At 35.8% G+C, this 72089-nt stretch overlaps 2 protein-coding genes across 9 annotated transcripts in view; one reads left to right on the forward strand and one right to left on the reverse strand.

Annotated features, from left to right (window-relative positions):
- The first annotated feature begins 18231 nt into the window (after positions 1-18231).
- Positions 18232-46445, forward strand: LOC134279455 (uncharacterized). The gene is made up of 17 exons (XM_062761865.1): positions 18232-18349; positions 19196-19374; positions 19890-19968; positions 33741-34015; positions 35085-35321; positions 36444-36608; positions 36732-36847; positions 37229-37361; positions 37734-37852; positions 38974-39124; positions 39335-39510; positions 39599-39710; positions 39829-40030; positions 40163-40226; positions 45332-45555; positions 45800-45944; positions 46180-46445. The coding sequence occupies exons 2-17, from the start codon at positions 19227-19229 to the stop codon at positions 46429-46431; spliced, it is 2598 nt and encodes an 865-aa protein (XP_062617849.1). The 5' UTR covers positions 18232-18349; positions 19196-19226; the 3' UTR covers positions 46432-46445.
- A 5287-nt stretch (positions 46446-51732) lies between these two features.
- Positions 51733-72089, reverse strand: part of LOC134279494 (fibrous sheath CABYR-binding protein-like) — a 65096-nt gene continuing 44739 nt past the window's right edge. For 2 of the 8 annotated variants that reach the window (XM_062761921.1, XM_062761905.1), the window contains 8 exons: positions 66875-66972; positions 60342-60572; positions 58357-59580; positions 57136-57330; positions 55035-55226; positions 54526-54629; positions 54255-54351; positions 51733-53613 (listed from right to left, as the gene is read on the reverse strand). In XM_062761921.1, coding sequence (XP_062617905.1) covers positions 53557-53613; positions 54255-54351; positions 54526-54629; positions 55035-55226; positions 57136-57330; positions 58357-59580; positions 60342-60545 — 2073 coding nt within the window. In that variant the 5' untranslated portion in view covers positions 60546-60572; positions 66875-66972 and the 3' untranslated portion in view covers positions 51733-53556. Of the gene's footprint in view, positions 53614-54254; positions 54352-54525; positions 54630-55034; positions 55227-57135; positions 57331-58356; positions 59581-60341; positions 60573-60851; positions 60981-66874; positions 66973-69874; positions 70008-72089 lie in introns of those variants that run through there. The other 6 variants (XM_062761911.1, XM_062761915.1, XM_062761926.1 and 3 more) reach the window with 5 other exon arrangements.

Raw genomic sequence — 72089 nt, forward strand, 5'->3', positions numbered from 1 at the left:
GACTTCTGGTTATGGTATGAAAAACGTTCAACCGTTAAATTACCGATATTACCAAATTGAAGATAATTATCTATGATTTTAAGATACAAAATTCTTTACTTTACATAATTATTTCCCCCTAAAGTAGGATGTTGCGTTCCTGTATATTATTTTTCACTTCTGATGTCAACTTCCTTTTTATCTGTGCATCCGCCCGTAACAGAAGTTGTGTATATTAGTATTATAGTGTATATTCACAGAAGAGAGTGTATTACTAGTGAGAATTGGCTCACAGACTTCTTGATATTCGTGCACAAATAATTCTTTATAATACATGTAGGCCTATAAATAAGTACTTTGAAAAAATGGTGTTCGTATGAAAATAAATAAATGTATTTCAACAAACAAGAACATAACAGTAATATCCGCTGTATTGAAATACAACATAATATCAGATAATGTTGTAAACAGTCAGAACCTGTCAAACTCTAATTACTAGCTATATAGTTATACTCCTTATTCTTTTGGCATATTGTAGCAGACACTCAAACCTGCAAACTTTCGGAACCTCTGTAAAACTTATCATGTAAAAAGTTATGATATTGATAAAGATTGGGTAATTTCAGAAAGCATTCATATTATACCTACAATGGCTTAGGTGCCTTGCTTGAAACCATATGATTGAAGTTTCATTCACTTGTGTAGAACCCATATTAACTAACTCGTCAGCCTTTGCAGCATATTTTTGGAAAAGTTTCTCCAGAGCTGAGCGCAATGGCATATCGGATAGGGGCTTTCCGAAAGGTAGATTCTTTGATCTGTAGCCATCATTTTCACTCTTACACCATGGACCACATGATACATGTTCACCTAATTTATTTACTAATTATTATATCATGTAATCATGAAAATGAAGTTAAAACTATTAGGGTATCATTTCAGAATTTTATGCTTTTTTTCATTGTTCTTACCATATAAGTAAGGAACAATTTTTTGTTAATCATCTAAAAGCTTATCAGCACATCCTTCGGCTTGTTTTACAAAGTATGTGAAACATCTTTCTATAATTATGTGATCTGATTTCAGGTTCTTAAGAACTTTGTGTGAAGCACTCAGATTGACAAGACTGCTGGCGAAGCCCTTTTTGGTATGGTTACTGTCCGACTTTTTCGAAATATCAGAGTCTACAGTAGCTGGCACTCTAGCTATGGTCGTAGAGTCGTTGGCAATAACTAATGTCTTTACCTAAAATGAACAATAGTAAAAATGATTGGTAATTTTTCAATAAACAAGCATCTATAACTAGCATTTTTTGTAAGGATTTCACTTCCTCCAAACAGTTCCATAAGGTACTTAACCCTGTTACTTAGATTTTAATTCATATATTAGGGGACGACCATTTGATTCTGAGGGGGGGCCTGACAAATTTTTTTGAGACGGATTATTTATTTTCATGCCTGTCAAGGACAGATTATTTATTTTCAAGATTATCAAGGACAGATTATTTATTTTCTTCTTTGTCTTACGGTACCTTGATCGATTGATTCTAACAGACTAATCATTTATATAACATAGGCGGATTCAGGATGGAGGGCGTGTATAACTTCGTTCAGGCAAGAGGTCTGGGCCGCCTTAAGGCCCCCAGTGGGTCCTGGGCGAAGCACTGGTGGAGGCCAAGGGAGGGAAATTCCCCAGAAGCTCTTGGGTTTTCGGGTATTTTAAGAGTAAAACCAGGACAATTATAGTGGTAATTGGTTATTATGTAGCAAAGTATGTCATTATTAATATTGGTCATATCATACTTTGAACGAAGGGGGTCCAGGGGGCGAAGCCCCCTGAAGCTCGTGGGTTTTTGTGTAAATTAAGAGTAAAACCAGGCACAATTATCTAGGAATTGGTTAGTTATGTTCCAAAGTATGACATAATTAATACTAGTCATATCATACTTTGGATGAAGGGGGCCCAGGGGGCGAAGCCCCCTGAAGCTCTTGGGTTTTTGTGTATTTTAAGAGTAAAACTAGGCACAAAAATATTGGTATTGTACTTAACTATGGCAATATTAATATAATTCATATCATACTTTGAAATTTTAGGGGAGGGGTCATACACATGTATGCCTTCCTTAAATCCGCCACTGTATACTTTGTAATTAATTTATCGGAAAGTATAATTCTTTGACAAGAAAATTTATCTTTTGTGGTGTTTAAGAATTTGCTTGTATTTAAAGTGATTCATCACATCTACTGAGTGCACATTGTCATGTTGATCAACTGACTACAAGTATCCAGTCTGGTAATCTGATTTTAAATATTATTTGGTCCTAAAATGGCGAGCGAAGCGAGCCAAAAAAAATGCTGAATTGAAGATTCTGAGGTTAAATTACACAGAAATAAAAAGGTATTTTCACAATATTTAAATATCATAAGTCAAGGTCAGATTATTTATTTTCTTTGCAGAGGAGGACGGATTATTTATTTTCAACATTTTCAGGGACAGATTATTTATTTCCAAAATCTGCCAGGCCCCCCCTCAGAATCAAATGGTCGTCCCCTTAGTGGAAAAAATGTGTGTGACTGTTGCACAAGGTTATCTGGATATGATGAAAAATTAGAATAAAACAATCATTCAACTCTTTTTAGTCATTATCAATGTAATAAACATACCCTTTCACCTTGGTCTATGTTTTGCAGCATTTCACACGCCATAGCCGGCTCCATTGCCATAGCTGGCTCTTTCCAATTCATTTTACCTGCATGTTTTCTAGGTAAACAATGTGTGTTAGGGGCCTGAATTGGAAATTCGGAATTTTTAACTTTTCACCGAGTATGCAATGGAATTTTTGTCCTTTCACCGATTAAGGATGCATGTCCTAAAAGATAAGATTCACCAATTTGCTCAAAATTGCAAACTTCAGTTAGAATATAGACCAGTCCTTCAGATGAAACTATATAAACTGAGGTTCCGTGTTCGCGGTAAAGTTTCCCCACTGCTCAATGACCGTTAGTGCTGAGTGTAGATATTGTTACTAAACGGTCCCTTCCATTCCGCGTTTTAGGAACACCCAGCGTAACGGACGGATGGACATCCCCATCTTCACTAGCCAAGGGTTTCTGATACGCTACTCTCCTCATTAACCCTTGTCATACTTAAGGAATAACTGTCAGATTTTTCGATTTCATGATGTGATCAATCGATTGGCTTACGTGATAATTTGCATTTGACGTTTATGCATAAAATCATCACGCAAACCAACTGCAATCGATTGATCATCGTCATGAAATCAAAAAATCTGACAGTTATTCCTTATATTTACATGCTTTTAATTCCGCAAATCCACGTGCTACAAGCCCTGCTTCTTGTCTCTATTTGTCCCTTCCTGCACGTGATTTTGTCGCTATCCATTGTCGTCCGTCGTGCGTTAACATTTGAACATTTTCAGCTTCTTCTCTGAAACCGCTGAACCAATTTCAGCCAATTTTGGCATATCTATGCATGGGTAAAGGGGAATAAAAATTATTAATTTCATGGTCCCTGCCCCCCTGGGGGCGGGACCAAAAACTACTAAAATTAATGAAATCTTTGAAAATATTCTTTACTCCTGGACATCAAGCAGTCAATTTCTTCTCTAACGAGCATTGAGTCCTCTACCAAAATTGTGAAATTCATGGCCCCAGGGTCAGGGGTTCTAGTGCTAGGACGGGGCTATATAGATTATATAGTGAAAATGTATTATGTCTTTGAAATTCTTCTTTTCTGCTCCTATAATAATAATAACAAGGGCACCGCTTAGCGGAGCATCCCCTCGCGACAGGACCTTCACTGGAAATGGCAATATCTCATGAGAGATAAATTCTCTCGAGGGACGTTAAACATGTTAAAGATTGATAGTACAATGTATTTTGTTTAATGTCCCTCTCAGGAATTTTTTGCTCATATGAAAACTTGCCGGTGGAGAGCTGCACATTCTTTCCTATAATAGGAACTGGTCATGACGACTATTGAGCAGTGAGGGATCTTTTTTTGCCATTATCTATTGGGACATGGACTCGTGGTTCAAACGGTCTCATTCGAAGGACCAGTCTCCACGTCCCACAAAGGGATTCAAACCCGCAACATTTGGATCAACTCCCTTTTGACAAAATTATTGTGTTGTTGATCCTTTTTTTTTTACAAAGTGCATAGCGTCTTGGTTGGGGGGGGGGGGGGGGGGGGGCATAACAGGGATACATTATTTGGGGTAGTAAAGTTTAATACAAGATATTAAATTTTTTTTAGCACTATTTTTTAAACAAAACTATCGGGGTGGAGGATGTCTTTTTTCAACAAAAATCAAACTGCATAGCATTTCATTGGGGAGGGGGGCATATTATGCATACGTAATTGGACAGTTTCCCTTATACCTAGCAGAAACATATCACGTATGCTACATGTATATGTATATCTAACAGTTCTAGGCAATATGCATTTTTTTCGTAATGAAAAATAACAATGTACATATGTACATCGAGAGGTTAATTAAACTTGTAGATTGTATTTACAGCTTTCAAGAATAGCGTGCACCCCAAATTCCTAGACACCTGTTGGAATTTGGTAATGAATGGCAAACCGCGACGTTCATCAATTTTTTTTAATCTGGTTCCTGCAGACTCGACATACCTTTTAATAGCCATTCTCTGTAACCACTTAAACTTCGTTGCCACGCATGGTCACCGATTTTGATGAAACTTCACCCATGCTTAGTACTTCACACCAGAAACAAATATCAAACAAAATTTCGTTGCTATGTGTCTCGGTTGCTACGGCAACAGCCGGAAAAGTTTGAAAAATCGAGATTTTAAATCTTGACTGTGGCTTAATAAAAACTAGAAAAAGCAAACAAACCATTCTCACAAAAACATGACACCTTGATGTCACTTATACTGTAAAGAAACTGTTTAGAATATATCTCTAAGTAAGTGGTAACCAAGGGTACATTTGGAATACATTTAAAATGCTGAAATATGCTGAAAAACACTCCGTATTCACTGATGGTAGGTGTTACATGCTCAAACTCAATCAACAACTTAAGAAAAACAATGAAAATGTTTGACCTTAAGTATATAAGTATAAGCAATATTATTCTATGAATAACTTTGATGGTTGCCATGGTAACACATTGTAACCATGCAAAACCAGTAACTGAGATTGGTCAATGCTACTGTCTTGATGAAAAACATGAAAATTCAAGACAGGCAAATATGCATCCTTAGGACCTTGCAACACCAAAACCATGAGAAAGATTGGGTATAATTGGTACTTTGCAGTGTTACCATGGAAACAAAGTACCAGTGCTTGAAAGTGAATTATTTTTCGCTGCATTAAGAATTAAATTGCCATTTAATCAAGAAACAAATTAAAGGACTCAGCTTGGAACTGAAGTTGAAATTTATATACTGATAAAATTTGATGAAGAAAACAACACTGTTGCTATGGTTACCAAGAAGGGAAAATGTTCGATTTTTTAAAAATTTATATCAATATTAAGCCCTGTGTGCCAACTTCTTGCATCCACTTAGAGATTGGATGATAGTCAAAGTTAAAAGTAAGGTTAGCTGTTAATAAATATCAATCATAAAAGTTTTGGGAATCTACATTTAAGGGTACGTATCCAAGGAAAGAAAATATTTTTCAGGTTTTTAAGCATATATTTTCTGCTTATTTCCATAGCAACGCTCTATTCAAAGAATCTAATCTATATTTTTTCAAATGGGAAAACTAGGAGCACATCAACGTCTTTAAAAATTGATCATTAGTTATGAGGAAATGTGATTTTTTTAAAGATAGGATCAGATTTAAACATACAGAGTGTTAATTTGAAGTCTCTCTGTGGTATAAAAACCTTGGCAACCATTGCCAACCAAAATGAAATATCATGTTGTTCTTGGTATATGTTTCAAGGCTCTTTTTTTCTATTATTTGGTCACATTTCAACCTATAATTGCTTTTTATTTTTACGTGTATGACTTTATAAAATTAATGAATATTGTTTTTACTTTTGAATACTTTGTTACCATAGTAACATATGTAATAGTTGATTAACCAAACATGTTTATCATGCATTTGAGACATCTGACCTTCAACTTTTGGAAACAGTCATTGCCAATTGTTTGCTTTGCCACAAATGTTAACTGTGGGGTTCCCTAGCGGAAATGATTATTGTCAACTCGTACATAAAATGTCAGGGTTTCGAGACAGTGAAAACGCGATATCTGAAGAAATATTTCAACGATGAACTTGAAAATGAATAGGCTTTATCTTTTTATACTGTCACACAAATATGTAAACGCTGAAAGTGGTTAATGCAAAGGTTCTCTGTCAATCTTGTCCACAAATGATTATTGTCAACTCGTACATAAAATGTCAGGGTTCGAGGCAGTAAAAATGCGATATCCGAAGAAATATTTCATCATTGAACTTGAAAATGAATAGGCTTCGTCCTTTCATACTGCCACACAAGCATATAAACGCTGAGAATGGTTAATGCAAAGGTTTTCTCATCTTGCCCACAAGGTGTAACGAACACGCTAACACACACACACACACATATACGCACATTCGCGATGTTATATCCCCTCCGCAACTAGTTGCGGGAGGGGATAATAATGATATCCTTTATTTATGCAGGATGGCACAATTAGTTTACAACTAGTTAATATTGTGATCCTGAAAACATTTATACAGACATAAGATTATGTACAGAAACATATAAATATAAAGCGAGTACCGGTATACTATAAAATTAATATTTAGGGGACGACCATTTGATTCTGAGGGGTAGGGGGGGGGGGCTGGCAGATTTTGGAAATAATCTGTCCCTGAAAATGTTGAAAATAAATAATCTGTCCTCCTCTGCAAAGAAAATAAATAATCTGACCTTGACTTATGATATTTAAATATTGTGAAAATACCTTTTTATTTACGTTCAATTTAACCTCAGAATCTTCAATTCAGCATTTTTTTGGCTCGCTTCGCTCGCCATTTTAGAACCAAATAGTATTTAAAATCAGATTACCAGACTGGATACTTGTAGTCAGTTGATCAGCATGGCAATGTGCACTCAGTAGATGTGATGAATCACTTTAAATACAAGCCATTTCTTAAACACCACAAAAGATAAATTTTCTTGTCAAAGAAGTATACTTCCCAATAAATTAATACAAAGTATACAGTGGCGGATTTAAGGAAGGCGTACATGTGTATGATCCCTCCCCTAAAATTTCAAAGTACGATATGAATAATATTAATATTGCCATTTTAGTACAATACCAATATTTTTGTGCCTAGTTTTACTCTTAAAATACACAAAAACCCAAGAGCTTCATGGGGCTTCGCCGCCTAGGCCCCCTTCATTCAAAGTATGATATGACTAGTATTAATTATGTCATACTTTGGAACATAACTAACAAATTCCTACATAATTGTGCCTGATTTTACCTCTGGGTATTAAGTAGAGTAACAAAGAAAAATCATTTCCATTTTGTTACCAGTTGTGCACCCCATCCCTATGCATTTCCATTTTACCAGTTGTGCACCCCATCCTACAGGAAGGGGTGCACAACTGGTAACAAAATGGAAATGCATTTTTCTTTGTTACTCTACTTAATACCCAGAGGTAGATCAGAGTAACAAAGAAAAATGCATTTCCATTTTGTTACCAGTTGTGCACCCCATCTGGTAACAAAATGGAAATGCATTTTTCTTTGTTACTCTGATCTACCTCTGGGTATTAAGTAACCAAAGTAAGCATTCTAAGTGTATAATTATGATAAGCAATGCTACGCGTATACAAAGATTCTGCCCAGCCGAGCGTGAAGCCGCATACAGATGCGATTTTAGAAACCGGCGCAGAAAGTTTGGCGAATTGGTAGCGGATTATGGCTACACCCTAAAACGAATAGGTAGCTGTGCTTTTTTCGATTTTTCCTCTAGACATGCTCGAAAGCTTAACAGAACAAATTGTTTCTGGGCCCGGATTACAGGAATTGAAGAAATACGTGCAATTTTCGCACCCGAAATCATAAGATCGCGCAATTTCTTTAGCCCTAGAATTTGAATCCTTTGAAGGATCTCAAGATACATTAAGAAACCGAGAGACACTGAAAACTGCCACAGGGGCCTGTAACATACTGTATTTTATTTTACGTAATTACTATATGTATACAAAAAGAGAAAGGGAAACAACGTCAGCTCGAATTTACACATGGTCGATCTCGGAAATGGCTCATGTTTTCAATATAATACCTTGCAGTTAGTGAAATAACGTCTGAGATCATTCAGTAATAATCACTCTTTAATAAAAATACCATTGCGGTCGTTTAAGAATCGTGCAAGTCGTGTTTTGCAGATCCGATATCCTGTCATGCAAGTGATGTAGTTTAAGTCGTCCACTAAATTCGCTAAACATTGCATCCAATATTTAACGCGAGATGTGATTGGTCAATGGTGCTTTTCTAGAACAGATCTGACCAATCACCCTTCGCCTTTTACCAATCATGGGTTTTTCCAAAATGTCGTCTGTTCTGGGCTCGAGCCTCTCTGTGAAGGAAAAAAGCTACCGTATTTATTCAAATCGGAGATGTACCTTCTAATTGCAATTAACAAAAGAAAAAGATGATTTTCGTGAACGCTGGATCTTTACTTTGTGTTTTCCATCTCCGGAAAGACTACAAAACTGGAGAAAATGTGCGAATTTTGCCTCCTTTTAGTGGACGACTTAAAGTACATCGACTCGCACAACGGGATATCGAGTTAGTATTACCCAACTTACACGCTATAAAAAGTAACGAGGTTTCTGTTTATTAAAGAATATTTATTGTAGTATGATTTCTAGATATAATTTAACTGGCTACATTCTTTTCTCTATGAAATACGAAATATTTCCGAGATCGACCCTGTGTGAATTCGGGCTGACGTTGTTTCCCTTTCCTTTTTTGTATATATAAAGTGATAACGTAAAATCAAAAACAGTATGTTACCGGCCCCTGTGACAGCGGCAGTGCAACGCATTGCTTTCTCCGGAGAGAAATGATTCTTGTAATCATGCAAACAATGAAGGTATGGAAAACAAAATTGAATGAATAGTTCAAAAGATACTCTCTAGTATGAATCTAGATCAGAAACCAGACAATTAGCCCAAGCGATACATGGGATCAAGGAATGTAAAATATTTTACATGTAAACAGAGTGGTCATATTGGCAGGAATTGTCCACACACTCAAAATCATGAAACTCCAGGTAAATCTGGAAACGGAGGTAGAAATGAAGTTAGTTATGTAAACGAGAACGGACTGTGCTCACGGACACAAGCCCAATGGCATGCAGCCCCACAAGAGTCAATAAATGAAGCAGGAAATAGGCCAACTAAAAATGTTCCAGTTCGATTGAGCTCTAAAGCAAAGAGTTGTTGGTTTGTAGAAGTTGAACTTTATTCGAAAAAGTTTTGTTTCTTGGTTAACACTGGTTCATCTAAGTTTAGTATCGGAGAACGTACTGTAAATGTATTATATTTGGCGTGTACGATATTTGGTGGAAATTGATTTTTGAACGAGTTGGCGTAGATCTGACTTAGCGCATTTCTCAATGTTCTTATTTATGTATATATGTGCAAGACATTAGCGTTGTACTTGAATTAGCGGAAGTCCCTTTCCACCAAAAGCGCTAAAAAGAATACAAAGCCAAATTTAATATATTTACAGTATTTGAGTCACTTCCGGCACATCTAATTTTATAGGAGTTAGATTTAACGACCGCGGACGGAGACTTGCTTTCAGTAGACTTGCTTTCAGTGCAAGGGAAAACGAATGTCACATATCATTTAGAGGTTGCGAAATTAATACCTCTGTTGTTGTAACAAAACTCGGAGGCTTAATTATCAATCATAGGACTAGACTTCTTGGTGAAGTACCATGTTTTGATAGATACGAGAAATGGGATCTTATATTCACCTCACTTTGGTGAAGTTCCCTTACTTAGAGAAGCCCGTCTGCACAGCAGGTGCGTGCCTATTTATATGGCAGAAACTGTCAGTGTACCCGGAAGCAGTGAAATGTTCGTTCTGGGGAAGATAACTGACGAATTTCCATCTGATACTGAAGCTTTTATTGAACCAGAACTTGATGATAAAATACGGAATTGAATATTGATGGCAAAATCAATCGTAAAAACAAATGGATCGAACGTAATATTTTCAGTGTTTAACCCTACAAAGGAAACGATCATTCTTAAAAAGAACGCAAGGGTGGCCTCACTACAGACCATCGACTCTGTATTGGATTGTAAACCCAATCAAAACGAAGAATCCGACTTTAAGTCTAGAGATGCTCTAGCATCACCAGAACACTTAAGACCATTACTTGACCAAGTTTCATCGAATTTGACTGAACATCAATCGCAGATGTTAAAAAGCGTATTGATTCGTTATTTAGATGTTTTTATTGAACCTAGAGGTTCTCTAGGACGCACCGACTTGGTAAAACACACCATCAATACAGGTTATGCTCGACTAATTAAGTTGCCTCCCAGACGCCTTCCTATGCACCGGAAAAAGGAAGCAGAACAGGAGATTGACAAAATGCTGGAGGAGGATGTTATTGGACCTAGTAATTCCCCTTGGGCAGCACCGATAGTATTCGTTAACAAGAGGCCCACGGGCCTTATAGGTCACCTGAGCATCATGCAACAACTTTCAAATGACTGAATTTGGTTTATGTTTTAAGCTAGATGCTATGGCATTCACAATTTTGAAAGAGGCACCATTGCTAATCATAACTTTACACTTACCAATTGTTTTATAGTTTGTTTACTTAATACCCATAAGCAGGGTAGGGGAACAAAAATGTATGTCAACTAATCAGTAATATTCAGCAATAATCAGGAGTGCTCCTACCACACATGAACTCCTGACCCTAGGTCTACACATTGCACAATTTTTGAAAAGGCACACTTGCTTATCAAAATTACTTGATTAATACCAAGGAGCAGATTTCAAACAATTCGTTTTCAGTATATAAGTAGAGCCCCCCCCCCCCCTCCCATTTTGGTATCCCTGACCCAGGGGCCTTGAAATTTACAATTCTGGAAGAGGAGCCCATCATAACTATATAAATAGTTCATCTGCTTATTACCCAGAATTAGAGAACAAGATTTTAATAGATGTAATGTATTTTCACTATATAATCATTATAAAGCCACACCCTAACACCAGAACCCCTGACCATGGGGACATAAAATTCACAATTTTGGTAGAAACATTCTTGCTCATCATAACTATGTCCTTAATTAGTTTATTTAATACTCAGAAGCAGAGAAGAAGATTTTCAAAAAATTAATGCATTTTCACCATATAATCAATAGAGCCACGCCCTAACACCAGAACCCCTGACCCTGGGGCCATAAATTTCACAATTTATGTAGAGACACTCTTGCTCATCATAACTATGTACTTAGTTAGTTTATTTAATACTCAGGAACAGAGAAGAAGATTTTAAAAGAAATAATGCATTTTCACTATATAATCAATAGAGCCCCGCCCTAACACCATAACCCCTGACCCTGGGGCCATAAAATTCACAATTTTGGTAGAGGCACTCTTGCTCATTATAACTATGAACTTAATAAGTTTATTTAATACCCAGGAGCAGAGAAGAAGATTTTCAAAGAATTAATGCATTTTCACTATATAATCAATAGAGCCCCGCCCCTAACACCAGAACCCCTGACCCTGGGGCCATGAATTTCACAATTTTGGTAGAGGACTTAATGCTGATTACAATCATACCAACAGTTTGACTGCTTGATGTCCAGGAGTAAAGAAGAAGATTTTTAAAGATTGCACTAATTTTAGTGGTTTTTGCCCCACCCCCGAGGTCCCAGGGGGGCAGGGACCACGAAATTCACAATTTTTGTTCCCCTTCACCCATAGATGCTATATGCCAAAATTGGTTGAAATTGGTTCAGCGGTTTCAGAGAAGAAGCTGAAAATGTTTAAATGTTAACGCACGACGGACGACAGACGACGGACGACGACGGACAAAAACAGATAGCAATAGGTCACCTGAGTTTACTCAGGTGACCTAAAAAGGGAGACGGGACAAGATTCTGTGTCGAATAACGCAAGTTAAACTCAGTAACTCAGAAGGACGCATATCCGATACCTAGAATCGACGAGTCCCTGGACACACTATCAGGAGCAAAGTACTTTGTACTTTCGGCTATTGGCAGGTTGTCATGGAAGAGTCCAACATGCAAAAGACGGCATCTGCAACCCACAGAGGGCTATATCATTTTAAAGTCTTACCATTTGGCCTTTCTAATAGCCCAGCTACCTTTGAACGTCTTATGGAAGCCATACTTTCTGGACTGCAGTGGGAGCGATGTCTAGTATACCTGGACGATATCATTACTTTTGGTTCAACATTTGAAGACACCTTGGAAAATCTAACTTCAATTTTTGACAGATTAAAATCCGCAAATTTAAAACTTAAGCCAAAGAAATGTGCTTTATTCCAGGAGCAAGTGTCCTTCCTCGGACACATTGTATCTCACGATGGCATCCAATGTATTACTGCGAAAATCACCGCTGTTCGGGACTGGCCAACACCAACGTCGGTAACAGAAATAAGGAGTTTTATAGGAATAGCTTCCTATTACAAACGTTTCATAGAAAACTTTTCAAATGTAGCCTATCCATAGACGAGATTAGCCCCCAAATACAGGAAATTTGAATGGTCTGAGGATTGCGGAAAAGCTTTTGATAGTTTAAAAAACACTTGCTGATAACCGTGCCAATACTGTCTTACCCATCGATAGATGATATGTTTATATTAAATACAGACGCTAGCGCATACGGAGTTGGTGCTGTTTCATCACAACTGCAAGATGGAAAAGAGGTTGTGATTGCCTATGGCAGTAAAACCTTATCGAGATCCCAAATGGGATATTGTACAACCTATAGAGAATTGTTGGAGGTTGTTACATTTATGAAGCAGTTTAGGCACTATTTTATATGGTCGACCATTTCTATTAAGAACAGACCGTGCGTCCCTGATTTGGCTGAAGAACGTCAAAGCCTGAAGGTTTAATGGCGCTCTTGATCTCGCTACTAGAAACGTATAACTTTACTACTGAACACCATAAGGGCCATCTCCATGGAAATGCAGACGGGTTATCCAGAAAGCCGAGAAAATGCTGTAAGACAGATATGCCGCCAATGTTCTACTGGAACGGAATGTTCATTCAATGTTGTGACAAGTGTACATCCTAAAGGTGATTCTAATACGCGACCAGTATCAAACTGCCTGCAACAATGGAGTTTAGAATCTCTTCGAAACCAACAGGATGATGACCCACCTATTAGCCAAGTAAAGCATTTTATACTGAAGTGTACAGAACGTCCCAAGGTTAATAATCCTTATTCAACAGTAAACTGTTTACTTCAACAGTGGGATAGCCTAAGTGTTGTTGACAACATACTGTACCGGTAGTGGGAAAATAATAACAAAGAAGCTATACTCCAAATGGTTGCACTTAAGTCTTTGACAAGGGAGATAATGTACCAGCTGCACAACAATCCTACCTCGGGTCACCTAAGACGAGAGAAAACATGCAGTCTATTAAAAGTAGATTATATTGGCCAGGTATGTCAGATGACATAGGTCGTTGGTGTCAATCTTGCCAACCATATGCTAGAAAGAAACCAGAACCTGGGATAGGAAAATCTACTATGCAGCACGTAACAGTAAATGGGCCACTTGAGTGCATTGCAATAGTCGGTCCTTTACCAATGACAAATAAAGACAATTAGTATATAATGGGAATTAGAGATTACTTCTCCAAATGTAAGGAGGCTTTTGCTTTGCCTGATCATATGGCTCAGACCGTGGCAGACAAATTGGTAACAGAGTTTATATTCAGATTTGGAGCACCATACTGCATTCACAAAAAAGGGAGTTCGAGTCAGAATTATTTTCTGAGATTTGCTCTCTCCTAGGTATAGCCAAATCCCGTACTACGCCATACCATCTCCAATCAGACGGGATGATTGAAAGGTTCAATTGCACTTTACAACAGATGTTGGCCTTTTTTGTAGATGAAAATAAAACAAACTGGGATGATCACTTCCCTATCTGATTATGGCGTACCGTGCGACCGTCCATGACAGCACCAAATGTAGAAGAAAATTATTTACGGAAATATTATCCTTAGGTATCAAACTTGAGAAGTTTACGCCAAAATTTTCATTTGATGACGTCATATTTGTGCAGTAAACGTCTAAACACGTGATCTTTGCCACTTTTTATCAAAATTTAGCATTTTTTCGTCTTTGATTCAAATTTTTGCTGTGGCCACACCCTTTGAACAAAATAAAATTCACACCATTAAAAAGAAAATTTAAAAAAAATGAACAAATAGAGCGTTATTTTATTTTGTTCGAGGGGTGTGACCACATCGAAATATTTAATTTTTTCGATTCAGATCTCTTCGCACCGACCACCAAAGTGGAAATAATGGGGGTTTATCCATATTAATTAAAAAGAAACAAGATTCTATATTGCTTTTGTAAATTTTAATTAAATTTTAAATGCAAATGTACCATTTATCATAAGTTATTTTGTGTTGTGGTGCAAAACTTCTCGGGTCATTCCCTCAGAGGTCGGAAAAACAACCACGTTTAAAGTCGTCATTTCGTAAGTTCTATGGTCGATACAATGACCTTGTCAGCAAATACAATTTATGATTGAGTCGAATGCTGACTGACGTTTTTCATACTATTTGTTAGTCCATTATTTATACACTGAATTTACGACGGATTTTTCCGTTATTTCCCGATCATGACAAGGAGCACACGGCGGATATGACCGGTCAGCAGGGGATGCTCACTCCTCCATGGCACCTGATCCCACCTCTGGTGTTCCGGAGGTCTGCGTTTGCTTTGCTCCTATTTTGTATTGTTTTGTGGACATTGAGATTAAATACTGTTCGTTATCTCCATACTTTTCTTCATGGAAGAAGATTTCCGTGACTTGTTTGCAGACCTAGACGAGATAAACGAAGTACTACGACAATACGATACGAAGTTTATTGAAGTAAAGTTTAACCCTAGAAATATGGCTTGTCCGGTGATGGGATAAAGTTCCCACCAAGACAAAATTTACTAGACACTGGGAGGAGAGGCACAGAATACAGTCCAGGAAGTTTTTATGCCCAGTGGATGCTTGTTTGGTCGAGTGCCGTCGTAAGTCGGACATGAGGGCCCACTTGAGGACCAAGCATGAGAGGGATCCCCAACGCGTGTAGACTGTTCTACTGAAATGTGAATCAATGGTCCGGGAGAATAAGGGTTACATTGACCCAGGACTTTTTGCTTTCAAGGATGCATCCGTCACAAGCCAATAAGACTGTCCTCCCGAGAGTGCATGAGGTTGCGGAGACGTGTCCTCCTGAGAGGATCAGGGAAGGAGTGTCGGGGATCAGCCACCGTGTGAAAGGGACCAAGAACCACTGAAGCGGAAGAGGATTTCCCTCGAGTACAATCATGCCATGCAGGAAGGAAACTCAAGAACCGCTGTGTCCACTCAGACCTCTTGGAGGGGCTATCCTAGTCTTTAACGCCAGACAGCAATTAAAGAAGAGCTGCTGAAATGGATGTGTAACCTAAATCTCGTTTAGTACGGATAGCATTAGCACAGATATTGCGAATTCACGGATGTAACGAAGTCATTTTGGATCTTCAATATATAAATTTAATGAATTTCTTACACAGTTATAACGAATTACGGATATAGCGAAGTAATTTCAAAGGTCCCGGCGACTTTGTTATAACCGGGTTTTGCTGTAACAGTATAGATCAGCTGGGACTTGCCAGAGAAATCGCCGAGAGGAGACTCGCGGAACTCGAAGGTGGGGAACGGCAGAGAGAAAGAGAAGCGAGACGAGCGTTAGAGCAAAGGAATAGAGAGCTAGAAAAGGAAACACAGCGACTTAAGGAAAGAGACACCCTTTTCTTGGAGGAGTAATTGTAAAACCGTATTATAGAGACAAAGACAGTGAATGATCGATACATATCGTGATACATACCATGACTTTGAGTGAAGTGAACACTTAATAAATACATAGTTATAACTATTTCTTTTATTGCTCATGCATATTTGCATTTTAAAATATCAAATGAAAAATCAATACCTCGTTAATTATTCTAACTTCTATTCTTCTAAAACTTTCATGGTTAAGATATGTTATTTATTTCTATTGATTTATTTGTTTTTGTTAATGTCGCAATCTGTGCGTACCTGTTCAAATTCGAGATCACGTGACGAAAACAATTCCCTCTTTTCACATCACCGTATGCGAATGGTTTATGAGGAGAGTAGCGTATCAGAAACCCTTGGCTCACGAAGATGGGACACCCCATCACTGTACATGTACATCACCTGGTTTTCCAGAAGGGAGGGGGGGATATAATGAATAAAATTGATTGACCTATCAGCTCTTTTAATTATCCACAAGAATAAATACATTACTCACAGTCTGGTACATCTGTTTCATATTTGGATATTTTACTTGAAAAAAAAAACGTTAATGGTAAATACCAACCAAGCGCTATGATAACCGTAATGACGTTGCCTATTCTATCGTCAACTTCCCTTACTTATGCAGCAGTATACCTCCATCAACTGCAAACGGAGTTTATATATTGTAAACAGGGTCATTTTCGCCCGGTGTTATTTTTGCACTTGCAAACAATTTGACCCCTTTCAAATTGTTCTGTGGAAGAGATCATACTGTTTTCGTTGAATTCGCCCAACTGTTATTAGGGCGGAAAAAAACGGGGGCGTATTTCCTCTTCGTACAGTATCTAAGTTGATTCGATATGCAAGAGCATGTTCTACGTATGAACAATATCTAAAACGAGGTAAATTATTGACAAATAAGGTGATGAAACAAGAAAATTAGCAATTATAGTTTAAAGTCATCATTTCGTATGTTCTATGGTCGATACAATGACCTTGTCAGCAAATACAATTTATCACCGAGTCAAATGCTAGCTGACTAATTGTTAGTCCATTATTTACACACTGAATTTACGACAGATTTTTCCGATACTTCCCGATCTTGACAAGCCTTGAAGGAGCACACGGCGGGTGTGACTGGTCTGCATGGGGTGCTCACTCCTCCATGGCACCTGATCACACCTCCAATGTTTTCGAGGTCCGTGTTTGCTCTGGTTCTTTTTTGTGTTGTTTGATGGAATTTTGAACTCGAAGACTGTTCGTTATCTCCACATGTTTCATTGTTTTAACTGGGAATGCCCCTTTTAACTTTGGTTGGTTCTATTTCTGGTGCAATACATGTACAAAGCTTTAGTTGAGTTTAACAGATAGTTACATTAACGCCGTGACGAATCATGATTATCTTCCTGAATGTTATTTTATGCGTCTGTTACCACGTGTCGAACATTGTGCACGGTTTCCCTCTGAACCCAGTTCAAGGAGAATCTGGAACAAGATCTCATCATGTATTAAATATATATGGAGTTTATATCTCTACATACAAAATTTTACTTAATCATAGTCTTGCCATTGGAACTGGACTTTCACCATCCGCAACTGTAACTGAATATTTTGGTAACGGTAAGACAATTTGCCCATAGACTTTTCACAATAAAAGGACCATTTAATGTCAGTTTTTTTTTTAAACCTCCGCAATATAAATTGGAAACATTTTATTTCTTTCATTTTGATACGATGCGTTATTCGTTCATGTTAGTTATTACATAATATTATGATATCGTATCGCAACTGTTGGAAACAGTTAGCTTTACTGGTCAAAAAGAAGCAGAAAAAGCGTTCGCATAGCTAAGCGTTCGTCGTCCCTCAGAAACTTCTGGTTGCTTTCACTTTGGGAAGAAATATTTTTTTGAAATTGTTTAATTTTTATCGAAGCACTTGTACCACAGTTTTCAGAAATTTATGACATCAAACAGTTTTTGCACTAAAACATTAAACATGAGAGAGTTTTGCTTGCAGAGAAAAATACATGCAGAATATTTTGCCGTTTCACAAGAATTATATAAGAATTTATACTTAACGTGTCAATTTTTACCATTTATTTCACATATACCCTAAGGGAAACAAAGAGCATGTATGCTTTCAAGTTGCGGTTAAAAAGAGTGGAAGATGTATGTTATGTTTTAATGATTTTATATGTTTAGATGCTGATTCTCAAACACACTTTTTGAAAAATATTTACGAAATAACGAATCATCAAAGCGAGATTCAACGACATTTTTCTAGTATGGCTCACTTCCACGTCAACGGGGAGCAAATCATTATGGGTCAGTATTCAGAAAAGAATTTAAAGAATTTTATGTTTTAGTTGTTGAAAAAAAGGCTTAAAAAATAAACAAAAATCATTTAATAAAAATTATTAAAATTTTCTTTCCAGTTCTTTATATTTTTTCTGTTGAGAATCTGAATATTACACAAGACCTCTTCATTTAAATCAACATAAATTGGGAAACCGAACGATTATAATTAACTTGTCTCAAATACATGAGTTGTGTTTTTAAATTGTCATTTAAAATTGATTGCCAAACAAGGAAGTATCTACATGTATCTATTGTAAAGGCGTTATTAGTTACATTTGTATATGAAACAAAATTAAACCACTGATTTTTGCTAGAGGTCCATTTAAAGATTGTACCTTACAGCCTTCAATTTGATATTTTAAAAGAAATCATTGTCTTGTTTTGTTGAACTTGTTCCAATAACATTGATAATTCTATGTATTTCAAATTTATCAGTGTGTAAGATGTTAATTTATAGTCTTGATTCTCAAATGCTTACATAATTTGTTGTAAATAATAGATGTCGTCTTCAAAAAGAAAATTTATCTTTATTGAGAATGTCATGAACCTTAAGACCATCTTTGGTGTACATAAGTGAAGCTAATTCAATTTTTTAAATTAATTCGTTTGAACGTTTGTTTAACGTAAAAATGATTTTGAGACAACTTGGAACAATTTCATTATTTGATTACAACAACTATTACAACTACCACTCAGCTTGTGTTTAATTGCTTAATTTAAAAAAAAAACATAGCACAGTAAAATGAGAAGAAAATATACTTTGTGCCTTCTTAAATGAATACTTAATCTAACCTTATCCTTGTAATTTTGCAGCTCACAACTATGTACATCTCTTCGGAAAACTATGCAAAATCTTGCTAAAAACCTGCTTCCCGAGTCTACTGTAGGTCTTATAAGGGAGAAAATGGCGCAGTGTTTGTACACAATTCAGCAGTTTTACAGTAATACAAACTGGGTAGAAATCCACGGAGAAACCATTTTTAAAGAGTTTGGTAAGTCAATACTGTTAAGTCATTACACAGGTAGAGAAAACAGACTATGTTCTTTTAATTTTGATGGAATTTGTTGATATGTACATATTTTAATAAGTATTTATTAAGTAATAACGCATAAACGGTCGTCCCTCCGAGGCCCAAACTGCGACCCGGGGCCTCAATTGACAGGTCTCATCTAAAGGACCAGGGGGGATCGAACCTGCGATATAGCACCTATTCCACACGAGTCCTCAGTTTATAACATGGTATGTCTCATCTAAAGGACTATAGGGATAAAATCTGCGACGTAAGGATAAACCCCTCTCTCCGCGACTGTAGAGTACACTATGTGATTGCATGAACTTTCATTGATGGGTTTTAACTTCTTACTCTTACTTGCATTACCTTGATAAAGGAATATTTGTTTATCCAATCTGAGTGGTAAAGGGCGATTTTTATTTGACTGTTTAAACAGTTTTTCTGTCCTTTTTGCTCATGAATATAAAAGAAAAAAATCCTCCCTCTTCTACTAGGTATTGCAGAATCACTTCAGATAAACATCAACGACCTGTCGGAATGCACTTGTGCAGATTGTCCTACGGATACAAACAGGTATTTCTTTTGTCATCCCCGCTCTCAAGGAGAGGGGGTATACTGCTTTACCCTTGTGTGTCTGTCCGTAACAAATTTTTTGGTAGCAGTTTTCTCAGCAACCACTCATTGCCGTCTAGTGGGATTCATTTTTGTTCATATCCAATTGTCAACTGCCTGTTTTTTGTCTGTCAGTATTATACATAAAACAAAATCGTCTAAATTTTCTCAGCAAGTAATCGCAGATGCTTGAAAATTTAGTACATACTTTGCTGAGGCATGCCACATGGTGGGATCTATTTCTGTTTAAATCTCATATCTACTTCCTGTTTATCTGTGCGTCTGTCCGTACCATACATAACAAATTTTCATCGAAGTTTCTCAGCAACTACCCTTGCAGTAGTTACTAAAAATTTAACACATACTTTATTAAGGCATGCAATCTACATTGTCGTGGGATTTATTTTTGTATGAATCTGATATCAGTTTGCTGTTAATCTGTGCATCTGACCGTACCATACTTAACAAATTTTATCTCAGTTTCAGCTATACTGGTCAAAGACCAGAAGATCTTATGCGATAGTAAGGTGTCCTTCGTCCGTCCGGCTGGCTGTCAACAATTTTTAAAAATACTACCCCTCTTCCAGTTTTGGTCTGATTTCAATATAACTTGGCACATAAGTAGTGTAATATTATGGACCTAGTACTCGACTGTGTTATGTATGGGGGTGGATTTCAGCTTAGTGTTGTTATATTATAGTGGTTAGTCACCATATAATATGTGGGGGTGGACTTTAGAATATATTGCATAATTAATACTCACAGGCTTGTGTAGTATATTGTCTTAGTGATGTAAAGTAGCATCCAGTTGTAAATTATTAGAAATGTTTTATTGTTCATGTTATTTTGTCATTTTATCGTTTACTTGGATTATTGATGCAATACACATTGCACTTTGACGTTGTTATGTAAACAAATGCTGTTTTTGTGTTACTAGACGATCTAGTGAGATATTGTTGAACAGACAGTAAGGGACAGTGATATTAAGATCTTATATGTCAGTTTTTCATCATTATGTACCATATTACGACTGTAATTTACTTACTTTTTCCAGTATTATCACGTGCATTGTATATTGAGCGCCTGCCATCTTTCTTACGAAGGAAATAGTCGTGTGACATAAGCATTGTTGTTTTACAATTGATACGATTAAAATAACACTGTCCGTGTTCTCAAATATTTATAATTGATAGTTTAATGTTATTTTATTGCAGTATTGTCATTTAATTATGTTTTATTTGACGAAATGTTTTGGAACTTGAATGTGTAGCGCAGTACTTATGTATTTACATTATTGTCCGGTATTACTACGCCGTGGATTGTGCGTGTCAGTTTTATTACAGATTGTTTGTTGAACTTATTTTATTATGTATATCAAATAGAATTGATAGCTCCTACCTTACATGTAGAACGGATATTTTCAGCGACATTATTATACCCCCGCTCCGAAGGAGAGGGGGGTATACTGTTTTAGGCTTGTGTGTCTGTCCGTCCGTCTGTGTGTCCGTGTGTCCGTGGAGCTGTGTGTCCGTCCGTAACAAATTTTCGTCGCAGTTTTCTCAGCAACTACTTATCGTAGATGCTTGAAATTTTAACACAATCTTCTCTGAGGCATATATTAATTAAAATCCAATGTATCCGTTTCATACATAACAAATTTTCGTCGCAGTATTCTCAGCAACTACTCATCGTAGATGCTTGAAATTTTAACACAGTCTTCTCTGAGGCATGCCATATGGTGGGATACATTTTCACTTAAAGCCGATGTCAACTTCCTGTTTGTCTGTGTGTCTGTCCGTTTCATACATAACAAATTTTCGTCGCAGTTTTCTCTGCAACTACTCATTGTAGATGCTTGAAATTTAAACACAATCTTCTTTAAGGTATGCCATATGTTGGGATACATTTTTGTTAAAATCGGATATCAACTTCCTGTTTGTCTGTGCGTCTGTCCGTTTCATACATAACAAATTTTTATCGCAGTTTTCTCATTAGCTATTCATAGCGGATGGTTGAAATTTTATTACGCTCTTTGTTGAGGCATGCCATATGGTGGGATTAATTTTTATGTCAACTTCATATTTTTCTGTGCATTTCCCAGTAATTGAACTTGTGTATATTTGCTTATTTACATCAGAGCGGGGGTATTACTAGTGAGCATTGGCTCACAGATTTCTTGTTTTCTTTGTTTTATACATTATGCAATGTAAAGTAGTTCCGTGAGGCTCCAAAAAGGACAATTATTCATTGGTTTGTTGTGATCACGTGACCATTATAGAAGGTTATTTTTATGAGCGCCGAGCGTCAGTTTCATCATCACAATACGTCATCAACATCACTGACTGTTTAGCTGTAAATATCACTAGCGACTTAGGTATGATAAAATAATGTAAATTCTAATACAAATTAAGTAGCCTATTATTTCTCCACCGCACGGACACCGCAATCCACTGTACTCTATTAGTACAAAGATGTTTAATTTATGTTAACTTATTATACCTACGAATGGGCGTTGTCTACACTACGGTTAGGACTTATACTCATAGATGTACCGACTGTTTTTGTTATGTTTCATTGAGATCTTCAATAAATGAAATACTTGAATCGAGAAATGGAACTTGGTTATATTTACAAGGATGAAAGTAAATTATCAAGGGTGTTTAAATACATGCGATGGGCTGAGGATGCCCCCCCTTTATATATGGACGGATGTCATGAGTAGTCCTGATAAAAATATAATTAACTTAATTTACACGGGATGGAAACACTGTAAGCTGATTGGCATTTGACAGGGTGCTGAGGAAGGTTACAATTTTTGGTGTCAGAAGTGGGATGTCCTGCTATCTATGAGGACATCTAGGATACGAACCCGAACTTAAATACCTGTCTAGTAGAGTGGATTGCGGACTGCCGTGTCGTGGAGAATAAAGAATTTATTTGTAAATAGCAATGTAAATATGTTCTTGTTATCATTTTCATAGTCAAAAATGGCTGATGCTACTTCGCCTGACCCTGAAGTATTCATAAATGATCATAGGGAAAATATTCAGTTAGGCCAAGGGGATGAAATAGATGTCCATGGGAGGGACAATGATGACGAATATTTAATGGCAAATGAAAATCCTTTGGGAAGACATGACAATGACGATGACGACGAAATAAGACGTAATTTCCGTCGGCGATCTGATTATCAGTTAGCTGACAACCCACGTAGAAATCGCACTCGCGTTTCCACACTTATGATCAAACCCGAACCCTACAATGGAAAAGAAAGTTGGGAGGAATATTTCTCTCACTTTCAAGACTGCGCTGAACTAAGCCACTGGGACGACAGGACAAGACTTCTTTTCTTGGCCGCTAGTTTACGCGGACAAGCCAGGACTTTTTACATGAGCCTAACACTTGAGGAAAGACGCACGTTTAAAACTTGTTCAGCGTATGGACCAGAGATTTGGTAGCTCAAAACTCAAAAATAGGTGGCTATCAAAACTGGAAATGCGTAAGCGTATGCCTGGAGAAAGTATTGCCGAGGTTGGAGATGATATACGACAATTATCACAAAAAGCTTACAGTAATTTGGGTATTGCCGCTCAGGAATCGCTAGCCCTGAACCACCTGTTCAAAATTATTCCTGTTGAAATGAAATGCCGTTGTACTGACAAGGAGTGTAGCACTGTGGCAGAAGCGGTAGACGTCATTGAGAGATAAGTCAATAATGGGGGATGGGGATAAAAAAAAGAACAAATGTTGGGTATGTGGATCAAGAAAGAGAAGTCAAACTGCCAACTGTAGAGCAAAAATCGGACAACCTAGAACATACGATCGGGTCACTAATCAATAGAGTAGAAAAACTGGAAGGTGCACAGAGAATGGAACCCCGGAAGGGCAATAACTATCGGCATTGCTTCATCTGCAATTTACCAGATCATCTCAGGAAGGACTGCCCCGACCGACGGACAAGAGGACAACAAATGACCATGACCTCTAACCCGAATAAAAGACATGGGGATGGAAATATTAGAGATAACAACAGAAATCAGGGACAGTGTCCCCAGGGAAACGGGAGAGTGCCGTCTCAGTAGGCCAGGAGTCGGCACAAGCAGCCTGTTGGAATCGAACATACTAGGACTGGCCACACAGGGGAAATAACTCTCCCTTGGGACAATGGATTTTATACAAAAGGAAACATATTTAACACAACTATAGATTTTCTAGTAGATAGTGGATCTACTGCATCTATTATTTCATGCGAAATTTTTACTAAGCTCTCAGAGGAAACCAAGTCTCACATATAGCCTGCAACCTCTGACATTCGAGATGTAAATGGAAATTTAATAGAGAACATCGGGGCCATTGTACTGGATGTATCTTTTGGGGAAGAAGTTTTGCCACACAAATTTGTAATTTGCAAAATCTCACAAGATGGGATCCTTGGACAAGACTTTCTTTTAAGTTACATCACAAAGATAAATTACCAAAGGATGGTGCTCCATACATGTCATGGTCCTGAGATCCAATGCCGCATCAAGGGCAATGCCAACGTTCTAACAAAATCCTCTGTCACATTACCACCCTGTTCAGGAGTTTTAGTTCCAGTAGAAATACCATCAGCTGAATTACTTACAAGAATTGGATATGTAGAAGGCAAACCATATTTCTCTGCCTGCGTCCAGACTGTTCCCGGAGTAGTTGACACTCAGACTGATGACCTGTTTGTAAACATAATAAATTACAGCGAGGATGAGGTAACCATACAAAAGAACCAGGTGGTGGCAGCATGCGAAGCTTTTGTACAAACAAGTGAGACTGTGGAGTGCACAAGATCTGCGACATGTACAAAAAATGAGAGAAATGATACTAGCTTCACTTCTGACAAGGTATGAAGATGTATTTTCAAGCACACCAGAGGACATAGGCAGAACTGACATAGTAACACACCGAATTAACACAGGAAGCGCAGTACCAATACGGCAACCTGCAAGACGTATACCACTGGGGGGGCAATAGAAAAGCGTAGAGATGAAGATAGAAAAGCAACATATTTTGTTACCAAAAAGGATTAGATTATCGCCAGTTAAACGATTTAACTGTCAAAGACGCGTACCTCCTCCCCAGAGTAGACACTTGCCTTGATGCACTTGCAGGTGCAAAGTGGTTTAGCTCAATGGACTTAAACTCGGGATTTTGGCAGATAGGCATGTCACAAGAAGACAAGGAAAAGACGGCATTTCTTACAAGTCTTGGTCTATTTCAGTTTACAGTAATGCCTTTTGGCTTGGCAAATTCTCCTTCAACTTTCGAGAGACTGATTGAGAATATATTTAGGGGTTTACAGTGGGAGGAACTACTTGTTTATATGGATGATATTATTTCACCTTGTTCATCGATTGAGCAGGGAATCACGAAGCTAGAGAAAATTTTCATGCGACTGCGGGAGGCAAATTTAAAACTCAAGCCCTCAAAATGCAGTTTTTTTCAGAAAGAAGTTAGATTTCTAGGGCACATTGTTTCAGAGAATGGCATTGCAACCGAACCTGAGAAAACAAATGCGGTACAGGAATGGCCATTCCAAGAACTCCTAAGCAAGTGCGCAGTTTTCTAGGCCTCCGTTCATACTATCGAAGATTTGTTAAGGGATTTTCAGAAATAGCAAGACCCCTACATAAACTGTGCGAGAAGAACAAAAAATTTACTTGGACTGAGGAAGCAAATGAGTCATTCCAAAATTTAAAATCAGCTCTGACCACGACTCCCTTGATTGCATATCCTTTACCAAATATTCCATTCATACTAGACACTGATGCAAGTCACAAATCAGTGGGTGCTGTCCTCTCACAAGTCCAAGATGAAAAAGAGAGAGTTATCGCTTACATGAGCAAGTCAATGAATCAACATGAACAATCATATTGTGTCACATACGAGGAAAGAGCTACTCGCAGTGGTCAGAGCATTACAAACCTTTCATCCATACCTTTATGGACAGGAAGTGCTACTCAGGACAGATAATGCAGCAGTATCATGGATAAGGAACCTCAAGAAACCAACCGGACAAACTGCAAGGTGGCTGGAAGAGATAGGAACAAATGATCTAACCATAATTCACAGACCTGGAAAGAAACATGGTAATGCAGACGCCCTCTCAAGGCGACCTTGTAAATCTTGCTCAAAACAGGAGAATGGAAATCATTTGAGTGATGACGAAGAATTTAAAATGAAAACTTTAGCCAATCTCAAGATAATGAGGTTACCCGTGTGTGTACAAGGGGAAATGGACATAAATACCAGGGCACACCCAGTGGCTATATTCTCAGTGGTTGGCTGCCAGAAAAAATCAGACAGGCTCAGCTGGATGATCCAGACATATCTTTACTTCTAGCCACACTTGATAATGGGGAATCTAGGCCAACTTGGGATACAGTTTCCTCTGGAAGCTCAAGCCTAAAAACATTATGGAGACAGTGGGACAGATTGCAAATCAATAACGGGATCCTTTACAGAAAATATTATGAGGAAAATAATGGAAAGCATCGTCTCCAATTGATTGTTCCAAAGAAACTCAAACCAACAGTTCTTAAATACTACCATGACATTCCCTTTGCGGGTCACCTTGGTTCAGACAAAATGATTGAAAGGATACAGCAGTTCTTTTACTGGCCTGCCATGAAAGCCTCCACCAATGAGTACTGTATATGCTGTGATAGATGTGCTGCTAGGAAACCTCAAAAGCAAACAAATAGAGCCCCCTTAGGAAAATTCCAAGTTAGAGGTCCCATGGAGCGGGTTGCAGTAGATATCCTTGGACCCTTACCTGTAACAGAAAAAGGCAACAAATATATTTTGGTTCTGTGTGACTGTTTTACCAAATGGACTGAAGCATACGCCATTCCAGATCAAGAGTCCCTAACAATTGCAAAAACTATTGTTAATGAATTTATATGTCGCTTCGGTACACCACTCCAAATACATTCTCACCAAGGACGGTCATTTGAAGCTAAGCTCTTTCAAGATCTCTGTTACCTTTTAAGGATAGACAAACCAGAACTACCAGTCAACATTCCCAGGCTAACGGGAATGTCGAACGATTCAATAGGACTCTAACTTGTATTCTCACAGCCTATTGTGAGAAGAATCAAAGGAAGTGGGACACATGTATCTACCACAGGTTCTCATGGCATATAGGTCATCTGTTCATGCCAGTATTGGACAAACTCCAAACCAAATGATGCTTGGTAGGAACATTGTGTTGCCAATGGAGGTATTTTTACCCTTACCCAGAGGAATTGACGATGATGATGTGCATGAAACACAAAAATATGTGAATTACAAGCAGATATGATCAAAGTACATGAGACTGCAAGAAAACATCTAAAGCAAAGTTCTGAGTATCAGAAAAGATACTATGATTTAAAGGCAAAGAAGCATAGGACAACCTGTGTGGTTGTTTGATGGGTCCAGAAAAATAGGTTTTGCCACACGTTAACATCAAAGTGGAAAGTGCCTAACCTCGTAACAAGACAACTAAATGACTTGACTTATCTAGTAAAGAGATCTTTGAAACAACCTGCTAAGGCTTATCATTTTGATAGATTGATGCCATATCGAGGCATCAACTTACCACCCTGGTTCAGGAAGTTCACACCACAAAACTGAATGATGTCTGACAGTAGTATGATGATACCAGATTTTTTAGCTCTACTGGTCAGAGACCAGAAGAGCTTATGCGATAGTGATGCGTCCGGCGTCCGTCCGTCTGTCTGTCCGTCTGTCTGTAAACAATTTTTCAAAATGCTACTTTACAGTTTTGGTCTAATTTCAATATAACTTTGGCACACAAGTAGACTACACAAGATACATAATTATGTGTATCGGTTTTTGATTTCTATGAACGGTGTTGCCGTGGTTACTAAAAATAGAAATTTCTGTGAAATTCTTTTAAAATGCTACTTCTCCTACAGTTTTGGTCTGATTTCAGTATAACTTGGCACACAAGTAGACTACACTAAGATACATAATTCTGTGTATCGGTTTTTGATTTCGATGAACGGTGTTGCCGTGGTTACTAAAAATAGAAATTTCTGTGAAATTCTTTCAAAATGCTACTCCTCCTATAGTTTTGGTCTGATTTCAGTATAAGTTGGCAAACAAGTAGAATACACTAAGATACATAATTCTGTGTATCGGTTTTTGATTTTGATGAACGGTGTTGCCGTGGTTACTAAAAATAGAAATTTCTGTGAAATTCTTTCAAAATGCTACTCCTCCTATAGTTTTGATCTGATTTCAGTATAAGTTGGCAAACAAGTAGAATACACTAAGATACATAATTCTGTGTATCGGTTTTTGATTTTGATGAACGGTGTTGCCGTGGTTACTAAAAATAGAAATTTTTGTGAAATTCTTTCAAAATGCTACTCCTCCTACAGTTTTGGTCTGATTTCAGTATTACTTGGCACACAAGTAGAACACACTAAGTTACATCATTCTGTGCATCGGTTTTTGATTTCGATGAAGGGTGTTGCCGTGGTTACTAAAAATAGAAATTTCTATGAAATTCTTTCAAAATGCTACTCCTCCTACAGTTTTGGTCTGATTTCAGTATAACTTGGCAAACAACTAGAATACACTAAGATACATAATTCTGTGTATCGGTTTTTGATTTCGATGAAGGGTGTTGTCGTGTTACTAAAAACAGAAATATCTGTTAAATTGTTTCAAAATGCTACACCTCCTACAGTTTTTGTCTGATTTCAATATAACTTGGCACACAAGTAGAATACTCTAAGATACATAATTCTGTTTATTGAATTTTAATTTTGATGAACGGTGTTGCCGTGGTTACTAAAAATAGAAATGTCTGTAAAATTGTTTCAAAATGCTACTCCTCCTACAGTTTTGGTCTGATTTTAGTATTACTTGGCACACAAGTAGACTACACTAAGAACATAAAGAGACTTTATCAACGATCATTATTCTATTTAATGCTGTTTATAAAGTTTCAAATCCCAGCTACTGAAGAACTTTCTCTGCCTTTGCTATAAGTTCAAACCAGTAGAGCTTCAGTCTCGACAGAGACTTCTGGTTTTGTTTTATTATATTGATACATGTCTAAGGTGGATGTTGTCCTAGGTGGTGCACCACACTAGGTGAATGTGTAGATAGTAACTGATCATTACTATTATTGCACATTAGTACCTCAGTTGTCTAGGGCTGGGCCGGACTGTAGCTGGACCTCAGTTGTCTAGGGCTGGGCCGGACTGTAGGTGGACATCAGTTGTCTAGGATTAGACGGGACTGATGGGGAAACAGTTGTCTAGGGCTGGGCCGGACTGATACTTTTGTTGATTTCAATCAACTACTGGAATAAAATCATAGATGGATAATTGATGTGACTTCCTGATCCTAGAAGGAATCTACTAATACAATGAAAAATTAGACCTGACTGATTGACTGACTGATTCCTTAGGAACCCCTTTTTATCAACTATATACATTAAATTCTAAGTTAACAAGAATTTCCAATCTTGTACTAGTTTATGCATAGGGAGGTTGTATACCATATATCTAGAATGAACGGTTGACTTTGTTTTATAGCAAAATAAAATCAATCCTAGATAAGGCCATTTTTGGCATGTTCATCTATACAAATACTGTACAAGCACTAGTTAAGGAAATAATCTCTTCTATAGGCAACATGAGACCATCAGAGCGTGAGATATGTTGTAGCCTGTGCCACAAGATTTTCAAGAGCAGGAGAGCCCTGAAAAATCACCTAGCTGCGGCTCCACATAGGAAGTTATCAGTAGTATGTGTGTGGTGCCCAGCCGAGAAGCCATTTCGACGTATGGTAGATTGAAAAGAACACATCCTGTTTGACCACCGATCCAGACTAGAACTCATGCCAAGAAACTTTTTAAGCGAAAATAATGGGTATTGGCTGGCCTACCATCCGGAAATCTATTCTGAGGTCATAGTCCCAACTCCAGAAGACTCCATAGAAGCAATCAAAGCTAGAATGGAGGTGCTGGCCGCCGTCCAGTCCTGGAGAAGACCTTCCAAGTCAGCTAGAGAATGGGAGGAAGGATGGAAGAGGCCTACCAGTACCAGAGTTCAGCCACATGGTAAGAGGGAATACAGCCCCAGCCGCCCAGGTGTGTTAGAAGATCTAGATCTGGCAGGGATAAATCTTGGCACGGGATCAAATACTGCATACTTAAAGCTAGAAATGGGTGACATAACTGTATGGTATAAGCTGAGCTGTTGGATGAAGTCTTGCGCGACAAGCGTTCGATGGATAACCTCCTCAGACACATGGCACTGATACCAAGTACAACCCAGTGCAGGCCAGACGACATATCATATAAAAAAGTTGACCTTGATTCGGAAATATCAACAATCGCAACAAAGTTAGGGTTGGAAGGGAGATTTCTTAAGGTAATATGGAAAGCAGAGTCAGATTTTTGGAAGAGGAAAGACCTACACTGGCCGATACTCCAGAGAGGACCCCATTAACACCGCTGAGAAGCCCATCAACATCGGGGATAATATTAGCTGAGGAGAGGGAGACAGAAGTAGTAAGGGCACGAGAGGAGATAGAGAGAGAAGCAATCAAGAGACGAGAGGAGATAGAGAGAGAAACAGTGCAGAGGCAAGCAGAGGAGATAGAGAGGGAAGCAGCAAAGAGACGAGAGGAGATAGAGAGAGAAACAGTGCAGAGACGAGCGGAAGAGATAGAGAGAGAAGCAGTGAGGAGACGCAAGGAGGAGATAGAGAAGGAAGCAAAAAGGCTAGCGAAGGAGATGGTGAGAGAAGCAGTGAAGAGGCGAGCAGAGGAAACAGAGAGAGAAGCAGTGAAGAGGCGAGCAGAGGAAACAGAGAGAGAGGCAGTAAATAGACGCAAGGAAGAGATGGAGAGAGAAGCAGCTAAAAAAAACATCGGATGAGCTGGCAGATGTGCGAGAATTACCTAAGGGAGATCAGCAAGAATCATCTAAAGAAGTAGAGTGTAAAAAGGATAAGAAAGCAGAACCAAGGACGGAAGAAACAGATATTAGCATACAAAGAGCTAGGGAATTGTTGAAAAAAGGGTGTCTCCCCCTATTCCCAGCAGCGCCAAGAGAGTGGGAGGATGAGGAAGTAGTCCAAGATTTACGGAGCCCATCTGAGATCAAGTGGCCTCCTAGAGGGTGGAGACATATGACGCCGGAGATCAGGACATGACATTGGGAATTTTTGGCCGTAGCGAAGGAACTCTCCCTAGCAAATTCGACGCCCACAAGCAAGGAAGATTTACTGCACAAATACAATTTCCTGGCCCTCCCTGGCTCCAGTCCACCAACAATTAGTAACATCAGGTTAAAGTCCAAATTCTACCTATTTGCCACAGTAAGAGAGGTTTCGAAAGGTAAAGTACATCACGACACCAAACTCTTACTACACATGCTCAGCAGATAGAAAAACGACGAGATGACTCCCTCGACAGCCTAATTGATGAGATCGATAGAGCAGGAATCCAACTTAGACTAGGTGAAGAAGATTGAATATTAATTAAGACTAAATTCAGGAGAATTTGACTTTTAAGTGGGGGGAAGTGTAATATTATGGACCTAGTACTCGACTGTGTTATGTATGGGGGTGGATTTCAGCTTAGTGTTATTGTTATATTATAGTGGTTAGTCACCATATAATATGTATGGGGGTGGACTTTAGAATATATTGCATAATTAATACTTACAGGCTTGTGTAGTATATTGTCTTAGTGATGTAAAGTAGCATCCAGTTGTAAATTATTAGAAATGTTTTATTGTTCATGTTATTTTGTCATTTTATCGTTTACTTGGATTATTGATGCAATACACGTTGCACTTTGACATTGTTATGTAAACAAATGCTGTTTTTGTGTTACTAGACGATCTGGTGAGATATTGTTGAACAGACAGTAAGGGACAGTGATATTAAGATCTTATATGTCAGTTTTTCATCATTTTGTACCATATTACGACTGTAATTTACTTACTTTTTCCAGTATTATCACGTGCATTGTATATTGAGCGCCTGCCATCTTTCTTACGAAAGAAATAGTCATGTGACATAAGCATTGTTGTTTTACAATTGATACGATCAAAATAACACTGTCCGTGTTCTCAAATATTTATAATTGATAGTTTAATGTTGTTTTATTGCAGTATTGTCATTTAGTTATGTTTTATTTGACGAAATGTTTTGGAACTTGAATGTGTAGCGCAGTACTTATGTGTTTACATTATTGTCCGGTATTACTACGCCGTGGATTGTGCGTGTCCGTTTTATTACAGATTGTTTGTTGAACTTATTTTATTATGTATATCAAATAGAATTTATAGCTCCTACCTTACATGTAGAACGGACATTTTCAGCGACATTATTTTCTTTGTTTTATACATTATGCATGTAAAAAGTAGCTCCGTGAGGCTCCAAAAAGGACAATTATTCACTGGTTTGTTGTGATCACGTGACCATTATAGAAGGTTATATATATGAGCGCCGAGCGTCAGTTTCATCATCACAATACGTCATCAACATCACTGACTGTTTAGCTGTAAATATCACTAGCGACTTAGGTATGATAAAATAATGTAAATTCTAATACAACTTAAGTAGCCCATAATTTCTCCACCGCACGGACACCGCAATCCACTGTATTCTATTAGTACAAAGATGTTTAATTTATTTTAACTTATCATACCTACGAATGGGCGTTGTCTACACTACGGTTAGGACTTACACTCATAGATGTACCGACTGTTTTTGTTATGTTTCATTGAGATCTTCAATAAATGAAATACTTGAAACGAGAAATGGAACTTGGTTATATTTACAAGGATGAAAGTAAATTATCAAGGGTGTTTAAATACATGCGACGGGCTGAGGATGCCCCCCCCCTTTTTTTCTATATATGGACGGATGTCATGAGTAGTCCTGATAAAAATATAATTAACTTAATTTACACGGGATGGAAACACTGTAAGCTGATTGGCATTTGACAGGGTGCTGAGGAAGCTTACAGTAGACTGAATGGAAAGCCTGGACTGTCTTATCGTAGCAAAGTTAAATTCATGATGTGCATTTATCTTTTTGTGATGTATTTTTGTCATTAAATGATGTGCTTTTATCTTTATATGATGTGCTTTTGTCATTATGTGGTGTATATAGGTCATTACGCAGGCTGCTTTTATCTTTACGTGATGTGCTTTTGCCATTAAGTGACGTGCTTTTATCGTTGAGTGAAGTGCTTTTATCATTATGCAATGTGCATATATCATTATGTGATGTTCTTTTGTCATTATTAGGGCTACGACGATAAATCGATTCTGTGTAAGATCGATATGAAGAAATATCAAAATATTGCAAAAAATTATTGAACATATAAAATAAAGAAACCTGTATATAAATATAGATCATATGAAATAAAAATAATTAAAACCACTTAAGTAAAATGTTGTTTCAAAACATATAAACAATTATTTTGAATAAATTATTCTTATTTGGAGAGAAATATTTTGTTATTTCAATGCAAAAAAAAATTTAATAACCAATTAAACATATCGTGATACATATGGTATCGTGGCTCAAATATCGTGAAACGTATCGATATAGAAAAAAGATGTATCGTCCCAGCCCTACCAATTTCTGATGTTTATGTATTTTTAAAAAAAAATTTAATAAATTATGCTAGAGATATACATTTCTTTCATTAAGCATATCTAGCGGTATGTGCAAGAACAATATTCTTTCAACCACAAAGCTGACAAGTGGATACAAATCGGGTCAAGATGTTTCCAAGCCACTTATTAGTACGTCACGCAAAGGGAAATGTAGCCATGGTTCCAGCGATGATGATTCCCGACACAGTACAGCGACTGGTGGAATCTACAAAGGAAGGTCGACTTCTGCGCATGCTCCTCACTATCACTTGCATTTTCAAGCATTTGAAGCTGCAAAGCAAGCATCCGTTTATTTTTTGTCCGATGAAGGTTTGTTTTGTTTGTTTGTATGTTATTAACGTCTCTCTCGTTAATTTTTCACTCATATGCAGATGCCACCATTTGCGGTGAAGAGCTTCTAATTTTTTCTTGTACTCGGCATTCAGGGCCATTTAGAAGTGAGGGGTCTTTTTCATGCCAGCACCAACTGCGACACGGGACCTTCTCGTCTGAAGGACCGGTCTCCACGTCCCATAGTGGGATTCGAACCCGTGACGTACGGATCAACCCCTTACTCTGCGAATTTAGAGCAAACGCTCGTACAACTGCGCCACGTGGGCGACCACCGAGGTAAGTAAGTTTCAAATGACTAAAAATGGACTTTATCATGTAGCGCATTGATTTTTTATAGTGTCTTCTCAAAAACACAAAGTATACAATTCTGTCAATTTGTTACAATCCTGGGAAAAGAGGTCAACAAAATTAATTGCATTTTATAAGTGCAAATACCGATGTAGATTCCCTGTCTACTAAAGTGTTTACCGAGTACTACATAAACTGAAGAATCGGTAATAAAACGGCATACAATAGTCAAGTATACGACGAAGCCGTATGTTGTATTTAAGTCGACCCTGGTTCCTTGCTATAAACTGTTTACTGTGTGAATAGAGAAAGAACATCATCCCGTAGTTAGAACCGGGGTCTGCTCTAGAGTTGCTAGTAAGGAGTTTATCCTTGCGTCGCAGGTTCGAATTCCTTTGTTGGACGTGGAGACCATTCGGATGAGACCGTATAAACCGAGGTCCCGTGTCGCAGTAGGTGTTGGCACGAAAAAGATCCCTCCCTGCTCAATGGCACTCGGTGCCGAGTATAGGACAAAATTTGCAGCTCTCCACCCGCAAGTGATAGCGTCTCCATATGAGTGAAATAATCTCGAGAGGGACGTTAAACAATCAATCAATCACTTACGAACTTCATAATAATATTTTTTCTTTTTTTTTTATCTTTTCCACTGCATTTTTAAAAAAAATTTAATTTGCTAATTACAGAATAAAAGCTTCATTGCTGCGTTGTTTTTTTTGTTTTTTGTTTTTTTTTTAATTTTGGTTCATATTTTCAGACAACGGACTAATGAACATTCTTGGGTTTACTCTCTTCAAAGAAGTACTTAGTATTAAAACTAAACAGGAGAATTCCGCTATCAAATCTCTCTCTATCACTTTCGTTATTGACGTTACTGGTTCCATGCGTGACAATATTGAGAGCGTGAGAGAAGCAACGACAAGATATGTGGAGCTTCTACGAATATCAGAAAACGTACCCGAAAAATACATCCTTGTGACCTTCAGTGACCCAGGTATTTTATCATTAAATTTATTCATTTTTTAGTGAATAAGTATTAACATAAATGTACAAACGGTTGCTGTGGCCTTCCAACTCGGCATTTTATATCGACGTATTGTCATATTTCAATTCTTATGTCGACACGATATAGTATACTGGTGAGCTTGAAGTAAAATATTCCACGGTGTCTGAAACATATATTTCATATTTAAATATTAGTAATTTACTAGATGTGAATGCGTTTAATTCATTAAGACGTTAATGGTTGCTTTATGAAAAACATGATGACTGTAACTTTTCAATCGTCAACTTCCCTTACTTGTGCAGCAATCCTTGTCATCTGCATTTGGAGTTTATATCTCTCAGTAGATTCGATACGGCAGAGCATGTTCTACGTATGAACAGAATCTAAAACAAGGTATATATTATTGACTAACAAGTTGATGAGGCAAGAATATCAGCAGTCTCGTTTAAACTCATCAATTCGTATGTTCTATGATTAATATGATGGCTTTGTTAGCAAATACAATCATTAAGTCAAATGCTGAATGACATTTTTTTCATACTGGTTGTTCCATCATTATTACACTCTAAATTGTCGACGTATTTTTCTATTGTTTCCTGAACATAATGGAGCACTCGGCGAGTGTGACTGGTCGGCAGGGGATATTCACTCCTATTTTGTTATGCTAAATAAACTGAGCTCGAATACTGTTCCGTTATCCCCACATGTTTCATACAAATTAATGATGATATTTCACAGTTAGTTTAGAAACTGCAGGAGACCACAAACCCTGATGAGATGGTAAATTGGTTGTCGAGCCTTTCAGTGGATGGGGGTGGAGACTGTCCTGAATATTCTTTATCTGGTTTAATAACGGGTAATTAAAAGCCAGGAAATTGCTAAAAACCTTCAAATTTGTTCAATTGTTTGTAAGTCGTAAAAATAAATGCGAAATTTAAATTATCAAAGTATTATGAGGCTGAATGCATCTTTTTATAATCCTTAATACCGGGATATATTTCGTTATAATAACGATTTGTTTAAAAGTTAAGATTGATTCCTTATGTAAAGAAAAGTCTTGATTGATTAAAAACGTTCTTGGTTTGTTCAATCACCGTTATTGTGTTTAAGGGGCGACAATGTCGAATAATAAATCAACCGTATACATTATAACTGATGCACCTGCAAAAGACGAAAGCAGAGAGGCAGAAGTGATATCAGTTTTACAGAGGAAAAACTTAACTCCGAAATTTCTCATAACACCTGAATGTTCAGTTAGGAAAAAGCGTAAAGCAGGTTTGTTTCTGTCAATGTCCTAAGAATGCTTGCACATTTCTTTTCTGTAAAAAGACTCAGAAATTGTTTTATCATATATAAAGGTAAAAGATTATTATAAAATTTTAAATTCAATTTTTTCAGCAGGACGACACAAGCGCTCTTCTTCCGTATACGATCGGATAGCTCAGGCCACAGGTGGGAGTGTTAACAGAGTCCAAACCTCGGAATTACAAGCTATTGTGGAAGCAGATTTAACGGTACAAACTTTAGAAAAACAAATGCATCTTGTAACGATATTCCGAGTTGAAAATCCCCAGAAGCTAAATATAGGTTACAAATTCGAAAAGATTAAGATATTTGAGTGATATATCTAACTAGATGAATTTTTTTGGACACATGTACCATCTAATACTGTATGTATAATGATACTCAGTATTTTGTATAGGAAATTTTGAAAATTACTGTTCTTTTCTAGATTTTCATGTTTTAAGGATGTCGATCATTTTCTCCATGCATATCACGTAAAATTGAAATAACTGGTCACTCATAGGTATTTGGGATTAAAGAGGGCATTCTTCTATATAAAATTTTGTGGCGAATTTTGAAATTACTGACCACTCCTTGATAATTTTCTTTAGGGAGATATCCCCTCCTCTGTTGCTGTGATCAGATGGATAACTATGCAAGCCAGTGACCCAAGTGTTTTTAACATTGAAGTTGATAGATCCGTTTTATATTTGAGTATTTTTATTTCTGGTTTGAGGAACACAAGCCATCATGAAATTAAGCAGTAGTTAATTAACAAAGAGGTTAAAAAACCCAATATCTGTACATTTGCGTGAACGATTTGTTTTGGGGAAGTAACATTTTTTTAAAATAAAAATTCAAATAATTTAAATATCAATAAATGTGTAACATTGGAAAGAAAGAGAGAGAAATAGAATGACAATTGAAAACAATTTTTTTACCGGCTAAATTTTTTTAATTTTTTTTTTTTATGCGAAAAAAGGGGAGATAACTCTTAGCAAAATTCAAGGTAAGTATATATTTGGAACAAAATTATACATACTTATAGTAATAAATGTGAAGTACTTTTAGCTCTCCCTTGAAACCTAAATTGTGAAGTATAATGTTTTTAACAAGATGGGCTAAATAATTTGTTTAATTTTAACGATTTTTTGTTAGATACTTCTGTCAATTTTAATTCTTCTGAAGAACTTATCCTAAACCACGTTGGGAGCACGGGTACAATTTCAATAAAGGTATTTGTGTTTCAAAATATAAACAGTAAACAAAATTGAAGACTCGTTGCGAGCAAAGAGGGCATCCCTCAGAAAAAAAAAATGTAAAATTTGAAAAGTAGCAAAATTTTGAAATAAATTACTGACCACTTCGTGATATTTTCCATTAACGCGCATACCATTATGCTATAATTTCCCTCTAAATATACTTTTGTATACTTTTGCAGTGATCAGAATTATGGACTATTCATAATTTGCAAGCAAGTAAATATTCGCGCCTTTTCAACATTAAATAGTGTGATAGCTTCAATGAAATTAAATAAATAAAATTTGATGGCCTTTTTTTATTTCTGGTTTGAGTATACACACATTGTACACATTAATCTGAAATACCCTAATGGTGAGTGTTAAAATGTGTCGAGTAACATTTTAGTATACTAGTATAGGTTAAAAAACCCAATATCTGTAGATTTGTGTGAACGATAATTTGTTTTGTGGGTCACTAGTAACATTAGAATTAACATTTTATTTAACAGGACATACTAACCAATACTAAAACAACTTATATGTGTAATGATACTATTAATATTCCAAAAATAAATGAAAAATATTGAAACAAAAATTGTGACTTTTTTAATGTTTTTAACAAGAAAGGTCGCGTCCTGGATAGTGAATATTTGTAATTGAAAGTTTCATGTTGATATTTTTTGTTGAGATTAACCGTAGACAAAATGTCATTTTAATTCAGAAAATGTCCCGTAACTTGGCACCAGAAGAAATCCAAAAAATCTCTCGGAAAAAATAACTTAGATAACAACACATAATTTCTGTAAATTTCATGAAAATACAATTTCGAGAAATGCACAAAAAGGTACGGAAAAATAATAATAATAATGTGTAATAAAAATATAAACAGTAAACAAAATTTAAAAAAAATCAACTGAACAATAACAAAGTTGTCTGTGATACTATGTACTTGTATTATATCAAAAATATTCCACAAACTTTAATACAATATATATTATTATGTTTATTGATTTTATTTTTAACATTTCTGTTCAAAAATGACTTTACCTTTTATATATAATCGCATTTCCATGTTCCTAAATTAAATCTACATCATAGCCTTTAATTTTTCCTAGTCACCCGAAAAAGGACAATGGTCATTGGAAAGATTATCTAGCGATCTCTGGATTGTGAATGTAACCTCAAATAGCAAATTCGATTTTACGCTCACTTTAAACGAGCGCCTAAATGGAATCCCTTTTCCTGTGAAAGGGAACCCGATATCAGGTAACTCTCTCTCTCTCTCTCTCTCTCTCTCTCTCTGAATGAAGAGTAAAAGAACGATTTTTTTAAAATAATTCAGTTCTCTTTATATTACGAAAACGCAATTTCAACAGAAGTTATCTGCAAGAGGCTTGGTAAAATGTAGGCATTGTACGTTTGAATAGTGAATTTGATAGATAATCTTATATGGCAGCTGTGACTTTTTTGTCGTAGATGAGAATTACACCTTGATAGCAGATTTGGAGAACTTTCCAGCGAACTACTCCGTGTCTTCCTTACTGTTCGTTGACGAGGAAGGTAAATCCATCCTTGAATTGATACCCAGCCTTCTCAGTATAACGCCAAGACTCCAGTATCTTGTTGACTTCAACCTTAACTTCTCAAACAAGGTAATATCAGGCCACCGATTAATCAATAGTCTGCTTCCTAAATAAATATATTTATAAAATAAATGTTTAATACCTGATTTTCTTAAAGGCATCTGGAGTACAACTTCACGGGAAAGACTCTGAGGGTGATCTGTATGTACGATCCTCGCCATTTGAGATAAACCCAGTGGACATAAGTTTGTCCGTGGTACCATACACAGGTTGTTGGAAAATACCTTGTCAAATAATACTAGTAGTCTGTTTTCAAATTAAACAAATACATGTAGTATCAGAAATTTGAGTCGAGTCAAATGAATGTTAAATTTAAAATCTCTGCAGGTGAGCTACCGCTCTTCAAAAACGAGAAACTGTTTTACACAACCACAAACCATGGGAGTATCGACAAAACTGTTTCCGTTACCGTCACTGATGACAGAGGTTACATTGTTGGTGGTGGTAGTTCTGTTGCTTATCTGATACCTGCCGGAGAATCTGTGACTAGAAGCTTTGAGATCCGCGGAACCGAGGCTCTTTCAATCGTGTGAGTTTTAGAATTGACTTTTGTAACTGTGAGTTTATACGTGTACAGTTGTATATATATTCTCAAAATAGCGCACAAATTTTTAAGATTTTTGTCACCTTCTTTGATTTCAATATACATGTAATTTTGCAGGACTGTAAATATCACTATCAGCGAATCTTCCGAAAGTCTCCAGAGTCTTAGACAGAGTTTTGTGGTTAGTTTTGATATCTTCAAATATTTATGGGTTCTTTTTTTTAAAAATCTTAATGTTTTTAATCCTAATAGTTGCTTTTATCATGTATTTCCTAACATAATGTCACTTAATAGGTCAAGTCACTGTTTTCGTTTGTTGTCGTACATTGTATATTTTCCGACATCAATCGTTTGTTAACATTCCAATATGTCCTTCTGTTAGTCAATCGCTTGGATGTAGTCATCCATCCCTCATCTGCCACTCTTTTTACACCATTGAATGCACTATAATTTATAAGCACTGAATATCAATGTAGAGTGACATTGTTCATCACCTATTCTGTTTTGATTGGACACATTTGGGGTTTCCAATCGGAAATCATGGACATTGCCTGTAAAAGAATGACTTCACTTAAGTACGTCATTTGGAACCTTTTCGGCTACCCATTTTAAGCTTAACATTACAATATATCGCTAAATTAATATATGATTTATGTGCAAGCATATGGTTTTGATATTTATCTCTACAAATTTTTGTCATACGTATTTCTATAATTACAGAAAATGTAATTGAAAAGAACATGTAAAAGCCTTAAATTCCGGAAATTTGAACGGGACCACTTTCGAATCTAAGGTATCCGCAAATAGGCGGAGACATTTAAACCGCGTGGTTGTGGAATGTAAACATTAGCACATATGATTTTTTCAAAATATGAATTGAAATGGAGAAGAGAGAGAGAGAGAGAGATCGTGTTGATTTTATGGTGCACAATTATTAAATGATTCTAATGTTAAGGGATGGGGTAGATGTATCGCTCTGCTGACCATAATACAGAGGCGACATAAGCCTATACAGGTACTTACTAATGACACTGTCAACACCAGAATTCTTTCAAAACACCCCTAATGAAAAGCATTAAGTTAAATAAAAGACATATTATCTTCAAACCCTATTAAAATTTGCGCAAAAATCTTCCATAGTTTGAAGTTGGAAGTACGATAGATAATGTCACAACAGAGACTAAAACACAATGAAATTTTCAATGAAAGCGTTAGCGTATCGAACAGCAGAAGGTCATGTGAGAAAGGTGATTATAATATCAATCGCTGATGCTCGGTGACCGGTTAATTTAGTAGCTATCTCGACCCTAGTTTGGGGACATTTTTTTTAAAAATTAGATATGAGCCGCAACTTGGCCAACATTGTCCTTTGAATATGTTTTAGTTTAAGTTAAAATACACATTCTGTGCAAATAAAAAAAATGGCCAAGTTGCGGCTCGATGTAAACAAAGTCGTTGAAAACTGGTATGCATATGAATAACAATAGAAATGGGACAGAACTGTTAGACCCCCGTCTCAAAAGCTTGTGTCGCTCGGCATTATTTAATACTTTCATGTAATAAAATATACCAAAACCTGCTATTGAGACATTGTTTAATACCTATAAAACATAAATTTAATGAATTTTGGAATTTTATTTTGCGCAAAACATCGGGATCCAACTGTCATAGCTTAAGTGCAGTCATTCTTTGGGTTACCCTGGCATATCCCTTATTCATTCTTACACCTTTAAAATTTTTAATGAGATCTCTATAACATAAAGCCATTATGTACTTTCTATTTTGTTTTGAAAGGACATATTTGGGATTTCCAATAGCAAAACATGGACTTTGCAATTCTTGGTACTCTTAATTACGTATGTGTGTATGTCTCCAATTGATTCGGTATGCAACTGACAATCCATTGGCGTCGGGAGCAAATTGAAAGGGGGGGTCTAAGTGCAAAAAATTGTTTAAACAAAAAAAAAAAGATAAAAAAAAGAATATGTCCATTTCCCAAACACGAAAATCCTATTTTGTGGAGTTGGGGGGAATAGGTTCGAACTTCTTTCAGTACCAAGTCTTTGGAAAGCGGGGAGCTAAACCTACGCAGCAATGTTCAAAGCCTATATACTAAGTCTATCTTTGGGGAAAAAGGGGGAGGGGGCCAAGCCTCCGACGCCTAGATGCAATCAGGATTGGGTTCTGTTACTTTCAAATATCAAGTGCATTGATACTTTTTTCAATTACTTGTAATTGAAATCGCATTGATGTATACAAATGAAGATTTTTCCAGTCACACTGAAAGACCTTTTAGCTGATGTTGAGGTCGCTGGTACTAAGACTTTCAGACGTCTTTCCGTAGGTTTATTAAAGGTTCTATCTCAGTGGCAAGTCCGGATACATTCCTTTTCAATGGTGTTGAGGTGTGGGGGGGGGGGGGTAACAAAAACCAAGGGGAAAATTAGTTTTGCTTATCTTTGAAGGAGGCATGTCTTATTATTTGTTTTCTCCTTTCTCAACAAAGTCTTCTACCTTCCCTGATGTCTCATTTTAAATCTGTGATCTAATACAGCGGCAAAAATGAATGTCTCATTGTCTTCAAATGAAGAAAGTCTTGATTTCAAAGAGTTTGAGTGGATCATTTCATTTTGTTGCTATATATGGTGAAAATCTTGCGCCCCTATTGCTTTATGCTAAGTGATACAGAGATGGCCAAGCCTCACTTACATTTACCCTCTGTTCTAGAAGCAAAGTGACATGCTTAAACAGGTCAAGAATGGCAATTCTCCAAAAAATTTTCCTCTCAAGAACTAAAAGTTTATACCTTGTGTCAAAGCTGGTTTTTTACTCTCTGGTGCTTTTAATATGGACTTAAACATGTGAAGCTGGCAGTTCCAACTGGATATATTTGCAGTCTTATAGCTCTTCGAGCTAAACGCTAAACGAAGTTTCGGGGGTATATAGTTTTTGTCGTGTCTGTCTAGCTGTCTGTCTCTCTGTTTGTCTGTCCGCAAAAACTTTAACCTTATCCATAACTTTTGATTTAGTGGAGCTGTGACTTTCATATTTCACATGTGTATTCCTTGTGACAAGACCTTTCTTTAGGTACCACCAAATTTGACCTTCTGACCTTGACCTTGGAATTTGGCCCACTTTTATACAAAAAATTCAAATTTTTACTTTGGCCATAAATTTTAAACAGTGGATACCAGGACATTTATACTTCACACATATATTGTTTGTGACAAGACCTTTTACTGGATACCACCAACCTTGACCTTTTGACCTTGGAGATATAAGTACTAATAAAAAACTTTAACCTTGGCAATGATTTTTGAACGATAAGGACTATAGAGCTTTCATACTTCACATATGTAATCCTTGTAAGAAGACGCCAAGAGCTTTGACCCCTTGACCTTGGAGTTTGACCTACTTCAGAAAAATAAACCTTTACCATACCTTTTTAAAGGTAAGAGCTAGTGCTTTCATAATTTACATATTTATACCCCCGCTCCGAAGGAGAGGGGGTATACTGTTTTACCCTTTTGTATCTGTCTGTGTGTCCGTCCATAACAAATTTTCGTCGCAGTTTTCTCAGCAACTACTCATTGTAGATGCTTGAAATTTTAACACAGTCTTCTCTGCAGCATGCCATATGGTGGGATACATTTTTGCTCAAATCCGATGTCAACTTCCTGTTTGTCTGTGCGTCTATCCATTTCATACATAACAAATTTTCGTCCCATTTTTCTCAACAACTACTGATCGTATATGCTTGAAATGTTAACACAAATCTTCTCTGAGGCATACCATATGGTGGGATACATTTTTGTTCAAATCTGATATCAACTTCCTGTTTTTCTGTGCGTCTGTCCGTTTCATACCTAAATTTTCGTCGCAGTTTTCTCAGCAACTACTCATCGCAGATGCTTGAAATTTTTACACAATCTTCTCTGAGGCATTCCATACATTGGGATACATATTTGTTCAAATCCGATGTCAACTTCCTTTCTTTTGTGCGTCTGTCCGTTTCATACATAAAAAATTTCGTCGCAACTACTCATCACAGATGCTTAAAATTTTTGAAATTTTAACACAATCTTCTAGGAGGCATGCCATATAGTGGGATACATTTTTGTTCCAATCCGATGTCAACTTCTTGTTTGTCTGTGCGTCTGTCCGTTTCGTACATAACAAATTTTCGTCACAGTTTTCTCAGCAACTACTGATCGTAGATGCTTGAAATTTGAACACCATACATTTTTGTTAAAATCTTTCCAACTTTCTGTTTGTCTGTGTGTTTGTCCGTTTTATATATAACAAATTTTCGTTGCAGTTTTCTCATTAGCTATTCATAGCAGATGCTTGAAATTTTATTACACTCTTTGTTGAGGCATGCCATATGGTGGGATTAATTTTGATATGAATCTGATGTCAACTTCATATTTTTCTGAGTATAATTTAACTTGTGTATATTAACATAATAGTGCTTATTTACATCAGAGCGGGGGTATTACTAGTGAGCATTGGCTCACAGATTTCTTGTTTATCCTTGTGACAATACCTTTCATTTGATATAAAGACCTTTGACCTTGACCTTAGAGTTTGACCTACTTTTTAAAAATCTTAACCTTGGCAATAACTTTTGAACGGTTTGGGCTAGAGCTTCCATACTTCACATATGTATTTTTTGTAGCAAGAGCATTTATTGGATACCAATAACCTTGACCTTTTGTCCTTGACCTTGGAGATTTTCTGACTTATGAAAAAACATTAATCTTGGCAATAACTTTTGAAGAGTAAGGGCAAGGGCTTTCATACTTCACACATGTAATTCTTGTGATGAGACCTTTCATTCAATACCAATAACCTTGAACTTCTGACCTTGATCTTGAAGTTTAATATACTAATAAAATCTTTTTAACCTTGGCCATAACTTTTAGATGGTTAGGGCTAGGGCTTCCATACTTCAAACGTGATCTTTGTGGAAAGACCTTTCATTGGATGCCAATAAACATGACCTTCTGACTTTGATCTTGAAGATTTATGTACTTATGAAAAAAAACTTTAGCTTGGCCATAACTTGGGAACAGATGGTGATAGGGCTTTCATGTTTTACAGTTGTATTTCCAGATAGGATACCCTACTTTGGGTACCAATATATTAAACTTGCATCTAAGAAAAGTTTAATCTTCACTATGTTGCCATACGGGGGCATCAGTGTTTCACAAACACATTTTGTTTTTTATATTTTAATAATGTGGAAAGTTCTGTCTTGAAAATATTTGTTGTTTTGTATCACAGGTTTCCTCGGCAGTCCAACCTTCGTGCAGCATAACAACAGTAGATAATAACTGTAGTAACATGACATTAACTGCAAGAAACTGCAGTGACTTCCAGTGGCGAGGAAATGCTGTCGTTGAATACTCCGGAACAAATTTGTCGTCATTACATGTGTCCAGTTCAAGCGTCAGTGTGACACATAGTGGTTTGTCGGCCTTGTCAGGTCCTGTTGATGCAGAACTTGTGTATATACAAAGTATTACATGTGACCCCATGATGGTTATAATTCTCTTCATTAAAGTTCCTAAAATCTTGTGATGTATGTATATACAACGTATCACGAGGTGTATAATGATTTAAAACTCTATTCTTTGAAATTTATAGATGAATTTCGCCTAGATCTAACTGGCACATATATTTTATATTCATATTTTCGTATTGAAAATGCTTCCTATTTTTATGATGATAACTTTTTTGACAATTTTGCAGAGGTGACTGCTGTACTTCGTCCGTTGTTCTCAGTGCTGTTGATGTTGATGGTTACTTTTCTCAGTGTAGATTTCTCCTATATCCCGAAAATTGGGTTGCAAGTGCTTTCGTAACAGACACGTCTGAGCCGTTGAAATCAGTGGAGGTAAGTTTAAACTTGCTGTTAATTGAATGGAAATGAATGTTACTTAATTGTGAGAGCATTTTGCTGAAAAGAAATATTAATGCATTACTTTAAAATTCAGTCGATTTTGCAGCAATTTCAAGATCATCGTAACTACTAGTATATACATTTCTAAGATTTCAACTTGCTTTTCACAAGAAAAAATGTTTTAGGGGCAAGTAATACTTGCAATTTAAATTCAATTTTTCTTTTGCAGACAAGTATCAATATAGCTGTCGCGGGAGGAATAGTGGCTGCCCTAGTCGTAATATTTATTGTTTTATTAGTTGTAAGGAAAAACTGTTGCTCCTCTTGTAGGAAGACTACTCCTACGAATGATAAACCCAAACCTATCGTAGAATTGTTCTCAGAAAAACAGAACGATCATTTTCATTGCACTCCACCGGCGGATTCACGATACCCCACAAGTGCAAGAGCTGACTGGACATTTGAATATTCCAAACCATAACTCAAATAAATTGTAAAAAGATTAAAATCACATTCCAAATTAGTTTGAAGAATACTTCCGCTGCGTTATAGTATGTAATTTACTTTATTGGTGAACCCAGTAAAAATATTCATAATTAACCTTCTTCTGTGTTAGAAAACTGTTTTCTCTTGTGTTTTATCCACTGTGAAAAATGAGTACATCAAAAGGTCTCAGTGATATTGGCAATTCAACTTTTTCCATTGAAATCATATAGAAAACACCATCCTCTGATATTTTGCATGTAAGAGTATCTGGTAATGTACCCCAAGAAAAACTGTTAAGGTAGGAATAATCCAATGATAATTTCTTGGGGGGAAATATGAACAATTGAGAACTGTTCTGTACGTCTGAACTTGACTGACTTACGTCCAGCTTTGTGAATAGATGTCCAGTTTCTTTATATAGAAATTATAATGTTTAAGAAATAGTTGTGCTCAAAAAAGCGGATGGAACAAATTGTCTCAATAAGAAGAGGCCGATGGGCCACATCACACACCTGAGAATATTTGACCATGCTGTTCTTTAACAGATTTCCCCCTTTGTTATACCGAGTGTGACCACGCCCTACCCCCAGAAATCATGCTTTGGACAATTTAGAATCTACACTATGCCAAGATGCTTTTATTTAAGTTTAAGCTTTTCTTGCCCAATGGTTCTTGAGAAGAAAATTTTCAAAGATTTTTCCATATATATTTCAATGTAATACTTGGATTCCCCATTATTGCTTCACCCTAAACCCAGGGGTCATGATTTGGACAATTTAGAATCTACACTATTCCAGAATGCTGACATAAGTTTCAGTTTTTAAAATTTTTTTCCTATATATTTCAATGTAAAGCATGGATTCTCTATTGTAGCCCCGCCCTACCCCCGGGGGTCATGATTTGAACAATTTAGAATATACACTACCCCAAGATGCTTTCACGTAAGTTTCAGCTTTTCTGACCTAGTGGTTCTTGAGAAGAAGATTTTTAATGACCCAACCCTATTTTTGTATTTTCTTAATTATCTCCCTTGGAAGAAGACTTGGCCCTTTATTTTAAAAGTTTAAATTTCCCTTAACCCAAGGATGCTTTGTACCAAGTTTGGTTAAAATTGGCGCAGTGGTTCTTGAGAAGAAGTTGAAAATGTGAAAAGTTGACCGACGGATGGACGGACGCCGGACAACAGGTGATCAGAGAAGCTCACTTGAGGTTTAAGCTCAGGTGAGCTAACAAAAACTACTCATTATTTTAACATTATCCCCTGCATCATAGTTTATTCATCACATCAAATCCAAATTAAAATTCCTAAAATACTAAATGTGATTATAGAAGTTATAGTTTAAGAAAACATTTTTTCTGGTCCTCTGGAGAACAACATGTCTTCCATCAGTCGACCTGCCTTCATGAGATTCTAGATAGAGAAAACAATTTGAAAATGGATGCACAGATATATGCTGATTTTGCAGGCTCATTAACATTTGTCACCCAATATACAATCTAAATTGTTGTATCATACTCAGGTGACCATTTTCATTATATATTCAATAGAGCTCTGCCCTAGCACCACAACCCCAAACAATGTGGCCATGAATTACTAATTTTGGTAGAAAGTTCCATGCTTATTACAATGATGCAAACAGTTTGACTGCTTGATGTCCAGGGGTAAAGAAGAAGTAATTTAAAGATTTCATTCATTTTGACATGGTTTACACCGTCTCCCAAGCACCTGGAGGAGGCAAGAATCACAAAATTCACGCTGAACCTTTAAACGCACAACAAATTATGATGGACGAAAACATCACCAATCAAAAAAAAAAAATCGGGATAATTGACATTTGACACCCAATTTAAAATCCTATGTGGAAGTTTTTATTGACATTGACAATTGGCAAAAGGAACTTCAAGGTATTTAATGTTCTTCTACGACCAAGAGAGACCAATTTGTTAGAAAATATAATGTACAGGGGCTCGTAACATAAAGCTTGCTAAGTTTTTGACTTAAGTAGGGCCATAAGTACGGTTTAGGCACAATCTTAGGATCTGTCTAAGTACTACTTAACGACGTTCGATCCTGATATTTAAAGTCTTAAACTTTTTTTGCAAAGTATATTTTTAGTTTCTACATACATAGCTTAATTAAAATTCAAATCAAAAAATGGGGGTCAATACGCTTCTTTTGGCGCTACAGTACATTTAATATGATGACCTTTTTGCACTGAAATTTGTGTCTTAATCAAAAATTAAATTTTTGACGTTTTCCCTCCAATATTTTTATCCAATTAAAGCATGAAACAAAATGAACTCTTAGTGTTTTTTTAAAAAAAAAGACACTTTAAAATTGTGACTAAGAAAAAATTTCAAATTGCTTCGCATAATCAATTATTTGTCCTTTCTGCACTAATAAAATGTGATTTTTCCGGCACTGAAAATTTAATAAGCAAGAAAATTATTTTAAAGTCTTAAACTTTTTCTGATTTTAAGCAAATAGGTCAAAGGTATCTTGAATATTTAGAAAAGAACATCAAAAGTGGGGGTATATGATGTAAATTTTCAGACATTACTAAAAAAAGTGTCAATTTTACGTTAAAATTGACTAAATTTTTTCCCGGGTTTTCAGAATATATTTCCTGTATTTGTCACACTTTGTTGAAAGAATTCATAAGAAATAATTTAATAGATATTTCAGAACCAGCATAACACATTTCACTGCAAAAAACAGCTTTGTGTGCAACCAGTAAGGAACAATAGGAATCCAAAATTAAAAGTACTGCTATAGTTCTAAAGGGAAAAAACTGATCATTTTCGTCTAAAAAACCTTCCGCCACAAAATATAGTCCCTAGCTTAATTCCACTTAAATGAAATTTAAGCGTGGTTTTTTCATTGAATATAGTTCAATTTGCATTGTAGAATTCAGATTTAATGTTAGAACTTAAAAATGACGCAGAATTTTATAAATAATGGACATGACCAAAATCCACTCAAAAACTCAGGAGCCAACGTCCTTAAGTATGTCTTAAACCGTAACATAAAGCGAACTAAGCTAGGTCCTAGCTAAGTCGGACTTATGTTAAAAATATTTCATATGAGTCAACCTATAGTTTTTGATTTTATATAGATACATTGCTAAATGTGATTCAGTTAAGGTTTTAATTAATTACATATTAAAGTTGACGTCCTTACCTATCGGTTTAAGTTATGTTAGATTAGATTTCGTATTAAAATTATAATTATGTTAAAAACTATTCGGAATGTTAGAAAACAAATACTGCACGGTCAGAAAGTGGCGATTTGTGGTTCATTGTAAACGTTCACGACAATTGTTTATCACCTGAGATGTTTTCAGTTTACCTTTTGTATCTCTTTTGTTTTGATAAATGTTCACTTACCCTGTTATTATCGCAGACAAGAAAAGATAATCGACCGCCTATTCACTCGAAATTGAAACTCTAAAAAGTTCAATACATTTTGAATCCCCACTATGTATAAGGCCATGCAGGTCAGAAGCAAAAAATGCAGAAGTTTTATGATATACTCATTCGCAATATAATCAAGGATACAAAAAAAAAAAAAAAAAAAAATCGGGATATGTCTCATTCTCTTTCTTTCTCGAAATGTAGCCCTGTCTAAATCCGCGCTGGTCGCGTTCTACATTTATTCTATACTTTAAACAGATACTTTTTATTACTGTTATAGTCATCATCCCCTTTCTTTTCTGTTTTTAACAAATTATTTCAACTCATATTTTCAAAGTGAAATTACAGATCCATGATTTATCGCTGGGTACAATTTATAACTACCGGTATAACCGAGTTCCCACTAATTTCAGACGTATCCCTAAAATTGAATTTTGTGTTTACTTGTATGCTGTGTTTTGAGTGAAATTGGAATCGGTGATCAGCCCCCCCCCCCCAACGAAAAAATAAAATTCTTAAATCAGCGTCAAATAGAGATAATTATTTTCTTTAATGCATAATATGAATAGAGGAATCTTTTAACATCGAAAGTCAACATTAAATAATTCTAAATATATGTACAAGAAAGTTAAGATATACTTAAGTCACCTCTACCGGCCGCCTAAGTTTTGCTTAAGATTGGCAAATCTAAGTACGCTTCTAGTTACGGTCTTAAGTTTTAGACTGTACTTAAGTCCTACTTAAGCACGGTCTTAAACTTAAGTAGCCTTTATGTTACGACCCCCAGATCCATAAGCACTAGTATAATCCTTGCAAATATATAGTCTGGCCAAGTCTTAGTCTGTGGTAACTGACAAATGGAGGACAAGTCAGAACCTAATTTATGAGTTGTTACTGAATCCTAGACCAATTATCCTATTTCTCTAGCGTTGGGCAACAAAGCCAAGCTTTAAAAGATTATTTTGACTGGCCTAAGCAGCAAGTTGCGTGGGATACTAGTAAATTGTTGGGTTTTTTTTTTGTCCTTCAGTCCTTTCATACGCTATATACCTGTCAGCAGTTTGTCAGCACAACTCCGCTTAAACCTCTGCAGAGAATTTTGTCAAATTTTGCAGGTATTTAGGACAGTTTCTAGTTGTGTTTATACCAAGAAATTCCATTTCCATTATCTTCTAGGAATTTTGGTACTTTTCAACGTATGTCTTTTGCCATATCTTAAATATAGAGATGTCTCCGCAACGCTTTTGAACCCGCTGCACAGAATTTTGTCAAATCCTGCAAATACTTAGGACACACTGTGTAGTTGTGGATAATACCAAGAATTTATGACATTTTTTTTTTTAATTTTTGCACTTTTCAACGTACATATTTGGCCATATCTTGAATATAGAGATAAATTTGATCCCTTTTTCTTTCATTTTACACTGTAGGATCCTCTAAATTGTTGTATTATACTCAGGTGACCATTTTCGTTATATATTCAACAGAGCTCTGCCCTAGCACCAGAACCCCAAACAATGTGGCCATGAATTACTAATTTTGGTAGAAAGCTCCATGCTTATTACAATGGTGCAAACAGTTTGACTGCTTGATGTCCAGGGGTAAAGAAGAAGAAATTTAAAGATTCCATTCATTTTGACATGATTTACACCCTCTCCCAATGACCTGGAGGAGGCAAAATTCACTAGTTTTGTTTCCCTGTACTCATTGAGGCTATATGCCAATGGTGGTTGAAATTGGTTCAGCAGTTCCTGAGGAGAAGCTGAACCTTTAAATGCACAACAAATTATGATGGACAAAAGATGAAGAGGCTGAAGGTGATTCAATATTCAACTTTTTCAATATATATTTAAAAACTTTTTTCAGAGAAAAAAGAGATGAATTGTCTCAGATACATACTTTATTTCAATGACATACATTACACTACAATATACTACAAGCACTTTTGACCACTTTGTATCCTGGGATTGTGTTTTTAAGTGATTGGTCACTCACGACTTATAAAAATGACTAGATATTAATTAAACAGATTACAATTAACAGACATGAATAAGATACTGATCAATACAGGACAATAATTTTTACAATAAGTTTTATGAAAATAGGGGATTTATCTTAGTCCAATTTAAAGGTTTGTGGTGTTTTTAATAGAGAATGACTGATGAATTTGTTTTCCTGTGGGACTCTTCAAAATTACTTTGAAAATATAAATTTTTGGTTTGTTTATTATTTTTGCTCCAATTCTTCTGGAAATTTAAAAACAAAAAAAAAACCCTTTTCAGACTTTAAATAAAACAATTATTTCTGTATAAAAAAAACAGCATTAAGAGTGACACAAAACTACAATTATACAAAAATACTGATCTGACATCCACAAAGAGCATGACATATACATGAAATATCTCCCCTTGACACTGCTCAACTAGGTCACCAAAGCATCCCAAAGTATGCAAAGACATTACTGAGAATCATTTGATACAAATGCATACATGTTTGGACAGATATCTTAATGTGATGAAAAAAAAATAATTTAAAACAATACATCGGAAAAGCGCATCATCTTTGCTTTATAAGTGTAATGAGGAAATTGAAATGACTTTAAAGCACCTTGACACTCAAATTTAGCATATCTGTTGAGCTTAGTTACAAAAAGGGACCTGCTCCTAGAGCAAAAAGCTATAGGCTTTTTCATTTGAACTTCGGACTCATTCTGAAGAAAAGTGTTCATAAACATTGGATAAATACTTTAATCAAATTGGCCCAACCCAAAGTATTCCAGGCGTTATACAAGGGTGCAGAACAATTTCATTAAAGAAGCATCTCCCTAATTCTAACACAACATTTAAGCTATCTGATTAAACAATAATAGGTCTGAAATTACTGAGTGTGATTTAGTTGACCCAATTTTTCATCTTTAAACTCAGACAGACCTGCGCTATGTAAACATTCAAATATATTAATCTCTGTAACTGTTCCATATTTGAATAAGTAGACACAAATATGTGAATAACCTCATCAGACATCTATTATTTAAGTATTGGTAAGGTTGTCAAAAGTTTTTGTAAGGTTGTCAAAAGATTATGGCGAGTTTTAATAAATCTTTTTTATGCAGTAATACTAATTTTAGGAGAAATAAAATAAAACGGGTAAAAATAGATACAATTATGCCTCATTTAACAGTTCTAGAGGTAATATATCACTTTTCAATAGGCAGAATTAAGAGAAGATCAGTTATCAATTCATTTATATGCCAATGCATACAAGATTTCAATCAGTCACACTATACTAAGAATTTTAAGAGACTATTAAATATTTGATTAAGCCAGCATTATCAAAACACACACACATTCATACTCATAAAATTAATACACGCATGGATCAAAGTATGAGGCATGATTTAAGCATCTAATAAAAGATACAGATGCATCCCTATTCCACTCAGTAAACCTGTCAAAAAACACTCATTCAGCTTGCAAATTGCAACTCAGAAGCCCTCATAATGTGTGACCAAAAAAAAAAAAAAAGAAAAAGAAACGAAAAAAAAACAAAAACAAGTTGATTTCCTCTGGGAGTCATGATGTCAGTGTCAAGAAAGAGTATGTCCACTGATCAAAATCTGTCTGTATGCTTGGAATGTCACAAAGAACAAGTCCGAACATTATGGTGCATGTTTTTATGTTAAAAGGAAGGGGAGATGACTAGTGCACTAGCCAGTAACTGTGATAAAATTGTTCTCCACTCCATCATCTCCAGCTTTGGTGGGCTGAAAGTAAAAATATTGTATGTTCACATAATATATTAAAAAGTTGGACAATTTTAAAGTTTATGTAATAGTATTTTTGCAGTAACATAAATTAAGATATAGAGAAATTGTTCTGATTAGTTTTTATTTCAAATTTAAGATATAATACAGCAAAACTCATTAATAACAAACACACATACATTGTGAATTCATGGATATAGTGAAGTTATCTAGGATCCCCAGCATTGTAAACTTAATGAATTCCTAATACGGTTATAATGAATTACGGATATAGCAAAGTAATTTAACAGGTCCCAGTGACTTCGTTATAACCAGGTTTTACTGTACAGCAAAACTTTAGTAGGAACAAGGATATTGCCAATTTACGGATATAGCAAAGTCATCTTGGATCCCCAGCTGTATAAATTTAATGAATTTCTTTTACGGGTATAATGAATTACGGATATAGCGAAGTAATTTCTTAGACACCAGTAACTTCGTTATAACCGAGTTATGCTGTACTAGTACTCCATATATAGAAATCGAAACATGACCATGTATACTTCATGAGAAATTGTTTTAACAAACTTCTGACTGATATATGAGATAATATATATCATTATACTTGTGTATGTTGCTTCAATATATATATATATATATACCAATTTTGAGCTGACAACCCATTTCTCATCCACAATAAATTTGAACATGTACTCTCCCTTGGGTAGATCAATTTTGGTAAGAAACACATTATCACCACTGGGTAAAAGAAAAAAAATATTGTTAACTGGAGTTGTGAAGCAAAGTAAATTCAAAAAGTAAGCAAGTAATTTAAAAAACATTAATTCATTTATCAAAGCATATTATAACTCGAAGCAAGAGTAATCTTTCTTTAAACACATGAGATCCTATTATTAGATTAATTTATTTTACTTTTTCTCTAAAGGCACTTGTTCTTTCCAGTCATTAAAAGAACCTGAAACTTTAACCGTCTCTCCGTCCTCTTCCCATCTGAATTCAGTGGAAAATTTCTCACTCTGAAAAAACCAGTATCATTTAGTGGTATTCTGCACCACTTTTAAAAAACTCATGCTTAAAATCAATATTAGTCAACTAAATTAAAATATGATACTCTCTTTTTTCAATGATTTTTTTTCTTTTTAAGTCATGAAATGCCTTTGATACTAGCAGTCCATCTAAATTTAAAAACTGCTGAGGAAAGAAAAATAATTTTAAAATATTATGTTCACAGTTCAATGATAACATGTTTTATAAAAGAGTATCTCACAATATTCTCACCAATCAATATCAGCATGATCAGAACCTGCTAATCCTGACTTCTTTGAACAGAACTAATTTGAATGGCCACCATTATATCATTATAAATACACTTTAACATGTATTGTCCAAACAGATAATAATTGGGGAGGGGGGATACACACCTCATCATTTTCCACAGCATTCTGTTCAGCCTGTTCTGGCTCGGGTGCTGGGGGTTCTGTTGATTCTGGTTCAGATGCAGGCTTTTCTGGTTCAGCTGCCGGTTTTTCTGGTTCAGCTGCCGGTTTTTCTGGTTCAGCTGCCGGTTTTTCTGGTTCAGCTGCAGGAGTTTCTTGTTCAGCTTGTTCTGGTTCCTACAAAAAAAATCCCATATTGAAATACCAAGTAGGTGTTCACCTAAAATGACAGTAATACTTGTTTAATCTGGACCACATTGGTTCCAAAGAAATCGACCAGATTATGCAAAAATATGGATTTGATAAGAGTTGAAAAATTAAAATCTACTGCAAGGGACTAAAGTTTATATCCTATAAGACAAAAATTTGGATTATACAACATCCAAATTATACAATTGTTTTCTGTGCAACTGTAGACCTTTTATCATTGTAAATAGCTAGTTTCTTAATTCCCATATGACACCAACTTGATCAGTAGCTGCTTTCATATTATTGATAGGGACCCATTTTCATAATGCTCTTCAGAGTAAACTAGAACTGTCCAATTGGGACAAAATACCCCCCGCTGGGTTTTTATCAGAAGTAAGTTTTTCCATAATAAAGATATGTATCACACATGAATTATGAATCAAGTGACCTTGAAATTCCCAAAATGACCTTGGGTCAAGGTCATGACATACCCTTGGGTCATGGGCAATCTTTGTGTGAAATGAGAACCTACCAAGTTTATCAATAAGAAAGATATGGACCAGACATGAATTATGAACTTTTTCTTCCAGTGACCTTGAACTTCCCCAAATGACCTTGGGTCAAGGTAATGACAAACCCTTGGATCATGGGCAATCCTTGTGTAGAATGAGAACCTACCAAGTTTATCCATAAAAAAGATGTAGACCGAACACAAATTATGAACTTTTTCTTCCAGTGACCTTGAACCTCCCCAAATGAACTTGGGTCAAGGTCATGACACACCCTTGCGTCAAGGGCAATCTTTGTGTGAATTGAGAACCTACCAAATGTATCCATAAGAAAGATATGGACCAGACACAATTTATGAAAATTTTCTTCCAGTGACCTTGAACTTCCCCAAATGACCTTGGGTCATAGTCAGGACACACCCTTAGGTCATGGACAATCTTTGCGTGAAATGAGAACCTACCAAGTGTATCCATAAGAAAGATATGGACCGGACATGAATTATGAACTTTTTCTTCCAGTGACCTTGAACTTCCCCAAATGACCTTGGTTCAAGGTAATGACACACCCTTAGGTCATGGGCAATCTTTGTGTGGAGATGTAGATTTTAATGTCCCTCCATAAGAAAGATATGGACCTGACATGTTTGCACAGTGATTCCTATATACCCCCCCCCCAAACTTCATTTGCGGGGGGTATAAAAATGACACATATTGTATATAGATAGATTTATGAGACATTCCAGCTTTAGATTAATAAATTTTAGTTTAATAATTCTAGTCTAGTTGCATTTACAGAATTGTAGATGTTTCTGTGTAATACTGAACCTCCTACTGTAAAATCTCTCAAGCTAAAGGGACACAGTTTGAATATACACTACATGAGGTACTTGCATATTATGGGTAAAATGATTCATAGTGGCACAAATGTTCTCGTGACTTTTCTTATATTCTCCCATGTAACATTTGCCTCCCCTTCTATTGTAGACCTTCCATAGCCATTGGGGCTATGGCTTCAAAAAAAGAAAGACAATCTACACTACACTGGGATGCTTTCCTACCAATATGATCAATAATGCACAGGAGGATTTAGAGGGGTCCCCCCTTTTTGTGCCCCCAAAAATACAAAATATTTGATAAATGTTTTTTTTTGGTGTGGCTGTGGGCACGTACTCTGACCTCATACTGGTCCCCCCTTTTGAAAATTTCTGGATCCGCCACTGTAATGTACCCTATACAATTGAAAATATTTTCAATACGTTTCTGTGTAAAATGTGATTCCCTGTAATGGTTGCAGTGAAGCCTAGGGAAATATATTTTTAACAAAGCACTACTTTTTATACAGAAAAGCTTACTTGAGCTTAAAATAAACCAGAAGAAGAGTCACCTACACAAGTTTCTTTAGGAGCCTCGGCCTCTTTAGATTCCTCGGCAGCAGGTTCCTTTTTTGTTTCCTCCTGAGAGGCTGGTTCCGGTTCATCAGGTTTAGGGGTCTCATCCGGTTTGGGAGATTCGTCAGGTTTGGGCGTTTCATCTGGCTTAGGTGTTTCTTCACTTGGTTTTTCTTTGGATTCTGACTCTTTTTCCTATTGTAATATGATGTAATAAATATTCAATGTGATCAGACTTGTGAAATCAAATTTTGATTATATAAAATTGATTAACTAGTTACATAATATTAAAATTTAATTTAATTTAATTTTTTTTCCTGATAAATTTAAAAGGTCAGAATGAACGTCTTTCTTGATTTTATAATTATGTCTAAAATGGGTTTTAATATTTTTTTTTGGTCAGTAACTTCTTATTTTAGGTGGAACTAGCACTTGCCTAAAAATATGTTAGATGTGTTAAAAGCAATAGATATTGTAGAGTTTTCTGCATATTTATATATACTTTTTTAGTTCAAGAGAAAAAGACACGAATGTTATTTTTTGGATACAAGTATCACAATTTGTATAAATGAGTTAGAAACTGGAGAGAGATATTAATAAATAGAATACATTATATAAATAGAGATAAGAGTAAGCGCAATTTTTTTTTTCATTGCCAAAAAGTGTGTGATAAAAAGAAAAGTAGAAGATCTGAAGATTTAAGGAATTGTTTAGATATAAGTACATTATTTCAATAAAATCCACTCCCAAAACTACACTATAATATTTCAATGTGCTATAGCATCACACCATCAGCTACACATCAAGTTATGCTATTACAACATAGAACACTTAAACTGGTAAAAAATTGAAAAATAAAATCTAATCTACATTTATATGATTACAGTATTGCCAAATATTCAAGAGCTAACTCATAAGGCAGGTAAATTATTAAAATTTGCTGTTTTATCTTAACATTCTCCCTAAAACATCTTCAAACTGAGCTCATCCAGCTTGGGCAAATTTCCGGCTCTGCTCTATATACATATGACAAAATCAAAACCATAGGCTCCAAGTCTGTCCTCTTGGCATCAACATCAACATATCTGGCATCATAAGTTGTGTTTGGATGGTTGGTGTAAGGTCACACCTAAGTCATGGATAGGCCCAGCTCTATACTTTCTGGATCACTTGAATCACTTGTTCTGTGCCTCTGTGTTAACCTATCCAACCTTGACTTACCTTGGGAGTTTCAGCCTCATCCACCTCCTCCTGTACTTCTTTATCCTCCTCCAATTTTGGCTCCTCTGTTGAATCTTCCTCAGGACTTGGATTAATTTTATCTTGTTCAACTTCCTCTGAATTCTGTTCCTCCTCTGTTTCCTGTGGTTGTTGCTCCTGAGGTTGTTTTTCCTCCTCAGTCTTTACTGTGTCTGACTCTGACTGTTGCTGTTGAGCATCCTCGGGAACTTCTGGACATACAGCTTCCTCTTGACTAGGCTCTTCAGGTGCTTCTGAAGGTTCCTCTTGACTAGGCTCTTCAGGTGCTTCTGAAGGTTCCTCTTGACTAGGCTCTTCAGGTGCTTCTGAAGGTTCCTCTTGACTAGGCTCTTCAGGTGCTTCTGAAGGTTCCTCTTGACTAGGCTCCTCAGGTGCTTCTGAAGGTTCCTCTTGACTAGGCTCCTTAGGTGCTTCTGAAGGTTCCTCTTGATTAGGCTCCTTAGGTGCTTCTGAAGGTTCCTCTTTACAAGGTTCTTTGGTTTTCTCTTGGACTACCTCTTGAACTGATTCTTCAGACTGTTTTTCAGCTCCTGTAATTGGTGGTTCTTCCACCTGTTTGGTTGACTCATCTTGAATAGGTGTTGGTTCCTCTGAAACAATATCATCAGAACATTCCTTTGGTTTCTCTTCTTCTGAGGGTTTTTCTTCCTTGGTAGAATTTTCCTCCACTGGTTGTTTTTCTGACTCTTTTGGTTGTGTGTCATTGGATTCTAAAAGCTGCTCTTCAGCTTTTTCTTCAACTTTTTCCTCTTCAGATGGCTCTGGTTCTGCACCTAATTCTTCATCTTCTGGTTGAGCAAGTGGTGGACTTGGTTCTGCAGCACTGTCACTTTGAGCACACTGTTCACCTGCTTTGGTTTGATTATCTACTGATCCAGACACATTTTCAGATTTTTGTTCACTAGGAGACTGTGATGTCTCAGGGTCTTTTGATTCTTTAGCCTCATTTGTAGTTTCCTCTGACTTTTTCTCACTACCCTTTTCATCTGTTTTATCATTGTTTGTATTTTCTGGTGATTTCTCACTTGTATTTTCTTCTTTCTTTTCACTTCCCTGACAGAAATATACAGACAATGGGTTGACAAACATAGACACCAAATACCACAAAACACCAAGGACATTCATTGCCACATATTTCCATGGTGACTGGTAATCAGCGCCCAGTGGCACAAGTCCTCTTGATTTCTATAAGTATTTAAAATGAATCTTGTAAGGAATGAGCTCCAGCTTGTAACTATGAGTAAATTCCACTGTTTTGAATTTTGGTTGCTTACAGGTATGTGCTCAGGTTTTTATTTCATACATTGAATGGGTATGTTCCATAAGAAAGCCGCATGTGTATATCTGTTTGAAATGAAATAGCCAGGGTTTAAAGTTTCTAGATTCCAAAGTAATTTTTGTCGTCATGCTTAGCGTCATGAAAGATTTTCTTGCTTTGATTTTTGACATTAACAAGTTACTCAGTTAAGTGCTTTGTCTATAAGTAGAAAATTTATAAAGCTTCATGTTAAGCAATAAGAAAGGAAAAGAAAATGTTTGTTAGGCCTATTATGAAAATAAAGGATAATTTAACAGAAGATCTTTTCAAAGATTATTGTATAGTTTGTGAAAAAAGTATTGTTTGAGAGTACTTTGAAGATTAAAAAGATATCATTAGCAGAAACAGAACCAGCACCATGGAAATATACAAAAGCATAAGGTCCTTGTATACATGTAACACTCAATGCAAATTAACATATACATTGATACATTGATAAACATATAAATAATGACCACTACTAATTATTAGCCACAAGCTACCACTGGCATGCAAAATGAAAGATTCCCATTAAAAACCATTAATATAGAAAAGTAAAAGTTGAAATAAAGTAGAAAGCATGAAATGAAAACAGAAGTTTTCCAGTTTCTATTCTTATAAAGCATTTATATTTTGTGTGATGAGGTACCTTTGATTCTTCTTCTTTCTTCTCTCCCCCTTCTCCGCCATCACCTGCTTTGTCTTCTTCCTTTCCATTGGCTCCCTCTTCTGCAGTTTTGTCTTCTCCGCTCTCATTGACTGCTTCTTCCTTTTTTTCTGCTTGATCATTGGTTGCTTGGTCTTCTCCTGTTTTGTTATTTTTTTTCTTGCCTTTTCCTGAGGAATTTCCCATGGTTGTTCTTTACACAATATTCACTATCTACAATAAATTTTTAAAGATCACATTCACTTTTTCAGAAGTTAATCTATACAAAATCTGTGCATGGACTTACTAATTCCAATTATTGCCACTGCTATTGGAAAAGAATTACGCTCAAAAGTATTACAAAATCCAAGGGGGAAAAATAATTCATCCAGCCTACATTCCTTTTTCCAATTCAGACAGTTTTACATGAAGTGAATTAGCCTCCAGATGTTGAACTATGCAAACAATGCAGAGGAAAAATGGGTCACATGTTTAAAATCTGGATAAATATACCTAATAATATCTCATAAATCTGGGGGGTTGTTTAAAAAAGAGGGTGCAAGTCAACCATAGAGAATCCTAACAGTGTGGTTCTGGCAATCACAGGGATGTACTGTTGACTTCACTTTTACTGGAGTGAGCACAGTGTGAAAGAATTTTCTGATTATGTAATGCTCACGATAAAAAAAAAACAGCTTTGATTTTTAAGAAGCTATTTCTTCTGCCTAAAAAATGAATGTGTACAAGATGCAGTTTTTTGATGATAAATAATTTAGCTTGAGCTGCATGTCTGAAATTTATAGACAACATTTAACAAGTCTAAGAGAATCTCCTTTGCAATGTGCTCTGCAGCATAACAAGATATCCTTCCATGTTACGGTGCTAAATGCAACATCTTTAGCTGATTAAGGCACTTGACACCAGACAGAACTCATATGTTTATTTAAGCACTACACACCTTTAAACTGATTCCCTTAGTCTGTTTGTAATCAATTATAAAAACCTAGTAAGCAAACCTTACCAGAAATTTTAACTTTTTGAATTCTTTCTTGATTTTCCTGACAATATAAGCATCTTTGGTTTCCAAGGAAACCATACTTGGAAACCAGATATCTTATCTTGTATTTCACACAATATTACATGGAGGAAAAAGCAGAGTACATTTGGTGTAATTTAGTTTGTTTTATTCACATCAAAATCAATATAAGTATTCAAAAGATATTATTTTTGAGATCACATTACAACTTTGTTCATCTATAAACAGTAATTTATTGTAAAATTAATTTGTATGTTAAATTATATTTTAACTGTCTGGCCTAAACATAGACAGGTAAAGTTCACTTCAATGAATGTAATCTATAATAAGTAAGGCAAAGTCTCTATGCCAATTAAATGTTCTGGTAAAGTGCATACCTACATTTAGATGCTTATTCTTACATGTAGGCTTGGTCTGGGTAAGACTTATAGTAACTTGGTAATGATCTACTTTTACCTTGGATAAAGTCTTACATTCTTACAATAAAAAATATTAGAACCAGGTTAAAATTATTCTTGTCATGCACATCTAGCATGCTGAAGTAGGAAATAGGCTGTCTCTAAAAACCTAAGCTGTTTAAGTCATTCAATAAATGTAGATCCAATGCAGCATTCAAAGCAGATCTGGAAGTGTGCATCCCTAGATGCTTCATCTATGCAAGTTTAAGCTATGTATAACATGTAACATATATAATTACATTAAAATGGACATGCTACAAAAACCTTGACTTGTTTAATTATTTGGAAAATATAAGATCAGATGCAGCATCTGAAGAAAGTCTACTTGTGTGTATTCCTATATACACATTCAAGCTTGTTTGGTCTCCTTCATTTGCTAGTCAAAGTACCTACTCTAAAGTTAACTCAACAAACTCACTAATCTAGAAAGTAGTAAATGTAGGTCAGACCAGCATCTTTAGTGTGCCTGAATAAAAGTATCTTCAATGCAAGGTTGGACAACATAGGGCTCATGATCACTTTAGAATTAACCTGCTCCAAAAACTTCATCCTGTTGGCTCAACAAGAAAAGGGAGGTCAAATCCTCCATCAGAAGCAAGTCTGGTAGTGTGCATCCTCAGATGTATTATTCCTGAAAGTTAAGTGTATTTAGGGCTTACACATGTATGGTAACAGTTCCTTGGAAATGAGACCTGCTCCAAAAAATATGAACCTGGTCATTCTTTAGTTAAAAATGCAACATCTGAAATGTGGACTGATACAGTGAAACACAGTAAAAGCATAGTCCATGCATCAACCATAAATGGGCTGAAGAGTCCTTGAAAAAAATCTGCTACAATAACTTAAACCTGCCTAAGATGCCAATGCTGAAGGTGCTACATAAGCTCTCCCTTGCTTTGTTGGGGTGAGCTAAAATTCTGCATTTTTAAGCAATATAATGAACCTAACTTTAAGATTTATTGAACATATCAATATCATTTCTGTCTGCTTCATGGCAAATGGCCAGACTATCTCCTGGCCTGATTAGTGTTCTAAGGTCACCACACATTTGGCTACTATGGTAACCTTTGGGATTGCCTTAGTGAGGTCACTTAAGAAGTAGACAGTCAATATGACTGATGCTTTGCAGAGCAGACGACCTCATGCAGAGTCTGCTGTTAGAAGCTCCCCAGTAACCTGTTTAATAATTAATCAACTTCCATTAACACTATCAGACTCAAGAATTTTACACCAAGATAACATGGAACAATAATGTACCAATCAGCAAATTAGAATCCCTAGTGATTAAGATTTATTAATCACTTGGAAAATTTCTTTTTATTTATATTGAATTTATTTAATCTGTTACAGTTGATGTCAGAATGTCACTCAGATGGGTTTTATAAATTCCTATTGAAATCTGGAGAATGAAAATATTACAGGTATACATATGAAGTCTTATCCTTCAATTTGTTAGAAAGCATAGATCAGTCTGATCACATATAGGTATCATCTATTCATCTCACTCTAAAAGAAACATTTGCTTTCCCTTCCTCAGGGAGACATTGATGGTTTGTTTGCAATCTAAAGAGAATCAAAGGGTGTGTTCTTTAATCCAATTGGAAAATAATGCCCCCTCCCCCCCACACGCAGTCACCTTCAAGAAAATTGAGATTCAACTTGGGTAACTATTAAGTTAATTCTTTATAATTTAATTTTTCTATCAATTAGTGTTTAAAAAAATATCTGTAAGTCATTTTTTCCCTTAAAATGCCTTCTGAAATCAGATTTTATACAAATGTCAAGTGAATTCATATGTTTTTGACACAAGTAAACACAGTTTATAAGGAAATAAAGTGTTACAACCATAATTAGCTTTAATCTAAAAGAAACAGAGTCTATTTACATTTTTCTTAAACAACAGGAAAAAAGGGCATGGCCATCCAGCTCATATATTTGCGAGAACTACATGGAAACTGCCCCCCCCCCCCATTTCATTCCCTTTTCCTTCTGTTACATTAACAACTCGGAATAAGTACACATTCTCAGGTATCAAACTCAATATCAGGAATGTAACAAGAGGCCCAGGGGCCACATTGCTCACCTGAGCACATCCGCTTGGAAAAAGCACAAATTAGATCAGATTGAAAAGTTTACTGAGGGGGTGGGGGGGATTGAATCCTAATACTACTTGAGAATGCCTCCATATCAATACTGCCTAAAACTTCTTGAGAAAGTTCTTGAGAAAAATTTAAACATTTTGTTTGTATATATTAGTTTGTAACAATTTGAATTTGACTCCACATTGTTTCCCTATTCCCTGTTACCCCAAAGGGTATTCATGATTTGAACAAATTTAAATCTTCAATACATGAGGATGCTTACATGTCAATATGACTAAACATTTTTTCTGTTATTGGGATTTTTCCCTTTATTTTCCTATGTAACACTTTGATCCACCATTGAGACCCTTCCCTACCCTTGGGGGTTATGATTTGAACAAATTTAATTCTACACTATCTGAGGATGCTTCCATATAAATATCACTAATCATGGCTTTGCTATTCTTTAGAAAAAGATTTTTTTAAAATATATTTTAATGAAAACCATGGATCCCCCACTGTGGCCCCACCCCATCCCTGGAGGTTATAATTTGAACAAACTTGAATCTACATTACCTGATAATGCTTCTTTATAAATATCACAAATCATGGCTTTGCAGTACTTGAGAAGAAATTTTTTAAAGATTTATTTATGTAAAATCGGCCATTGTCTACCCCCCATGATTTGAACAAATTTGAATGTACACAACCTGAGGATGATTAAACATGAGTTTCATCTTTCCTGGCCCAGTGGTTCTTGAGAAGAAGATTTTTTTTTAAAATGCCATTAATTTTTCACTTATTCATAATTATCTCCCCTTGGAAAAGGGCATGGCCCCCAAACTTGAATCCCCTTTACCTTAGGATACTTTGTAGCAAGTTTGGTTGAAATTGGTCCAGTGGTTCTTGAGAAGAAGATGAAAATGTGAAAAGTTTACAACAAAGACAATGACGACAGACAACGGACAAATTTTGATCAGAAAAGCTCACTTGAGCCTTCGGCTCAGGTGAGCTAAAAAAAACAAATGAACAAAAAACAGTATCATGTTCAAGTGAAAGGGGGTTGGGAGAGTGGGGAGAAATATAGTTCTGCCCTTTAACTTGTGAAAGGTTTGTTTAACCTTTGTACAGGGAAGTTGAGGGATTTTACACCTAAAGGAAGATATTTGTAGTATGAAATGTAAAAATACATGTATAACAATCCTTTTCTTTACAAGGAAGATAAATAAAATAAATTACATCTGTTAGAAATGAGAATTAGTGCACCATGAAAATTTAAAAATTTGTGCTAGGGTTAGATGGAATCCTGTGTATTGTTTAGAAAAGATAATGCTACTTTTCCCTTATGTTGAGGGGTACTTCAGCAGTATGTGAATGGAATGCAGATGTGAATTTATTATAATCAATAGAAAATACTGATGTCAGTGACTTAGAATCAAACTAAGACCAATGCACCTATCATATTGAGGTCATATATATCATAAAACTCATCAGATATTTTTTCCCATTGGTCATCTTCCTAAGTGAGAAAATATACAAGATGCACTTGTTTATATGTTGTACACTACTCCCATACAACTTGCAGCATGCACATCAGAGTAAATTAATTCAATGGCCTTGCTTGTGGGAATGTAATTTTTCACTTTATTTACACAAAGATAAAACTACCAGATAAAATATACTTGCATGTATCTGCATGACCTTAGTAGAAGTACAGCCTACAGTCTATACAACATATGTTCTTGGAAGAGGGGGGTGTCATTTACTGCAAGTTTACTGTTGACAGCATTACATCCCAATATATGAATCTCATATATACATATATTCCAGTGCAGACATATGCAATTTTTCACTACATGTATCTTTAAAATTTTATTCATATATTAAAGCCCTTTGAATGCGTCATAGACATAAATCTACAAATTTTAATCATATTTCACTTGACTCAATTCTTTATACTGATTACATAATTTATTTACTTTACATCAATCACAAGATTATCATATAATAATCATTATGTAAATGATGCAATTTCGATGTTACTTTGATCTATGTAAATTACAGGATATCTGATGATAATACTAGGTTCTTCTAGACGTTAACATGGTTAATCTCATTGCCTAAATACCATCAGATTTTTCCAGGAGGACTATAATATAAACAACTTTTCATCTCTCAAACCTCATATTTATCAAAACTTTGTAATTAAAAAAGAGTAAAGAAAATTTTATGAATACATGTTTTTCCTTTTTGGGTTTGGGGGTTGGGGGTGGGGGGGTGGGGGGGGGTAGTATTATTTCTGTTTCAATAATTTCATGGTATGTATGTGTTAACATGCCCATAATATTCCAATTGCAAATTGGTCTTTAGACATAAGGCCCATTCCCATTTTTTCATTAGTTTATTCAAGACTACTACACATCAGTCACTTTATGCATGCTTCAGAAAAAAAATTGGTATACAACTTAGATTATGAGCTTAAATTATAGCGAAGTCAATTTTGTTGTGACAAAATTTGTGAGCCATTAAAAATGACCAAATATTTTTACAGTAATGTGGTGTGGTTGTTCCTTTGTAATTGCATTAGAGATTGATTTTACAGAGTGTGGCCCAAAACCATTCTCTGAAAGTCAATATCTTCACAAATTTCTGAATACCAATCCACAAATGCCACAAATTGATCTGAGGAAAAATATCAAGCCTTTTTACTAAAACATCCAGCCTTAAACCATGAAACATGTGTATATTGGCATAGTCTTTTGTCAGAATCTTAGCAAGCTCATTTACTGTAACTCTTTGAAGGATAAAAAAAAGTCTCCAAATGCAAATTACCCTAAAGAAATGGATGAAATCTTCAGTCTAAATCATTGCTTCACTGCACCAACACTGAACTTTCTTATGTATTTGTCAATGACAAGTATATATTGGAGTTAAGAATGTACATTTCATGCATGAACATACCTAGTATAGATGTGTGTAAATTAAATCCTAATCCTTTTTCACCTTCTCTTCCTTCTCAGGACAGAAGGCAATAACCAAAACACACTTTTTTTCTTATTCTGAAAATAAACCCATAATGTAAACTTTAGTGGAAAAACAACAACAACAAAACAAAGTTCTTCCTGTCAAAATTATAAATGACCCAGGTCATCGCAATCAAGAGCTATTGGCCAATGAATGCTGGGGTTACACCTACAAAAATAATAGCCTCTGGTATACAGGTATATAGTCACTGAAAATGTGGGTGAGTGACCCAGAAAGTCATACACAGTGAATGCTGAGGAGGTTTTATCAGATTGTAAATCCTCACTCTCCATTCCAAGATTCCTTTTTCACATCTGTTCATCATCAAAAAAAGTTTTCATTATAAATGACTCTCTCATGTAGCAACATTCCTTCATGAGTAACTGGAGGAAAAAAGGGGGAGAGTTTCCTCCCAGATGTGACCTTTGTCCTCCTGATCATATCCACACATAAAGGAAATTATTGTCTCCTAGAATAGAAGCAGTATTTATGGATTACTTTGAGGGCTTACTGATCTATGTATAGAATGATTTTAACAGTCAGCCTTGTCTTTTTTTTTAAATTATGCACTGAAAAAGGATCATACATACTTGAAAGTGTTTTTCATTAAAAATTGTGCCATTTTTAAAAATAAGATCACATGTACTCCTTCAAATAATCATCAGTTTTGGTTGAAAAAAAACTTTTAGGCTGTCAAGACAGAATTTTTGCCTTGGTACAAACACAGTATATATTTTGCTTGATTCAAGGCAATATTCATATGGAAAGGCATTACAAGTATCTATCATTCATTTTATCTGTAATAAATCTGTGAAATTCAAGAAATAATAAATACTTTTGATTAATCATCAAGCTCATTACTATATCATTCTTCAATAAAGCATGTACTTTTCTCATGTGAAGAGAATCACTGCTTTTATTAAGATTTAATGGCAAGTAAAATTGTTTCCCTTTTTGATGAGCAATTCCCAGATATGATTCCTGACATATTCTAAGTCCCAAACATCTGTCTGCTGTCTGGAGGAGGGGATCAGTTACAATGGGGGCATGTCAGGGGAACCAACACAATGTGGAATAAATCTCTCCCTCATACAGCACTGAGCCACTGATGACATGACCGATAACATCCCAGACTACCAAACTGTGGAGGTTTAATTCTCGGCTCAGAAATGACAGCTGAGAGAAAGCACAAATGAAGTTGGATGGTAGAGTTAATTGTTTACTCTTATCTTCAACCACTGTACACAATTTGGTACAAGATCAACAGCTAAAGCTCTTTAATTGTGCACAAAACATGTGATTATAAATGTTGGGATATTACATGCTGAATTCTGAGTCATGAATCTCATTGAAATGAATTCAGCTGAGGAAAAAAGTTATCAATCTAGAACTAACATGCATATGTCATTAATAGGGATTACATGGCTCAGAACTTCTGTTTTTCAGCCAATCCTAAATAAAACCTGCCAAAATAACTGAAAGACAAGATTCACTGTTGATACACATGGTCTCCTTAGACAGCCATTAAATTACAACATTCCTCTAGTGCACTATCTCTAATCCCATGATTGTTCTTTTGGGGGATTTCAATCAACTTTTTTCATAAAATATTTTTATTAGTATAGTATATAAATTTTACAATAAACCAGAAGTCTCTGTCGAGACTGTAGCTCTACTGGTTTGTACTTATAATAAAGAAAGAGAAAAGTAGCAGTAAAGACTTAAAACTTTACAAAAGCAATAAATAGAATAATGATCCTTGATTAATCTCTTTTTCAGGCAAGATTGCCATAAGACAAAAACTGTAGGAGTAGCTTTTAATAAAATTTTACAGAATTTTCAATTTAAATTACTATGACAACATAAGTCGTTTCTCAGTGTAGTCTGCTTGTGTGCCAAGTTATATTAAAATCAGACCAAAACTGAAGGAGGAGTAGTATTTTGAATGTATTTAAAAAATTTTTCTATTCTTAGTAACCACGGCAACACCATTCATCGAAATCAAAAACCGATACACAGAATTATGTATCTAAGTGTAGTCTACTTGTGTGCCAAGTTATACTGAAATCAGACCAAAACTGTAGGAGGAGTAGTATTTTGAATGATTTTCACATAAATTTCTATTTTTAGTGACCACGGCAACACCGTTGGTTGAAATCAAAAACCGATACACAGAATTATGTATCTTAGTGTAGTCTACTTGTGTGCCAAGTAATATTGAAATCAGACTTAAACTGTAGGAGTAATAGCATTCTGAATGATTTTCACAAAAAATTCTATTTTTAGAAACCATGGCAACACCGTTCATTGAAATCAAAAACCGATACACAGAATTATGAATCTTAGTTAAGTCTACTTGTGTGCCAAGTTATATTGAAATCAGACTTAAATAGGAGAAGTAGCATTTTGAATGATTTTCACAAAAATTTCTATTTTTAGTAACCACAGCAACACCGTTCGTTGAAATCAAAAACCGATACACAGAATTATGTATCTTAGTGTAGTCTACTTGTGTGCCAAGTTATATTGAAATCAGACTTAAACTGTAGGAGAAGTAGCAATTTGAATGATTTTCACAAAAATTTCTATTTTTAGTAACCACGGCAACACCGTTCATTGAAATCAAAAACCGATACACAGAATTATGTATCTTAGTGTAGTCTACTTTTATGCCAAGTTATATTGAAATCAAACCAAAACTGTAGGAGGAGTAGCGTTTTGAAAAATTGTTTACAGACGGACAGACAGACAGACAGACAGACAGACAGACGGACGGACGACGGACGCATTACTATCGCATAAGCTCTTCTGGTCTCTGACCAGTAGAGCTAAAAATATATTAGAAGTAACAATTACCTAATACTAGATTTCAACAAAAATATAGAAATAAAATGGCATGTTATAAAATCATCAAAGAAATGAAAAAAAGAGAATTACCTGTTAAATTAAGAATGTTCCATTTGTTTATATTGTTGGATGTGTAAATTACATGTAGATACGCTGCAGCTATGAGTGACAGTTATCTGTTGGGAAGGTGTAGAGACATGCGTTATCCCTCGCGATAACAAACAACTTGTCTGATATCATTATCAATTATCTTATTTACGTCTTGGTCAAAGAAAAAATATTATAGCCTAAAAAATGGGTGAAACAATCTTTCCTTCTCAATATAACTCATGTAACAATTATAAAACTTGTTTACGGAAAAATGTGTCCTTCCCTAAGTTTTGTATTAGAAAATAATCTTATTGGCAAGGAAATTAACAGCTCTAAAAGGAAAACAAGTTTGTAAATATGTACTTCATTTCCAAGGACTTCTTTATAGCATATGTAAGGAGGCATGTATTAAAATGATCTACATGAAAATTGACAGTAAACATATTTCATCAGATTTATAACGAAGGTTGAAAAAGAACTCGATAAAAAAGCATTTATAAAAAGCTATTTATAGCAATCTTTCCATCTACCACAATGTGACACTATAATCTTGATCATCGACAGGCATAAATCACATGTCTACTTCACTAACATCATGCTCTCGATGTTTGTCCCTATATAATCATGCTGACCCATAGATCACTATCAGCTGCTGAACTAAGCTTTCATTTGACTCTGGAGCCTAAGGTCGCAAGGGAGAGTAAACATTTAGGGAGATGGCTAAATGAGTTTTTAGTTACACTGATAAACCACAAACTATTGATAGCAGATAATTACGAGAATGAGTCATGTGACATACTTGGTGCTGATGAGTTTTTTCCTGAATATCATCACTTGACCTTTGATTTGAACTCCAGTTTGGATGCAAGGCATGATGAGTAAAAGTGAACAGGATAGGTCAGAGAGCTAAATCCATATTGGAAGTAATGATAAATCAACAAATCGTCAAAATACTACTGACTCACAGATAACTAAGTATTCAGAATACAGTCATAAAACTTGTCTATAACTTGACAATACAATATGAATGGAACCTCAATCACAACTGTAAATCATGTTGGTGCTGTACAACCCCCCCCCCCCCCACCTTCTCCTTAGTCCCCAACACTGAGACTCATTTTACCTTTTATGATTACAATATTCAATTGTAACAGCTACATCACAAAACAGGAAGAAAAATGGCCAGTCTGGAGCTTGAACCCAGGATCACCCACCAATCAAGAAGGACCTTATTCTACAGACTGAGCAATCAGAAGATCTGACACACACATTTATTTTTCTATATATTCGATCAATGCATACTATCTTTGCAAGATATATAACTGTATTCAGCGGCAGCTCACACATATTGGTCCGACCAAAATAATTCCATCATGATAAGTAGATACAACATTATTGTTCATGATAAGAGTAAAGTTGTGTATGTTACGTTAAAGAAATCAAAAATAACGTCAAAATATCATTAGAAAGTCACTTTCCCCCCGAAATGCAAATAAAAAATATCAATATTCCTACGCTCACTCCCTCCTCAGCCTTTTTTTTTTTACGTGTTTGATAACAAAGAATAATTAGGTCATTCTTCGAATCTTTTCACCAATGAATTGATAATACTATATCAACAATTGTATTAAGTACATGTTTATAGTCCGTTAATTATCATACAATTTGTTCTTAAAGAAAAAATTAATCATTCTGTGTGTGTGTATTATTAAATGACGGAATTTTCAATCCCTGGCCTGCTCGAGCTCGTGTGTACACTTTGTAAACTGTAGGGTATGTGTGGCAAAACGAGAACTGCATGGGTTGGAGATTCGGGTTCGTGTTGAAGTTCAGCATACCATTATATATAGAACTTGAATAATGTAAGTAATTTCTGCGACAAATATATTAGTATATTTCAGTTATTTTCAAAACACACATAGAATTTTCCGACCCGGTCCTGATTTTTTACCCGGCCATTTTAAACACAAGTTGTTGCAGATGCAAATGTTAGAACAAACAATATAAAGTTCAACAGGGATTGTATAATTTTTATTAATCAGAATTCGTATTTATATGATCTAATTAAGAAAAGAAAAGTTTTGTCTGGCACCGTAACTTCTCGGCAAAACAAAACGTGTTTCTCCGAGCTCGCTGGATGTGTGTGACAGCTCCATTGCACGTGTGTAGACCAAGGCTACAGGTACATGTAGGCCTATGTGTACTGTTTGTTAGG

Source organism: Saccostrea cucullata, unplaced genomic scaffold, assembly GCF_032062105.1.
Source record: "Saccostrea cucullata isolate Sc308-1 unplaced genomic scaffold, CSIRO_AGI_Scuc_v1 ctg1215, whole genome shotgun sequence".
Classification (NCBI taxonomy): Eukaryota; Metazoa; Mollusca; class Bivalvia; order Ostreida; family Ostreidae; genus Saccostrea; species Saccostrea cuccullata.

Excerpts from the sequence above, each read along its gene's own strand:
- LOC134279455 (XM_062761865.1), top strand. The coding sequence starts at position 19,227 with ATGCAAAATCTTGCTAAAAACCTGCTTCCCGAGTCTACTGTAGGTCTT. Across the intron at positions 35,322-36,443 it reads TGTGACCTTCAGTGACCCAG|GGGCGACAATGTCGAATAAT; the intron begins GTATTTTATCAT and ends ATTGTGTTTAAG. Across the intron at positions 37,362-37,733 it reads TTCTGGTTTGAGGAACACAA|ATGGGCTAAATAATTTGTTT; the intron begins GCCATCATGAAA and ends GTTTTTAACAAG.